The following is a 71,464-nucleotide window of genomic DNA, read 5'->3' as shown; positions in this document are numbered from 1 at the left end:
ATCTTTAGCTGGTTATGAAACACACATGAGATTATAATCAATCATCAGTCGGTGACACAGCTGATTATTTCATTATACTTATTTTAATGCTGCTACCAGACAAACAGCGTCATTATCAACCTCGATCAAAACTTTCATCTCCTCAAAGGAGGAAAAATAAAAACCCAACAGAAGTGACAGAAAGACTTTTAACAAGACGCCACATAAAAAAAGCATCTGTGAATTATAATCCACCTTTTTGTGTTCTCAGGAATCCGCCAAGGTTTCAGACCTGAACCCCAATGCGAAAGCATGGGCCAACCACATGTTTAGCCTGGACCCCAGCGGGAGTGCTGACACCACGACTGCCGCCCTGCAGCCATGGAAGGAAGGCTGCGATAGTTTGGCCGAACCCGGCCCAGAAGGTGAGCGCCGGAAATATGCTCATTACTTCTTCTATTTTTTTTATTGGTGTCTTATTTTGAAATCATGTTTAACTCACCACTCGAGAGAGAGAAGGCGTGCATGGAACGTCTAAAGACGTCACCTTGCAGCCCGTCTCCGTCCGCTCACGTCACGCTGAGACGCCTCTTAAATCATTCATGCTCAATTTAGTGCTCGCTATGAATGTTCCCGCCGCAGCCGCACAGATGACGGTAATCACTCACTTTAATGTGCCCAGCCAACAACGGGGGTACGGCGGCGAAACAGAAATGATTGATTAGCCCCGTGACTGACGTCCGGTGTTACATCATCTCCTGCGTCTGCGAGGGAGATTCACTGCTGACGAGCGGAGACTTGATTTTTTAGTCGGGTTGTTTTTTCACGTCACAGGTGGACGGGTCCGACCTCACTGGTTCTCCAGTTTACAGGAAGATCACGCCACAAGGGCCGCCGTTAGCTTAAAATGCTCACTAAACAACCGTGTGAGGTCACGAACACCTCTGTCTGTTCAGCAGCAGCCAAGTTCTGCGTCTGGTAAACAGATTTTGGATTTATGGGCTCAATTAAACATTAGTCATCCCTGTAATGCTGTTTTGTTTTTTATCAGGAAGTTGCAGGTGTTTTATTTGTGTAACATGAACGGCGTTTTGCCTGTTTTCCTGCGAGTGATCGTTAAACTTTCCGACCAATAAGACGCCTCCTCTTTGTTTTGATGTCGCAGGTTATGAAGCCAGTGAAGACAAGGCTTTCAAGGAGCCTCTACTAACCGACCCAGATGAGCCTCCACCGGTCTCAGTGATGCTGGCCGAGCCGACCCCAGCGGCCCCCGCGGCCCCCGTCACCCCGGAGGGCTCCGAGCCGGCCTACACAGAATACTCCGAACCCGGGCAACCGGGGCGCACAGGTGGGCTGCTTTGTGATTGGTTGTTTTCCCGGCCTGATTGGACGTTTCCTTACTTTTCCGAAGCGAAGACTTTTACAGAGTGATAAAAAAAAAGTTACATTTTAAAATCTTAAAAATTTTAAAAGTGTTAAAGGTCACATGTTATTCACTCTCGAGTCTACAAACCCTCCAAGGATGAGAAAAGTCCATCCTCTCCGTCTTCTGCCTGCTCCACTTTTCAGAAAATGTGTGCTCAAACAGGCCGTTTGGAGATTTTCCCTTTATGACATCACAAAGGGCAGTAGCCCCTCCCCCAGGTGGGTGACACTCCCACAGCTAGGTGTTTGTTCTGCCCTCTGAGTCTGCCTTCTCACCGTAAACAATAGGACATGGAGCCAGAAAGCAGCGAGTACACCCGAGCCCTTCCAGAGAGAGGGCGTGGTCAGACACAGCTCATTTACATATTTAAAGCTACAGAAACAGCCTGTTCTGAGCAGGGCTGAAATAGAGGGGTTTATAGACATGATCAAATACAGGATCAGAGTGGATTTACAACAACACACTTGGTCACTGAACAGGGAAATTGGTTAAAATGGAGTTTCCACTCTTCTGTCATGTTTCGCCCCGCAGGATGTTGAATGTTGTCAAAATGATGGTAAATGAAACATTTCCTCGTCTGTGCGTCAGCAGGTAGTGAACCCCAGCAGGAGAATCCCCAGGAGGGCTTGAGGGAACTTCTGAAGAAGACTCTGGAGTTTTGTCTTTCCAGGTGAGTTAGCGTCGATACGCCACGTGGTGCGGGGGGCGGGGCGCATTTCTGAGCTCGTCTTGTATTGTTCAAGCTTTACAGAATGAGGTTTTATAAATACATCCAGACGAGACGGGAGGAGCTGAAATTCAACACTTAACGTGTGGGAGTCGACTTTTTAAAACTGAGTCAGATATCCTCTGTAACCGTCTGCTGAGACCGTCTCATCAGACGGCCTGCTGGATTTCGCTTTAGACCTTTTCAGTGTTTTTAAGAGACGGATTCCGAAACCACGACACCAAGCAAAAAAAAAAAACGTGATAAAGTCAGGATATGAGAGGAGGAAAGCTGCTGCTCAACCACAAATTCTGCAGATCCTTTTTAGCACTTAGAAAAACAAAAAGCTGCTCCGAAGTGATCATTAAAATAAACCACCAAGACCTGAGACGAGAGGCTGCTGAAGGCGCCCGATGGGAATCCCCTTTGTGGTCCTGCTGCCTCCTGAAATACTGTTTTGTCTCCAGTGGATCATGAAACATGAAAATATTCCTCTGGTTCATTAACCCGTGTAAAGCGGGATTATTGTAAACCTTCCTGCTAATGAGCTAAAAATCAGGAGGAGACGGAAGATAGAAAAGTGAACAAAGAGTTTTCGATGTCGGGTCATCCTGATGGCGTTCTCATGACCTCGCTGTGCCCTCATCTTTGTCTCGCAGGGAGAATCTGGCCAGTGACATGTACCTCATATCCCAGATGGACAGCGACCAATATGTGCCAATCGTGACAGTGGCCAACCTGGACCACGTCAAGAAGCTCAGCACGGACGTGGAGCTCATCGTGGACATCTTACGATGTGAGTACCCCCCCCCCCCCGAAATCCTGCAGCTTAAAGAAGACGAGACTTCGCACTCTTTTTTTAAATTTATTTATTATCGGCCGGCGTTCGGAGTTGATTTCCCCGGAGAGGTTGTTAAAGGACGCTCCGCAGAGTCTTACCTGCCTGCGTTTGATTTACACACGGGTCTAATTCACGGCTGAAATAAATCCGGCTTTCAGATGCTTTTTTAAATTTTATTTTATGGCTAACTGAGGTGAGCGGGCTCAAAGGTTTAATTTATGAAACCTGATGAAAACTTGGTGTATTTTAACTCCGGGACTCCGAGTCCTTTTTGCCGAGTCAGCGCGCTTCGTTTGTGCCGCTGTGAAAGCTGAGAGTCGCTCAGAGGCCGCGTGAAGAGGTGAGAACGTGAACCGACCTCGATGCGACCACCGTGCATCGTTTCCCCCTGTTCATCATTACTGAACGTTAAGCAGGTTCTGGTTCGGGAGGGTTAACGTGCTCCGCCTCCTGCTCTCTTTTGATTGGCTCCTTCAGCGACTCCAGTACATCAATATTTGAGCCTCAGTTTCTGTCTGTCAGCAGAGCAGCTGCAGCCAATCAGGAGTCGGCTAGCCTTTGTTTACTTTCTGCAAGAAATCACGACCAATAAGAGCGTTTTCCCCTCAACGCATCACACATTCTACCCGCCCCGTGGTCACAAACAAAACCTGAACAAATCCATCATCGATTCAGACCAGAGCAAACGATCTGCAGGTGTAAAAACGCCCTTTATAGTGAAGTCATGGAGGTGAGCAGTTTTCTGTGTATTAGATCCCGGAGGAGGTCGAGAAGTTCACCACGCTTTTCTTTTTCTTCTTTTTCATGTTTCCAGCTCTGCCGTTGGTTCAGGTGGACGAGAAGGGGGAGAAGGTGCGGCCCAATCAGAACCGCTGCATCGTGATTCTCAGAGAGGTTCCTGAGAGCACGCCCATGGAGGTCAGTGGATGTGCAGCGTGTTAGCATGAGTTAAAAACATTTAAAGGCTTCTGTCCTTTTAAGTATCTGACATCTTTTTACTACCTTTTTACATTCTTGGTGTTTGATCAGGTTCTGGTTCTGGTTTATTGGCTGGTCGCTGTTTCAGAGGATTTTTGAGCTGAATGCATCAAAATTAAATTTCCTCCTTTGTTTTGTTTTTATTGTTTCAGGAGGTGGAAGCTCTTTTTAAAGGGGAAAATTTACCCAAGTTCATCAACTGTGAATTTGCCTACAACGACAACTGGTTCATCACCTTTGAATCAGAAGCAGACGCACAGCAGGTGAGAAAAAACAACACAAACGCTGCAGCAGATAGAAAATGTACAAACAACGAGATGATGCGATGCAGGACGTTTAAAAGCCTGTAAATCGTTCTGAACCCTCAAAACAAACCAACATGTTTTAATGTTGTTTCGGTGTCTGACTTCCTGTCCCGCCTCCGTCTGCTACGTGCTAACGAGAAGCTCTAGCAGTGTGTCTCACATGCTGGACTGTACGATAATGGAAGCTGTGTTTCTGTGACCTTAACGCTCTCCTGTCCCGTCTCCTCTCATAAAGGCATATCAGTATCTCCGGGAGGAGGTGAAAACCTTCCAAGGGAAGCCTATAAAGGTACGTTTCATTACAATGAAGACGTTTTGGTTTAGATCAACAAATACATGTCGATCAAAATCAACGTTTTCTTACAGCTCATGAACACTTTAAAAAACATCAAACCAGAGAACCGACCTCGCTTTTTTTTTTTATTTTTTTTAAAGGAGATCTCTGATCCTGTCGTGTTTAGTTGTGTGTGTCTGAAGCATAACGAGATGTAAAGTTCAAAAACCTCCAACATCGTAACAACATGCTGTTTGTTTTTAAAGATGGACCGGCAGCTTTCACAGATCTGCACTGGAGACGTTCATTCAGAGGTCGAGAGACATCCCCTTTAAAAAAAAAAAAAAAAAAAAAAAAAGAGAAAGTTGTTTCATTAAAGTGTGAACAGGCCGACCTGTCACTGCGGCTCCTTCAGTTCTTCCTCTCTTTTAGACACCGAGCGGTCAGTGTGTTCTTGGTTCTTTCGTTTTCTGAAAAGCTGAATTTATGGATTTTTTTCAAGTGTCTTTTTTTTTATTTATTTATTTATTTTTACACATTTTGGGGTCACAAAAGTTTGTACGGGCGCCGTCACACCTGCCGTACTCGAGCACGATTGGCCCCCTGCGAAGTTCTTCTCTCCGGCTTTCACAGCTCAACATTTCAATAAGGACGAGGACGCCGTTAAAGCGCCGCCGTCTCGACTTTGTGCAGCGAGCTGAGTGAGGGGTGAATGATACTCCTAAAGAAGTGACCACGTCCGTGCTAACCGTCCGCTCCGCTCTTTCCACCAGGCGAGGATAAAGGCGAAGGCAATCGCTATCAACACTTTCATGCCAAAGAACGGATACCGGCCGGTGGAGGTGAACCCGTACGCCCAGCAGCAGCAGCAGCAGCAGCAGCAGCAACAACAGCAGCAGCAGCAGCGCTACACGTCTTACTACATCCCGCCGGTTTACAGCCCGCAGCAGCAGTTCCCCTTGTACAGCCTCATCACGCCGCAGGCCTGGTCGGCCACACACAGCTTCATCGACCCCACGCTGGTAAGAACCACCTCCAACACACCAAATGTGTGTTTAGAGAGCAGATGGAATGACGAATGCAGAAGTCTAGGAGGTGAACCGACACTCAGGGGGGCGTGTCAATCTCTTAGGCCAAAATCCTTAATCGTGATTGGCTGTTTCCCATTAGAGGTGGAACTGTAGATGTTTTTTTGTTTTTTTTTGTTTTTTTACATAAAAGGCGTCTGAGAGAAATAATCTGGCTCTTGTTTGTTTTCGTCACTCATAAAGAGGAATCAGCGTCCTGAGCGTAGCGTTAGCCCGCGACCTCGAGTTCAGAGCTCACTGTTGCTAGGCTACAAAAGGCCGTAAAGACAAACGCCAAATAACTGATCAAACTTCAGATCCCAGTTGACGTAGAAATGAGATTTAGCGTTTAGACTCTGAATCTGTTTCTGTTTCCCAGGTCGCACCTTTTCACAACAACCAGTTCATCAACGGATTCACCACCTCGCACAGCTTCAAACCAGCGTCGTCCCCGCTCACCGTCAGACACTACTCGCCCAGGAACAGGTTCGTATTTAAAAACGTGAGGTCGTCGAAGGGTTAACGATCGACAGTAACGAGAAGGTTAGACCGTTCTGTGATCGTGGTCGCTCTGTCATGTGTCGTCGTCTTGCAGGAATCACAGTAAACCTCACCTGAGGCCGACGGTCCCGACCGCAGACCGCAGCGCCGGGCTTCTGGACAACCCGGGACTCTTTCCCAGCTTCCCCAGCGAGAGGATCAACGGCGTCCGGAGCAGTCCGCCGATGCGACTCGCCACCAGCCAGCCGAGAACCAGGTTACCCTCAACGGCGGCCTTCCCACGCAGGGACACGGTGGGCACGGGCCGGGTGACCGAGCCCACCGCCGCAGACTACTCCCTGGGTATCGGGCGAGGAAGGTACGGCGTGACTGCAGCGCACGAGAACAGATTCTGAGCGTGTTTTTTTTTATCACGTCAACGTGCACGACTGTAAATGTGTGACAACGATGTTTGAAATCTGCGAGGAAACGATTTTAGTTTTTTAATTCATCGTCTCGTGATTGCACGCCGTCCACCCTTCGTCCGTCTGTGCAAACGACGGCGAGGGAAAATAGAAAGATGGCGTCCTTAGGACACTCGCGCTGTTATGCAGCAAGCACTCAAAAAAAAAAGTTAATTCATTTGCATATTTTATTTTGAAAATTCTACAGATGACACTTTTTAAACAGCGTCCTTACGACGCTCTTTTAAAAGTGTAGAGACGTTTTGCGTCTGGGCGTGAAGGGAACGTGTCGTGGTCAGATCGGGACACGAAGGAGGCGGAGTCTGTTTGTTTGTAAATTGAAGTGTTTTCTTTCTTAAAGGAAAAATGTTTCTGCTTCTAGGAAAAAGAGGGACGAAAAGTTTACAGTAAGTTTCTCCTCCCGTCCTTAAACCTGGTATTCTTTCAGCTTCTTTTATATTTCGTACAAAAGAAAATGGCGGCGTGCGGCTTAAATTAACCCCTTTTGTCCGTGTCCCGTCGTCGTGCAGAGAGTGACGCCTCAGTCGCCGCCGCCTCCTCCCAAACCCCCGTCCCCGAGCTTCGAGCTGGGTCTCTCCAGCTTCCCGCCGCTGCCTGGAGCCGCCGGGCATCTCAAGACAGACGACGTGTTCGACAACCGGCTGGCGAGCAGCGTCGTCGTCGGGAACGCCAAGGAACGGGTAAGAACTGAAACCGGCACGCCTCACACGCTCGCACACGCCGCTGACCCAACACACGGGGGATTTTTAAACGTTCACCCTCCTTTTTCTGATGTCAGAATGTAAGCGCCGATTCCAGCGCCGGAGCAGCGCTCTCCCCAGCGGGCCCCAAGGAGCCGCTTCGGTCCTCCGCCTCCCCGATGCCCGCGAGCTTCCAACCCTCACCGCCAGCCTCCGCTCCAGCTCCAGCTCCGGCGCCGGCCCCGACAGTGAGCGCCCCCTCCTCCGGCCCGCCGCACAGTCCTGCTCCCTCCCTGCCAGCAGCGTAAGACGAACACGCACGTTAATAAACCCACATAGACGTAAAACACGTAGATTTTTCATCTTCTCTCCTGCGTTCTGATTCGTTCGTTTCAGGGAGGTTAAAGTGACGGAGACGAAGCCGAAGGAGACGCCGCTATCCGTGGAGCGAGTCCCAGGCACGCTGTCCGTCGCGAGCAAATCGGTGCAAGTCAACGGTGCTGCTACGGTCAGTATTTATTATGATTTGTCCACTTTAGTCCCCGGCCTCACCTCGCCCCCCCCCTCTATCAGAAAGTCTTTAGATTCTGGTCCTGATGGTCTGGACTTGTTTGGACCAGAGAAGGTAGGTGGTTTTGAGGCGGCCCATTTTGGACGCCCCTCGGTTTGTCCGATCTGGACGGCGCTCTGCGTTTATTCATCATCACGGCTGCGTTCTCTCTTTTTAAAGATGTGGTGTTTCGTTGTGCAGGAGCTGAGGAAGCCCTCCTACGCTGAGATCTGTCAGCGGGTGAAGGACACCCCGACGTCACAGCCGCCAGCCAACCCCAAGGACGCCAAGCCAGCGAGCGCCACCCCCGCAGGCGAGGAGCGGAAGTGCCCAGACGCCTCCACCGCCGCAGGAGAGGCGAAGGCCAGAGAGACATACCCCGCTTCCTCCAAAGCCGGCTCGGCGGCCGTCACTCCGGGCCGACCCGCCAGAGAGGCCCGGAGGCCGGCCGGGCGGTGGGCCTCGCCGCCCCCACACCCAGGGAAAACCCCACACAAAGATCCCCACCACACCCCGCCCAAATCTCCGCAGTAATGCGACCCCCCCCCCCCCCCCGCCCTTCCTGTAAGCACGCTCCGCAGATGCGTTCAAAAAAACAAAAAAGGAAATCTAAGTCAGGGCTACTCGATACTTCAATCCCAGAATCAGCAGTCACGAGCGAGCGATGAGGACGCCTTCTTCTCTGGATCAGGGCTTGCAGACAAAAAGCACTTTACTGTGCATGTAGAGCACCGTTTCATTCTTTTATTCTATTTATTTCCTTTTTTTATTATTTTCAGTTTTATTTCTTTTCTTTTTTTTCTTTTTTCTTTTTTCTGCATTACGTAGGTCAGTTTGTAAGTCGGCTCAGACAACACTGAAATTATTCATTCTGTCCAAATGGCCTTGTGGGATTAAATTAGTCGTGTGTGTGTGTGTGTGTGTGTGTGTGTGTGTGTGTGTGTGTGTGTGTGTGTGTGAGGGCGCAGCAGCAGCAGGGCATTGTTTGGAGCCCTGGCCTCCAGTGGACGGTGGGACGGAGTGGGTACGACAGACTCCATCTTTGTTGGCGCTCACAGTGAGGCGTTTGTTTGCGTTTTAAAGTGGCGACGTTCTGCAAGATTGATGTTGTCGTCATGACGACGTGTTTTTTAAAATACATTTGCATCCACATGCAACAAAAACTCTTGGCTAAATGTCATCGCAGTAAGACTCGGATCATCTAGTTTACACCGTCTCAAAGTGATTTTACTTTTTTTTTTACTGTTTGTTTGTTTTTTTATTTACAGCGCGAAACTTTTTTTTATTTTTATTTTTTTTATTCTTTGCTTTTCGGTTTCGTTCGTTGACTTAACAGTTCGGCTGCTCATCATCGCTGCGTTTTTCTTCCTCTGATCATTTTAGAGAATCAACTTCATCTGCTGTTTTTTTTTTTTTTTTTTTTCCGTTGTCGCTAACCTGCTAGCTTGTAGTGCACGTAGCCTGTGTCTGATGGCTCCTGAGTGTGTGATGCGTCAGTCCGTGGGAAGTTTCTGGAAGAGGGGCGTAAGAGGAGTCGAGTTATTTTTAAACCCGGGCCCCGTCTCTCGATTTAGTTTCTGCTCGGTCAAGAAAAGTTCTCCGATCGCCGCGGCTGAAGCGGGCCGACTGTAATGGCTGCAGTGTCGTCGTCCTCGGAGGGTTCAGATTTGGGTTTTCTTTGAGCGTAGAGAAAAAGATGTTTCTGTGATGTCATCAGGCCGTTGAGCGTCTTTAGAAGTGGACGACGCCACCAAGTCGCATGTTCGTCATGTTTCCTCGCCCTCCGCCCTGATGACCGATGCACGCTGCAGTCGCCAGTACAGCTGTCAATCATGGCGTTAAAACTCCCTTTTCATCGCATCATACGACAAATTAAAAACAACATGTGGATTTAAATCAGCTTAAAAACTAATTATAGTGACAGAAATAAATTTTGGGTTAGGGTTAGGGTTAGGGTTTTTTTTTTATTATTATTCGCTAGTTCTACCAATCTGTTAACATGGAGGAGGCGGAGCTTATGTTTGCTGCAGCCAGCCAGTAGGGGGAGCTTCAAATGTTCTGGCTTCACTTTTTGGGCGCTTTCATTTTCTCCGTCTTTGAAACAGTCCGAGTCGCCTGATTGGACGACGAATGGAAACGAGTTTTTTTTTTGTTTTTTTGTTTTTTAATGGACGTTCTTTTATTGTTTGCGTTTCCCTGCAGTCATTACATCTCTGCTGTTTTCAGCTGCCTGCTATCAAGCGAAGCACCAGATGATTTTTCTGACGCCTTGTCGATGCCTTAACACGTGAAACATCGCGGCCCGGATTTAAAAATACCCGAGTCGAGGGCTCTTCTCTCCGATCGCTCGCAGTGTGACGTTTTCTTGGTTTTTGCGTTTTGATGAATAACAGAGCGTTGCTTTTAAAGCTTCGGCGCGCTCTCCTCTTCTTGTTTCTGTTTTTAAAAAATTAAAAAACTGTGGACTGAAAAGCTTCAGCAGGCACATACCGTCAAAGGACGACGCAGGACGGACTCGTTTAGAATCGAGCGGCGGCGGCGGGACGCTTCTCGTTCCGACCTTGTCAGCGGCGGCACATTTCTCGTTCTCCGTTCTGGTCGTGGTGCTCGACCGTCCGTCACTACAGCTCATCTCATACTGTGCGTGGGGAAACTCAGTTCTACACAAGGTTATTTGCACTGTTGTCGTTTCTCCGACTCGGAGAGGTTAAATGTTTTCAGATGATCCGAAATGAAGCGTTTAATTGAAAACAAAAAAAAAAGGGAATCGATCTCGGAGATGCAAGAGAAGAAAATCGCTCTTTTTCTTTATTTTATTTTTTTCCCTCTCTTGGTGCAAATTTAAAAAAATCAACATCTCTGTTGCTCAAATCCTTCTGCTTGTGTTCTGCCTCGCCGGCGCCCATTTGAACGCACCGGGCGGGGGAGACGGGTGTTTGTCCGGGTTGCTCTTTTTTTCCGGGCTGGTGAGTTTATCGCTGACGGAGTCGGTGCTCTTTAAGGCGGCGTGCTGTGGTTTGTGTTTGGACCTTCTTGGTTCTGTATCAACGAGGATTGTTTGTTAAAAAAAAAAAAAAAACCCGATGAGTGGAAAGTGAGGTCGACTTGTTCTGGAATATTTTGTACTGAAATCAAAGCGAAGGAGGAAAATGATGAGTGGATGGTTTTTGGGAATGTAGATTGCCAGGCCGGATGGTGGAAGAGATTTAGTTGCTCATCCCGTTGAACCAAACTTCCTTAAAAAAAAACAAAAAAAACACGTAAACGTTGAGCGAAGCGTTAAGAGGCAGGAGAGAGCAGACGAGGAAATCCGAAGCGGTCGTGTGAAATCTTTCCCTCCCCGATGTTCAGCTTCTTAACTTTCTTTGGCGCCGAGTCTTCAACACAACGATCGTTTTTGTTTGTTTTTTTCTGACCACACGCTCCCGTCTCGGTTTCTTCTGATTTGCACACTTTCATTTATCCAGAGTTCAAAAAAACAAAAAAAAAGTTTATCCAAGAAAAAAAAAGGAAATGCATAAAGATTGCTCGACGCACACACACAGACTTCTTCCTGCTTCGCTCAGTGAGTTTAAAGCACAGAGTGGAAGGAATATAAACCACCTTTACTCACCTTTCGTCCGTGACTTGGCGTGCCAGCAGTTTGTCTCCGGGCTGCCGGATGTTTCCGGGTTCTTTAGATGGAGTGAAGCAGGAAGAATTCAGACGCGTGGAGGAAGTGTTAAATCGAAGCTCTGGGCGAGGGGACGTCTGTCTACTGTAGCAGCCACTTTGACAGATAACCAAACCAACCTTTGGTTTAATAAAACAAATCAGCTGGTGAACAACTCTGAGCGGCGCCGGAGAGAAAAGGCGTTTGTGTTTCACCCTCGCTGGTCCCCGTGTGCGCTCGAGTTAATCTTCTGCACGTTTCACCTCAGATGCAAAAACATCCATAGAAACAACAACAACAACCCCACTGTACTATATATACACACACACACACAATACAAACCTACATGACGTGGGACCTTGCATGTCTCGCCAAAGTCTTCCTGCAACCACACAAGCATTCTGGGTAATCCCACTGAGAGAGAAAGGACGAGGCGGCGGCGTGGAGAAGGGAACGCTTCAGTCACAGGCCTGTACTCCTGCTCCGAGCTGCTTTTGATTTGGAAGCTCAATCTTGAGTTTGCTTAAAAAATATCTACATATATATATATATATATATATATATATATATACATAAATATATATATTTTGTTTTATTTTGAAGGACAGACGTGCACTTGGATGGGTCGATTATTACGTTTATTTTTGTTGTGCTTTTTTTTTCTCATTGGTGGAATTGCAAAAAAAAAAAAAAAAGGTTTAAAAGAAAATGCACCATATCCACCGTTATTTATGAACCAATGCTGTTTATTCCATTGGATCCATCTTTACGTTTTTGTTTTCTTTGGGAGAGATTAAAAGAGCAGAGACGCAAACTTTACGTCGTCTCTGTTTTCACGCAAAATGTAAAGAAACAATTCCATCCAGTGTTTGAGAAACTTGAATTTTATTTAAACTTGAAAAATGACTTTGCCTTAACTTTTATACAAGACGAGCATAGAGTTTATTTCTTTTCAACAACGACAAAAAAAAAAAAAATCCCCAAAATGTTTAAAAAGAAAAAGCGAGACGCGGGAGATGTTGAGTCGTACCGGACGCCACGAGTCCGACAGAGAGAGAGAGAGAGAGAGAGAGATTCAGCAGCTTTTTCTTTCTCTTCCCTGTTTTTGTAAAACGTACGAAGAAGAATCATTTTGATTGTTCCTTTTTGTTTCTTGTTGAATAGTTTCAGGTTGTGTTTTTTTTTGGGGGGGTCGGGGGTCATGGGGGGGGGGGGGGGGGGGGGGGGGGGATTATAAACCTTGTAAATGCAAAACTAGTCGATACTGTATTAAATTTGTGCACTTTGAAGTGTGTGCTTTGCTTGTACAGTTGTAAATACTCAGAAAAATATAAGAGGTACCTTAAAATGATTATTAAAAATATATTGATCTTGTTGAATTATTAATGTCGCTGTCGAGCTGGATGTAGGATTTAAAAAAAAAAACTAAAAAAAAAACTAAATGTGCTTCGGACATTTTCGTTTAACTTTTTTTTTTTTTTTTTTTTCGTTCGGGTGTGCGGAGCGTGAACTCTGCTCCTCTTTGTGGGGGCGCGCAGGTCGTCTGATTGTACTTGTTATCGTTTGTGGTCTTTCATTCCATTTACCTGTGTGGTCGCGTACGCCTGGGTGTACAGGTTGCGACCTTAGCCCCTCCCCCTCCCCCTTCACTGTGCACTAAATAGAAAAAAGAGCCCGTGGTACTGGCGAGTCCTTCGGTCCACCTCTTTTCAGCTCTGGCTTCTCTCTTTGACTCTTCGGGTGACGGGTGAGAAAAGCACTACATGTCGATTCATAACCGTCGCTTAGCAACAGAAGCGCGCACACAAGTGCAGAGTAATCATTTTTTTTAAATACTGCTGTCATAATATAAATTAAATGATAAAAAAAAAAACAGATTTAAAGATTAATTCGAGTTGTTCCAGGAAGTTGCACCACCAGACAAAAACACTAAATGTGTCGGATCGGCCCGATCGAGTGATAACGCTCGTTGTGATCCACACAGCGCCCTCTGCTGGTGGAAGAGAACTGCTGAATAAATAAATGTCGGCACATATCTAAAAATATAAAGTTAGCAAATCGTCACTAAGCTGATATTGGCGATCAGTCGGTCGGGCTCTGCCGTGTTTATACATACGAGGTTGAGACTATGTATTAAACTTCCTAAGCACGACGATATCTCATGTTCGATGATGTAAAGTCGATAGAGAGCTGAAGTCCTGTCTCATTTTTTTAAAAACCTGACGTTTCCGTCATCGGCTGTGCTGAAACGCTGAAACTTGATTTGTAGATTTCTGTCCAAAAATTCAACAATGAAGGAAATTATTGTTACACCTAAGTCGAGGTTAAATCACCTTAAGGAGTCTCTGATTTGTTTGAGGTGTAAAATAAATAGATAAATATCTGTCATCTGTTTGCAGAGCCAGAGTCCGGATGTGTTTAGCCTAGCTTAGCACAGACGCGTTAGCAGAGCTTGCTTGTTGATGTTACGTTAAAAAAAAAAAAAAGTGTTTGGTTTTTGTTTTTTTTTCACTGTTGTGTTCGTTCCAACGTTAATCAAACAGCTTCCTTTTAATCTGTGATCTCCGGAGGCGCTGATTGGCTCATTTTGAATCTTTGAATCGAGCTAGGCTACTGTGGCGGTTGCATCCAGCTTAATGCTAAAATGGGCTAACCACTTCCTGAACTCTTCACTCTGTGCTTCACACACACACACACACACACACACACACACACGCATTGAAGAAAGTCCTTTATCTCATTGAAACATTTGCATGGAGAGTCAAACGCTTATTCAGTTAGTGACGATAACGTTATGCTAAAGATACAACTCGTGTATGTAGCAACTAGCTAACTCTTCAGACTTATTGATGGTCTGATTTTCTGCACACATACCAACTTTTTTTTTTTTTTTTTTTTAAAGTGTATTTTTCCTAAAACTATCCAAACCAGAAATATTTAAGTTTTGGCAAATAATTAAAAGCTGAAGTTTGATCTCCTGCTCTTCTCATCTCTTACACCACCGGCTCTTAAATAGTGTATGGATTGCTTTGACGTGTGGGAAATGTAACATTAATTCAATGGAGGGGATGATGCAGATCTGTCGAGGTTCTTATTTAAAGGTTTGGTTGTTTTTTTTAAAGTGGACAGAAAATTTACAAACTAGTTGAAGTTTTCAGGCAGATGTGAAGGAAGCAAAATCCGGACACTGGAAGTACTCAAAGCAGAAGCTAGTGGGACCTTCAGCTCTCTATATTATCGCCACATATCGGCACGCTTCGCCCAAAAGCTGCAACTCCTTAAAAAGCCAGCTAAAAAGACGGATCCCTGATGGACGCGTCCCGGTTTTTGTCTTTTTGTCTCGAGGCTCGCCGTGCTTTTAGGGACGATCTGATGTCTGACGGACAATAAAGCACATTTCAGAGCCGTTCACGTCTTCAGCTTTGTTGCGGCACCGACACTCACGGTGGGGGACGCCGTTTCACGCAGCCGCACGGAAGGCGCCGGCGCATTTTAAGGCCCGCTTGATTGTAAATTTTTGTCACGTTTCTTGAGAAACTTTTCGGGGTCAGGGGGGGGGGGGAGAGCCAGCCAGCTGGGCTTGAAACGTCCCCACCAGAGTGTCGATGCAGATCTGCATGTTGTCTTGATTTATCTGTTCAAGGTTGTTTTTTTTTCTTTGTTCATGTTGGTCAGCTTTCATCGCTCGCCCTCCTTTTCTGAGAGATACATGTACGAGTTATTTTAAGTTTTGTTTTTCGGGGAGTCGGGGACAGAAGCAGAGGCTTTACTGGAACTTGTTTCGTGTCTTTCAGAGCGCGTGTTGCTGCACTCGGTGAGTGGAGGAACACGAGCAGATGGAGACATCCGTTTAAAACCTTTTGATCACATGTGGACTGCGTTTTGATGTGGCAAAGAAAACCAATACCTGTGCCATTATTCAGCTGTTCTTTTTGTCTTTACTGGGCGGTTCAACCTGTACATAGCTGAGCGCTTGCCATCTCGGCTTTAGTTTTTTTTTTTTTTTTAAGGTGTGATTTTCTTGTTTTCAAAAGTCCATCAAAGACTTCTCGCATCAGGAGAAATCTGCAATGTGACACCACTGACTGTAGGAGCAGTTTTTTTTTCTTTTCTTTTTTTCTCGTGCATCGTAACTTTGCGGTCGATCCCTGCCAAGGTCGCGGCATGTTTTCGACCTCTGAACATTCAAACTGGGCATCCCTGAACTGTGAATGTGTGCATGTGTGGAATAATTAAAATGTACCACCCAGAAGAAAAGAAAAAAAAAAAAAAAAACCCGACCTACGCAAAGGTGACTCTTCACTGAAGTTGCGGTACCTCAGACTGCATTGGTACCGCTCGTGAAGGGGATCCGTCACCGTTGGCGGCCGCGAGTTCTGCACGCCTCCTGTATCATTAAACGCTTCTTAGGTTAGCGTTTTGAGGAGCTCCTGTTTTCTTCTCATGGACTTCCACACGGAGCCTCATATCAGCCTGTCAGTCGCCTCAGCTCTTCGTCTCCTCCCTCTTGTTCGCCCGTTTTGACAGTGCCATTTTTTTTTTCTCAAGGGTTGCATCTTGTTTGAAAAGTGGACACCCTTGTGATTGTTGTTTTTTTTTCTTGATTTTAAAATTAACGAATGCACACCAACTGACTGGAACAAGACTCGACGTCTTCTTCAACTCACTGTGGTTTAACTCATTAACACTCGTACCGTGCTACGCTAACAGCTGTGGACAATCGATGACCCCGTCGTGTTGGGGTTGGGACAGATGACTTTGCCTAACGACACCTTTAACACGTGGAAGGAGGTTGTGTTCAAGAGGGCTTCTTCTTCTTTTGTTTTCATCTTTTTTGTTGTTTTTCTTTATTTTATTTTTTTGGTCTATTCTTCCATCGAGACTGGAATCAAGCGTACATGTCAGCTATAGATAATTTAAGTTACTCTGTGTCATGATGTAAAACTGTCTAATTTGGAGAAAAAAATGTAGCTTACTGAAAAATAAAGATTTAGGCACTGTTGAGAAGCTGCTTCCTGTCTGTCTCTTTTTTTTGAGCTGATCCTGTGTGGAGGTTTTTTGTCTGACTGGAGCTTCTTATGACCTTCAACACCATCAGCGACTGACTATTTCTGTGGTTATTTTTAATACCTGTAACCAGTGGTGATTCAAGAGTCTCTTGGGGCCCCAAGCAAGAATCATTTGGTTAGGTATGTGAGCCCTCAGGGGCCCCCCCTGCTGGTCTGGAGCCCCAAGCTGCTGCCTGCTTTACCTGTTGACAAGCAGCATGTCTGCTTGTAACATCTGCTGTGGGGTGGGAATCAGGTTCACAGATTAAAGCGATACTTTACCCATTGAAACATCTGTAGGGAAATTTGGTCATATACGTCGTAGAAATGTGAAACACATTTTTATTTGGTGCCTTCTTGAACAAGAAAGCAGAAAATCTATTTTAAATCGATTTTGAATTAAATACAACTCCCAGAATGCACAGCACCACAGGCCACTGACTCCTCTCGATGTGAAGGAGTAACGGCTCTACTCCGAGCTCCTCCCTGGTGACCGAGCTCCTCACCCTATCTCTAAGGGTGCGCCCAGCCACCCTACGGAGGAAGCCCATTTTGGCCGCTTGTATCCGAGATCTCGTTCTTTCGGTCATGATCCAAAGCTCATGACCATAGGTGAGGGTAGGAACGAAGATTGACCGGTAAATCGAGAGCTTCGCCTTTCGGCTTAGCTCCTTCTTCACCACGACGGACCAATACAGCGACCGCATGACTGCAGACGCCGCACCGATCCGTCTGTCGATCTCACGCTCCATCTTCCCCCCACTCCCCGAGATACTTAAACTCCTCCACCTGGGGCAAGGACTCCCCACCGACCCGAAGAGGGCAAACCACCCTTTTCCGGTCGAGAACCATGGCTTCAGATTTAGAGGTGCTGATCCTCATCCCAGCCGCCTCACACTCGGTAGCGAACCGCCCCAGTGCACGCTGGAGGTCCGGGTTCGATGGAGCCAACAAGACCACATCATTTGCAAAAAGCAGAGACGAGATCCTGTGGTCCCCGAACCGGACCCCCTCCGGCCCCTGGCTGCGCCTAGAAATTCTGTCCATAAAAATAATGAACAGAACCGGTGACAAAGGTCAGCCCTGCCGGAGGTCAACGCGCACCGGGAACAGGTCCGACTTACTGCAGGCAATGCGAACCATACTCCTGCTCCGGTCGTACAAGGACCGGACTGCCCTTAGCAAAGGGCCCCGAACCCCATACTCATACGGAGCACCCCCCACAGGGTGCCGCGAGGGACACGGTCGAATGCCTTCTCCAGATCCACAAAGCTCATGTGGACTGGTTGGGCAAACTCCCATGAACCCCGCCACGACAGGCACCAGAGACCCTGCGACCACAGCTCAGAGCAGCTGCTTTGACAATGGAGGTGGAGAACATGGTCCACTCGGACTCAGTGTCCCCAGCCTCCCCCGGGATCTGTAAAAAGCTCGTCCGGAGGTGGGAGTTGAAGACCTTGCTAACAGAGGGTTCAGCCAGACGTTCCCAGCAGACCCTCACTACACGTTTAGGCCTGCCGAGTCTGACCGGCTTCCTCCCCTGCCAGCGCAGCCAACTCACCACCAGGTGGTGATCAGTTGACAGCTCAGCCCCTCTCTTCACCCGAGTGTCCGAGACACATGGCCGGAGGTCAGATGACACGACGACAAAGTCTATCATCGACCTCCGGCCGAGGGAGTGCCACGTGCACTTATGGACATCTCTGTGCTTGAACATGGTGTTTGTTATGGACAGACTGTGACTAGCACAGAAGTCCAATAACAGAACACTGCTCTGGTTCAGATCAGGGAGGCCGTTCATCCCAATCACCCCACTCCAGATCTCACTGTCGTTGCCCACGTGAGCATTGAAGTCCCCCAGTAGAACAATAGAGTCCCCAGTCGGAACACTGTCCAGCACCCCTCCCAGGGACTCCAAGAAGGCCGAGTACTCCACACTGCCGTTCGGGACGTAGGCCGAGACGACAGTGAGAGACCTGTCCCCTACCCAAAGGCGTAGGGACACGACCCTCTCGTTCACCGGGGTGAACTCCAACACCTGGCGGCTGAGCTGTGGGGCTATGAGCAAGCCCACACCAGCCCGCCACCTCTCACCGCGGGCAACTCCAGAGAAGTAGAGTCCAGCCCCTCTCAAGGAGCTGGGTTCCAGAGCCCAAGCAATGCGTGGAGGTGAGCCCGACTATATCTAGCCAGTACCTCTCAACCTCCTGCACAAGCTCAGGCTCCTTCCCCCCCAGTGAGGTGACGTTCCACGTCCCAAACGCCAGAAGCTGCGTCCGGGGATCGGGTCGCCGAGGCCCCCGCCGTCGACTGCCGCCCGCAGTCCACATTGCACCCGACCCCTACGGCTTCCTCTGCGGGTGGTGAGTCCACAGGAGGACAGGCCCGCGTCACCCTTTCGGGCTGAGCCCGGCCGGGCCCCACGGGCAAAAGCCCGGCCACCAGGCGCTCTCCTGCGGGCCCCAACCCCAGGCCTGGCTCCAGGGTGGGGCCCCGGCTCCGCCATGCTGGGGCACGTCACGGTCCTTGATTTTATTTCTGCCATAGGGGTTTTGTGAACTGCTTTTGGTCTGACCCGTCACCTAGGACCTGTTTGCCTTGGGTGACCCTGCTGGGGGCATAAAGCCCTCGACAACATAGCTCCTAGGGTCATTTGGGTGCTCAAACTCCCCCACCACGATAAGGTAGCAGTTCAGGGAGGGTCAGCCTAAAATTCTTTACGTGACACAATATGACGATTTTTGCGTTATATAAAGAAAACTTTCAGGCAAAGAAAAACGTATTTTTCTCGTCTCAGGGCAAAGTGAGGGCTGGATTAACGACCATTCAACACTACTACTACCATGTTCCCAATGATGCAAAGCTTAATGCAAATGGGTGAAGTATCCCTTTAAGTTATGGCATTACACATTAACATTTAAGCGTTAGCGGCAATAGCGCTAATATAACACAGTGACGGGCGCTCTTTAGTTCTAAACATCAACACCTGAACAAAGTGAGTTTGACTCTCTGTCAACTTCGTACGACACCCGGCAATGAAGACAAGAAGAAAACATTTTGTTCATGTGTGTTTATTCAGGATGTCAAACTTCAGGTTGTTCACACATCAAATCAGTAAAGTGTGTTCAATGTCTCTCCTTCAATCATTTCATGAACACATTCACTTCATCCACACAATCACTTTGTTTGATCAGAATCTCTGCTCACAGAAAACCAGGATTTATCTCCTTATTGATTTAATCAGGAGGATTACATTTTTAAAACACCTCAGAGGACATTTTTACATCACTTTGAATATGAACAACATTTATTCTGACTAACTCGTTTCTTTAAGTGGGATTTTATACATTTTCTACAAATGTTCAAAGTGGTGAGAAGAGAAAATCAGCATTAAAGAAAAGTTTGCTGCTCTCTCTCTCTCTCTTCAGACTCTGAATCAGAACAGAAACAACAGCATATAAATGTATGAATACAAATAATCAAACATGGAGAGCAGAGAGAAGTTGATGTTTTCACACAGAGAAATGTCAGTTCAGGTGAACAAAAGTCATGGTGAGCAGTGAAAGAGTCCACGGCTAAACAGACACAGGAAGGAGCGTCACTTAAAGACACTCAAACATTTACAGAACAGACGAGAAGAGGTCAAAGTACCGCCCATGAAGTTTGATTGACAGGTGACGACCATCACATCTCAGCAACGAGCAAGAATAAAAAATCAAGAAATCAAGATTTGAAACACAGCAAGTTAAACATCTGTCTCCTTCATGACTTCTGTCTACTTCAGTTTACACAACTCAGCAGAGGCTCCATCATCATAAACATAAAACCAGAGTCCAGCATGTAGAGGCTGAGTGAATGTGGTCTGGACTCTGTGGAGGAGAGTCATGGTTTTAGAGATGCTGTAGAAGGACAAAATACCTGCTCTGTGATCCAGGTACACTCCTACTCTGGAGGACCGAGGACCTGAGATAAAAGTGAGGACATTGTTGAAACAAAAGACATAACTGTTGTCGTCACAATTTAACACCCAAGATTTGTCATTACGTCCAAACCAACATTCATCTGCTCTCCCTGCTCTGCTGATATTCTTGCATGTGACTGCTACAGAAACTCTTCTTCCTCTCCACTCCACCTCCCAGTAACAACGTCCAGTCAGACTCTCTTTACTCAGGACATGACCATAATCAGTGAATCTGTCTGGGTGACTAGAATAAGACTGACCATCACTCATTAATGTTATTTTTCTGTTCCCATCAGATAATAACAGCCATGTGTTTGCTGTGTTTGGATCCAGTGTGATGTCACATGAATATTTTAAGAACTCAGCTCTGGTCTTGGGCTCTGGTTCTGGTTCTGGTTCAGGTTGTGACAGTAAAACATCCACTTCAGTCAGTGTCTGTGAGATGTTTGTCCATTTGTCTGTCAGGACGTCCTGTAGTTTATCTCTGACTTCTGACACAGCTGCTGTCACGTCCTCAAAGTACCTCAGAGGACGGATCTTGATGCTGGATGAGTGTGTAGATTCACTGAGTGCTGACACTGAGGGGTAGTCCTGTAGAAACTGGTGTGAAAATGGTGTGTCAGGAGAGTTAACACACAAAAACAGATAAAACAACATGCACTAACACACCAGGATGACCGTCCGTGGCGCCATCTCAATGTGTGTTAAAAATCCCAGGTTTGTAAGCCCGGGGACGCTGCTAAAAGAACTGCCTTAATGGTAATGATCCCCCACAGTGTTTGCCCATGAGGAAAATAACTAGTAATCAGAATTCCTGTTCTTCTGCAGCCAGCCTCAAACAAACACTCAGGGAACTGCAGGATGTTGTGCTTCCACATTGGCTTCATTGATTATCACCTGAGGTTGCTGATTGGCTGAAACACACAAGGGGCCAATTTTTACTTTTTGAATTATTCACTAACTGGGTTTAGATTTGTCAATTCTTTAAAATGTGAAATTATATGATCGGAATATTGGGATCAAACTGGCCAGAAACCACAAATGTACGGCCTTTACGGACACTGTTACTGGATGACTATGTCACGAGTTTGTGGAAAGTTCTCCTCTGACTAAACATTTTCTTGTTCCCTTCTCTACAGATCTGAAGTTTGAATATTGATGTATTGAGCAAGAGCTGACATTTGCTGCACAGCCTTGTACTGCTTTGAAGAGGACATGGTGCACACCGTGGACCGGAGGGATGCCAAAGAAGTCATCTAAGTTGAAGTTGAAAAACAGCCATTAACAAAGGCGGTGGTCTGGGACACCATCTATTAAAAACCTGCAAAGCAACAACTGAAGCCTCATTCCCACCTTGGAATAACTGACCCTGACGACCCAAAGATGACAAGGGAGAGTTTCATGACTCTTTGGCGAATAATGCGATGACTCAGCTAACGACTCCCATGTGACCATCCTTCAACATTAGCATTTTAATGATCCACAGAGGCTTATATTCTAGCTCTGTCTTCTGGTTAGTTTAGAACTGAACAAGCCTTTCAGAGTAGAGGTCAACCATCTTCAAGCTCTTCAATCAAGTCCAGTTTCGTTTGGATCAAGTTACGATTGTCCTGTTCTACTGAGTTGTCTGAGCTACTTCATCCATGATCAATTGCGACTGTCTGTGCTGACGTACCAGGGGGACACATGTTTTTCAGAGGTGTAGATCAGAGGTCAAACTAGTTACAGAACTGAGGAAGTGAAGGACGATTGTGCCAAGAGGAGAAATGGCTCAGCAAGGAGTTCAGCTGGGACAGGAAACCCTTTCTTGTACGATCTGTCTGGATCTCCTGAAGGATCCAGTGACTGTTCCATGTGGACACAGCTACTGCATGAAGTGTATTAAAAGCCACTGGGATGAAGAAAACAACAAGAGAGTCTACAGCTGCCCTCAGTGTAGGCAAACCTTCACACAGAGGCCTGTCCTGGGGAAAAATACCATGTTAGCAGATTTAGTGGAGGAGCTGATGAAGGCTAAAATGCAAGTTTCAACTGCTGATCTCTGCTATGTTGCACCTGAAGATGTGGCCTGTGATGTCTGCACTGGGAGGAAACGTAAGGCCCAAAAGTCCTGTCTACGTTGTCTGGCTTCTTACTGTGCGAATCACCTCCAGCCTCATTTTAAAGCACCTCCATTAAAAAAACACAAGCTGGTGGAGCCCTCCAAGAAGCTCCAGGAGAACGTCTGCTCTCGTCATGATGAGGTGATGAAGATGTTCTTTCGCACTAATTAGCAGTCTATCTGTTATCTCTGTTTAATGGACGAACACAAAGGTCACGACACAGTCTCAGCTGCAGCACAAAGGAGCGAGAAGCAGAGAGAGCTCGAGGTGAGTCGACCAAACATCCAGCAGAGAATCCAGGACGGAGAGAAAGATGTGAAGCTGCTCCAACAGGAGGTGGAGGCTATCAATGGCTCTGCTGATAAAACAGTGGGGAACAGTGAGAAGATGTTCACTGAGCTGATCCGTCTCATGGAGAAAAGACGCTCTGATGTGACGCAGCAGGTCAGATCCCAGCAGCAAACTGAAGTGAGTCGAGTCAGAGAGCGTCAGGAGAAGCTGGAGCAGGAGATCACTGAGCTGAAGAGGAAAGACGCTGAACTGGAGAAGCTCTCACACACACAAGATCACAACCAGTTTCTACAGGACTACCCCTCAGTGTCAGCACTCAGTGAATCTACACACTCATCCAGCATCAAGATCTGTCCTCTGAGGTACTTTGAGGACGTGACAGCAGCTGTGTCAGAAGTCAGAGATAAACTACAGGACGTCCTGACAGACAAATGGACAAACATCTCACAGACACTGACTGAAGTGGATGTTTTACTATCAGAACCAGAACCAGAACCAGAGCCCAAGACCAGAGCTGAGTTCTTAAGATATTCACGTGACATCACACTGGATCCAAACACGGCGCAAACACTGCTGTTATTATCTGATGGGAACAGAAAAGTAACAGCCACAAGAAAACATCAGTCTTATTCTAGTCACCCAGACAGATTCACTCATTATAGTCAGGTCCTGAGTAAAGAGAGTCTGACTGGACGTTGTTACTGGGAGGTGGAGTGGAGCGGAAGAACAGTTTATGTGGCAGTCACATACAAGAATATCAGCAGAGCAGGGGGCTCAGATGAATCTTTGTTTGCACATAATGACAAATCTTGGGCGTTAGTTTGTGACAACAACAGTTATAACTTTTGGTACAACAAAGTTCACACTCCTGTCTCAGGTCCTCGGTCCTCCAGAGTAGGAGTGTACCTGGATCACAGAGCAGGTATTCTGTCCTTCTACAACATCTCTGAAACCATGACTCTCCTCCACAGAGTCCAGACCACATTCACTCAGCCTCTACATGCTGGACTCGCGGTTTATTATGGAGGAGCCTCTGCTGAGTTGTGTAAACTGAAATAGACAGAAGTCATGAAGGAGACAGATGTTTAACTTGCTGTGTTTCAAATCTTCAATTTCATTTTTATTCTTGCTCATTGCTGAGATGTGATGGTCGTCACCTGTCAATCAAACTTTATGGGCGGTACTTTGACCTCTTCTCGTCTGTTCTGTAAATGTTTGAGTGTCTTTAAGTGACGCTCCTTCCTGTGTCTGTTTAGCCGTGGACTCTTTCACTGCTCACCATGACTTTTGTTCACCTGAACTGACATTTCTCTGTGTGAAAACATCAACTTCTCTCTGCTCTCCATGTTTGATTATTTGTATTCATACATTTATATGCTGTTGTCTATTCAGACATCATGAATAAACACATAAACAAAATGTTTTCTTCTGGTCTTCATTACAGGGTATCGTACAAAGCTGACAGAGAGTCAAACTCACTTTTTTTTAATGTGTTGGAGTTTAGAGCTGAAGCGCATCTGTCACTCACTCTATTCTTTCAGCTCTCCTCAAGAACAAAGTTTAGTCTCTGAGGAATGAACAGTGTTTGTCAAATCCTCCCGAAAGAAACTTTGGCTCTTGTTCTCGTTTTCCTTCTTTTTCTTCCCATTCAAACAGAAACAATCTTTGTCAGACCTACCATTGTCCTACGGCTTTAATAATTGTCTGAATGAGCTATCATTACATTTTAAAAACGTTTGCAATTTTTTATTAATATACTCTTAAAAACAGCAAGATAACGTGAGACTAATGTCAGGATTTCACTTAAAAGTAAACTACATTTTCAATGAAAGATATTTTTACAAAAAGATCATGCTGTTTTTAAGTCATTTAAATACACATTTTTGTTATTTTTTCCAAAGCAGAACATTTAGGGTACAACATGTGATTTGGAAATTTGGTAAAAGTACTTAAATGTGCTGTTATGTTTAAACTTCCCTTCCTCATAATAAGGGGCCTTAAACCAAAATAAAAAATAAATTGAAAGGTTTTAGTGTCTACAGACTAAGGAATAACAATGTTTGAATGTGTGTTGAATTTTCTAGATAACCACTTTTTACACATTTCTGTTAAACAATTGACCCATGATTACTATTTTATTTAAACATTTGCATTTGTTTTATTGATACATATGTTTATAAGGCTGTGTGACAAAAATGGGAAAAATCGTCAATAAGGCTGCGGGGTGGGGGGGTGGGGGGGGGGGACTGTTTGTGCATTATATTCAAGAAGGGCGAAAGAAAATATGCATTTTACTGATTCTACACAACAACGAGGACACTAAATGTTTATTAAGTAATAATTTTAATTTTAACCAAAATGAGGTTTGACCATACAGAGTTGAATAAAACTTTGTTAGTCAAAACTGAAACAGGTTAATGTGTTTCACGTAAAGTCACAGAAAACGTTGAACACATAATGTTTCATTGCACAAAATCCAGAGAAGAGAGGATAAGGCTAAATGAAAAGATAAGTGAGGCAGGGAGGGAATGAAGCATTGAGGGATTACTTGGAACAACAGGAGAGGGAATCAAGAAAACACAGAAAGCTGTGATAGAATACTTGAAAGATATTGAATTAGGATTTATTTAGTTTGTGTGTGTGTTTGTTTATACATTTCTTTATTTAAAACGTTAAATAGTGATATATAAACTAAAGCTACATACTACGGAACAGTAGGTGGCGGTATGCACCTCTAAGTTATATTTGTAACCCGCCATTAAACTAAAAGAAGAAGACTCAACTTCCTGTCCGAGCAACGGCGGGTAAACGGCCTCTTCGATGTGTAAACATCCCGATATACATCTTCAAAGTTATCTTTAAGAACATTTAAACCCTCAACGCCGCAAATTTGTCAGGTAAGAACCACGAAAATTACTTAAAAATGCTGTTTTCGCTCGCTAACGAGCTAGCTGCAAAAGGAGCTGAGTGATGCAGGTAAACTTCCACTCTGTTATCGTTGCTACTTTTCTGTATTTCGAGCGAACTTTTCTGTGTTTATTGTGGCTCATTTTTTATTCATTCTGTACGTTTCTTCAGTGAAATTAATTTTAATCATAGATGAATGCTGATGAACCCACTGTGCTTGGTTGTAGTGGTTTTCGTCTCAGTCCACTTCATGTTGTTTGAAGCATTTTGCGTCCAGTGGCGACTCTACAGTCTGGTGGGGCCCGGGGCAAAAATCAATTGGGGGGCCCTTTCTCCAAAAGACAGTAACAAGGGATAATTCCTCTTCATTTTTCTTTGGTGACCTTTTCAGACTAAGTTGGTTTTCACGACAATAATGCATGCAGTGATCATCTAGGAAATGAGAGCGACTGCTTTGGGAAAGGGCCCCCTTCGGCAGGATTTTTATTTTTTTTTACAATTATTTTGGTTCATGTGCAGAATCTATTTTGTTGCCAAGTACATTGACATGTTTAAGTAATTTGTCTTGGTGTATTGGGAAAAAACAGTAAACATGAGAAATAAAGCCAAATTAGCACAAAATTAATTAAAAAAAATAGAAGAAGCAATAGCCAATACATATAATAGAATTTTATAAATGAAAAATATAAAGAGTAGTAAGAAAATGTAAAATGTAGTGGATAACAAACAGTTTCAGCCTTCACATTAGTGTGATGTTTTCTGACTGTTTCTGACTGTTTTCCTTAAGGTGTTAAATTCAGACACAATCAGTTTTTGCCAGGCGTGTTCTAACTTAACTTCTTTGCATTTTCTCCTCCTAGAATTTTGCGTGCTAGGGCAGAAATTCCCCATATTGCATATTGATTAAGGCAAACTAAATGGACAATACTTGTGGTTTCGCTTTTGTTAAAGACCAAATCTTTACTTCACGCTCATACTGTACAAGACATGCAAACGTTTAGTAAATCAGGCCCATATGATACAACAAAAAGTGGAAATTACATTTTATTTTAGTAGTTTTGTTGTCGTTTTGAATGAAAAGGACATTTTGATTGGAATATTACAGTATTATTGCATGTGCCCTCACCGACCTTAATAAATGGCCCTTTGAGTCATTGAAAAAAAATCTTTGTGCCCCGTTAAGATTGGAATTCGAGGACCCTTGCTGTAAGGGTCCTGGAGGGGTCTGTTATGTCTTTGAAGTTTGAAAGCACAAGGCACTCAAAATACCTAATCACCACAGAGGTCTGGGCGATAGGACTGAGGCCATTAAATCCTTCGGTCCTTGTTTTTATTGGGACTGGGATCATGGTGGAGGACTTGAAGAAGGCTAGCATGTGTCACGTCTCCGATGAGGTGCTAGACTGGACACAGATGATCAGCACAGTCCTTCAATGTGGAGGGAGAGACAGAGTCCGGTCCAGCTACTATGCGGGTTTCTTCCCCTTGAAAATCTAATTTACATCTCTTTCAGTGACTGAAAGAGTAGTCGTTGGGGTGTCGGGGGAGGGTTGTTAGGGCAGACAGTTGTTGAGAGAGTCCTGTGTCTCTGCTGAGGTGGGGAAGGTAAGTTGTATAGTAGAGTTGTTAGTTTCCGGGCTCTCCCTTTGACTTTCAAATCGACAGTAGAAAATGTCGTTGTTGGCCAGAGGTCACTAACGAGTGGGGGGTTTTAGGCTGAGGTAGTTGAGCACTGTTTCCACACAGCAGTCCGGTACGGATCAGTACAGTTTGGTACGGTTTCGTTCAATTTAACCTGATCCTGTTTGCGTTTCCACAGCCACCTGTGCCCTATATGGTAGGCAGCTATGTAATAGTGTCACATGATAGCAGCTAACCGCTAACTAACAAATGGAGGAAAATGCGATACCAACGCTGGAAGACATCCAGCAGTTCATCTACTTTGTCATTGACATTTGACTCTTTATTACAAAACTCAATCAAGCTTTGTTTCAGAGAAGGCTGTGTGCTGCAATGAGAAATATACAGACATAAAAACTGTCCACAAACCACAAATGTCCGGCTTTTACGGACACTGTTACTGGATGGCTATGTCACGAATTTGTGGAAAGTTATACTCTGACTAAATATTTTTTTCTTCCCTTCTCTACAGTTTGAATATTGATGTATCCAACAAGAGCTGACATTTGCTGCACATCCTTGTACTGCTTTTAAGAGGATATTGTGCACATCCTGGAAAGGAGGGATGCCAAAAACGTCATCTGAATTGAAGTTGAAAAACATCCATTAACAAAGGTGGTGGTCTGGGACACCAACTATTAAAAACCTGCAAAGCTGTTCTAAATGTTCTCTGATAACAATTGAAGCCTCATTCCCACCTTGGAATAAGTGACCCTGACGACCCACAGATGACCGGGGGTTCTTACGACTCCAATGTGACCATCCTCCATCAGTAGCACTAATGATCCACAGAGGCTTATATTCTAGCTCTGTCTTCTGGTTAGTTTAGAACTGAACAAGCCTTTCAGAGGAGAGGTATACCATCTTCAAGATCTTCAACCAAGTCCAGTTTCCATTGGATCAAGTTACGATAGTCCTGTTCTACTGAGTGGTCTGAGTTACTTCATCCAAGATCAATTGCTACTGCTGACGTACCAGGGGAACACATGTTTTATAGAGGTGTAGATCAGAGGTCAAACTAGTTACAGAATTGAGGAAGTGAAGGACGATTGTGCCAAGAAGAGAAATGGCTCAACAAGGAGTTCAGCTGGACCAGGAAACTCTTTCTTGTTCGATCTGTCTGGATCTCCTGAAGGATCCAGTGACTGTTCCATGTGGACACAGCTACTGCATGAAGTGTATTAAAAGCCACTGGGATGAAGAAAACAACAAGAGAGTCTACACCTGCCCTCAGTGTAGGCAAACCTTCACACAGAGGCCTGTCCTGGGGAAAAATACCATGTTAGCAGATTTAGTGGAGGAGCTGATGAAGGCTAAAATGCAAGTTTCTCCTGCTGATCACTGCTACGTTGAACCTGAAGATGTGGCCTGTGATGTATGTATCAGGAGTAAACGCAAAGCCCAAAAGTCCTGTCTGCAGTGTCTGGCCTCTTACTGTGAGAAACATATTCAGCCTCATTTTAAAGCACCTCCATTAAAAAAACACAAGCTGGTGGAGCCCTCCAAGAAGCTCCAGGAGAACGTCTGCTCTCGTCATAATGAGGTGATGAAGATGTTCTGTCGCACTGATCAACAGTCTATCTGTTATCTCTGCCCTGTAGACGAACATGAAGGTCACGAAACAGTCTCAGCTGCAGTAGAAAGGAGCGAGAAGCAGAGAGAGCTCGAGGTGAGTCGACAAAACATCCAGCAGAGAATCCAGGACGGAGAGAAAGATGTGAAGCTGCTCCAACAGGAGGTGGAGGCTATCAATGGCTCTGCTGATGAAACGGAGGGAAACAGTGAGAAGATGTTCACTGAGCTGATCCGTCTCATGGAGAAAAGACGCTCTGATGTGAAGCAGCAGGTCAGATCCCAGCAGCAAACTGAAGTGAGTCGAGTCAGAGAGCGTCAGGAGAAGCTGGAGCAGGAGATCACTGAGCTGAAGAGGAAAGACGCTGAACTGGAGAAGCTCTCACACACACAAGATCACATCCAGTTTCTACAGGACTACCCCTCAGTGTCAGCACTCAGTGAATCTACACACTCATCCAGCATCAAGATCCGTCCTCTGAGGTACTTTGAGGACGTGACCGCAACTGTGTTAGAAGTCAGAGATAAACTACAGGATGTCCTCAGAGAGACAAACATCTCACAGACAGTGACTGAAGTGGATGTTTTACTGTCAGAACAAGAGCCCAAAACCAGAGCTGATTTCTTACAATATTCATGTGACATCACACTGGATCCAAACACAGCACACACACAGTTGTTATTATCTTATGGGAACAGAAAAGTAACACATACGAGTAATCATCAGTCTTATTCTGATCACCCAGACAGATTCATTGATTATGACCAGGTCCTGAGTAAAGAGAGTCTGACTGGACGTTGTTACTGGGAGGTGAAGAAGAGAGGAGAAGGAGTTTGTGTAGCAGTCACATACCAGAGTATCAGCAGAGATGGGACCTCAAATGAATGTGCATTTGGACTTAATGACAAATCCTGGAGGTTAGATTGTGACATCAACAGTCATAACTTATGGTTCAACTATGTCAAAACTCGTGTCTCAGGTCCTCGGTCCTCCAGAGTAGGAGTGTACCTGGATCACACAGCAGGTATTCTGTCCTTCTACAACATCTCTGAAACCATGACTCTCCTCCACAGAGTCCAGACCACATTCACTCAGCCTCTACATGCTGGACTCAAGCTATGTTATGATGGAGACTCTGCTGAGTTGTGTAAACTGAAGTAGACAGAAGTCATGAAGGAGACAGATGTTTAACTTGATGTGTTTCAAATCTTGATTTCTTGATTTTTTTAATTTTTGCTCGTTGCTGAGATGTGATGGTCGTCACCTGTCAATCAAACTTTATGGGCGGTACTTTGACCTCTTCTCGTCTGTTCTGTAAATGTTTGAGTGTCTTTAAGTGATGCTCCTTCCTGTGTCTGTTTAGCCGTGGACTCTTTCACTGCTCACCATGACTTTTGTTCACCTGAACTGACATTTCTCTGTGTGAAAACATCAACTTCTCTCTGCTCTCCATGTTTGATTATATGTATTCATACATTTATATGCTGTTGTTTCTGTTCTGATTCAGAGTCTGAAGAGAGAGAGAGAGAGCAGCAAACTTTTCTTTAATGCTGATTTTCTCTTCTCACCACTTTGAACATTTGTAGAAAATCTATAAAATCCCACTTAAAGAAACGAGTTAGTCAGAATAAATGTTGTTCATATTCAAAGTGATGTAAAAATGTCCTCTGAGGTGTTTTAAAAATGTAATCCTCCTGATTAAATCAATAAGGAGATAAATCCTGGTTTTCTGTGAGCAGAGATTCTGATCAAACAAAGTGATTGTGTGGATGAAGTGAATGTGTTCATGAAAGATTGAGACATTAAACATACTTTACTGATTTGAGCCATAATGTGAGTTTTTTTTTTTTTTTACCTCTCTTGGTTATTAGTTACATTTTGCTCTTCATATGTTTTTGATATAGTTTCCAGTAATTAGCAGTGGGTGTACTTTAATTTATTTTTTACCTGTGCATTTTGAGATGAAACAAAGAGTGAGTGGGTTTGAAATATTTTTCTGTTGACTGTCATTGTTATAATCATCTTTATCTTTAGGATCTTTTGTTCAGAAATACAATTTTCCCTTTTTTGTTTAAATCTACAAACTGAATAAACATAAGATGTTTTCTTCAGGTCTTCATAGCAGGGTGTCTTGAGATGAAGAGTGTCTGTCACTCACTCTCTGTTCTTTCAGCTCTCCTCACTAACAAAGATTAGTCTGAGGAATGAGCAGAGGAGTTGTCAAATCCTCCCTAAAGAAACTTTGCCGCTTCTCCTCGTTTCCTTCCTTTTCTTCCCGTTCTTCATTAAACAGAAACAATCATTGTCCGACCTCGGAGAATGGCTTTAATAATTTTGTGAATAAGGAATCATATTTTGAAAAGGGTTCTAAATCTTAGAGATCTTAAAATTGTAAAAAGAGCAAGATATCATGAGACTAAAATCGGGTTATCACTTTAAAGTAAGCTACATTTTGTAATAAAGATATTTCTTGCTACAATACTACACACATTTTCATTTTTTTTCAAAGAATCTCTAGGGTACAACAGGTGATTTGGAAATTTGGTGAAAGTACTTGAATGTAAGAAAAATATCTGCATACTTTATTCCTAAATGGGACAAATTTAAATTCTCAAAAGATTTAAATTTGATTTTAATTCTAAATTAACACTGTTGCGTTTAAACTTCCCTTCATCATAATGAGGGGCCTAAACCAAAATGACAAGTAAATGAAAATGTGTTAGTGTCTACAGACTAAGGAATAACCCTTGATTATTATTTTAACTTTTGCATTTATTTTATTGATAAAGATGTTTATAAGTCTGTGTGACAAAAAGATAGGAGGTCAGATCTTACCTGCACGCCTCAGGGTTCACCTGCTTACTCCTGTCAGACAGAAAGTCTGTGATCCACCAGCAGATGGAGTCAGACACGTTCAGCAGAGAGAGCTTGTCCTGGTGCAGAGCCAGGATTATTGTATTGAAAGCAGAGCTGAAATCCTGGCGTTGGTTCCTGTCCTGTTGAGGATGGAGTGGAGGGCCAGGTTGGCAGCGTCGTCATTGGCTCTGTAGGCGGTCCTGTGGGAGGTCTGTGATTTCTTTGAGGTGTGAAAGCACAAGGCGATCAAAAGAATTCATCACCACAGAGGTGAGGGCGACGGGTCTGAGTCCTGTGGTCCTCTTTTTTTTGGGGGGGGGGGGGGGGGGGCAGGATGATGGTGGAGGACTTGCGTTGTTAAAAAGGTCCATAAAGACTGGAGAAAGCTGGTCAGCGCAGTAATTCAATGAGGAGAGAGAGACAGTCCGGTCCACCTGCTATGCAGTGTTTCTTCCTCTTGAAATTATCTGTTTCTGTTTTTCCGTTTCGCGCCGCTCTGGGTGGCGACTTGTTACGGTTGTTTTAGTGGCTCCCCTTGTTATAGTTTTTAAGTTTATTTTGTAAATATTGACGTTTTTGTTGTTACAACTTTACTAGTAACTCCATTTCCTAACATTAAACATATGTAACCTATGTTCCCTGAACGCCTCACAAAGCACCTGCAGCCTCCCGCCACACTGATAAAAGTGCTTGACGGCCGTCACTTAGCAACCTCTGCTCCACTGCGACCGACTGCACACCGCTGCATGAGCCAAACCCTCCTTGAAATCGTCCGTAACTCAGTGAAAACGTAACCAAACTTTTCGAAAGTAAACGGTGAGTTACCACAACCTGCTGTGCCTTGTATATCATCGCCAAATATCACGTAGCAGCCGCTAATTAAATGATATTTATGAAACTCGCTACTTTTCGTTAGCCGCGATAGTCGCGTTAGCATCGAGTATGCTAACAGAAAGCTAACAGTCATTGAAATACATATGATCCTGTTAGCATATTGAATGAATGAACCTTGTTAGCTCATTGAATGAATGAAGCTATTGATTTATTTTGATTGTTGCGCAACTGTTTTGATAACTGATTAAGTTTGGAAAGAGTCTGTTTTTAAAGACTCAGTACTGATGAAATGTTACTAGTAACTGATTGATCATTAGATGATGATTGTGAAACTTATGGGTTTTCCCGACCTTGTTTTCAGATCAGGATTCCCCCCCCCCTGCCCCATGATTCCTCTTCTAGAGATGGCGAGCTGAACTGGTAGGACCTTATTTATTCCTTTTTGTTACAGTGACCGGACACCTTTTGTTGGATTTTTTTTTTTTCCCTCCTCTGGATTTCAAACCGAACTGTTTTTCTTGTTGACTAAGGATCATAAAAACTGTGAATTTTGCACTTTTGAGACAAGGATAGTCCAAACTGAACTACAATTTGCACATGAACTGAATTCTGAAAAGGAATCACAACAGAACTTTATTGTGAACTCTGACCAAAGGTCATAAGGGTTTTTTTTTTTTTTGTCCTTATATTTGTTATTGTGTGCACATCAAATAATTTATTTATATGCATTTACATGTGTGGTTTAATACTTTCTGTTCAATATAATTCACTGTAAACTATATTTCTGTGTCTCTGACTTTCATTCACTCCCAAGCTCTTATAACGAATCTGGTTTTTCTGTTCAGTCATATTCATCCCATTGCAATAACAGTCCTAACCTTATCAAATATGATTAAATATTATGTAAGCGTTACACATGCATCTTTTTGGAGTTTCAATGCTGTTTTTCTTTGTCCATGGAGTTTTGGAGTCTCGTAACTTTGAACGGCTCTTACCTGGTTAGAACGGACCAGAGCATGAGGGACAGTGGTTAAAAGAAAGGCAGGGGAATTTTTGTGAATGACAGATGGTGTAACCCTGGGCACATAATCATTAATGACCCGTGCTGCACTAAGGATGTGGAGCTGCTGGCTGTAACCAACCAGCAGAGCTCTGAGCAGCCCGCTTCTCAATCACTCCACCTGAGCAAAGGAAATGGTGATGGACTTACACAGGAAGTCACCCCAGATTGCACCAGTAAACATCTAGGGTTTGGACATTGAGATTGTGGAGACGGACAAATACCTGGATGTTAACCTCAACAATAAACTGGACATGTCACGCAACACCGACGTCCTGGACAAGAGGGGCCAAAGTCGACTGCACCTGCTGAGGAGACTGAGGTCCTTTGGAATGTGCCGGACTCTGTGGTGGCGTCTGCACTTTTCTATGCTGGAGAGGAGGGAGCACAGAGAGAGACAGGAAGAGAACAGACTGGTCAGGAGGGCCGGTTCTGTCCTGGACTGTCGTCTGGACTCTGTAGAGGAGATGGGTGAGAGGAGGATGTTAGTGAAGCTGACATCCATCATGGACAACCCCCCTGCATGACACTGGGGGCTCTGAGCAGCTCCTTGAGCAGCAGACTGAGACACCAACCCTGCAAGACAGTGCAGACAGTACAGAGTGCTTCCGCAGGTCAATCATTAATGCTGCACACTGTTTTTAATCAGATCTGTCTTTCCACAAGTGAAAGTGTGCATAGCATTTATGCCTAGTATTATTTAATTTCATTGTATTTGTTCTTTTATTTAATTAATGTAAACTTGATTAAACTTTTTTTGCTATTGATGCCGTTTATATTTCCTATTTCTTGGAGCTGCTGTAACAACCACATTTCCCCCATTGGAAGATAAATAAAGTTTATCCTCATACTCCTTGTTTTATTTGTTTGTTTTTTCCTCTTTGTGTAACTGGTTGACATCGACAACATATGAATTTCACCAAAACACACATTTTTCGTTATATATTTCTTTGCTTTTCATTATTCTCCTGTCTGTGTGAGTGTCTCTGCATGATGACGGAGGTACGTGCGTTCTGGTCAGAGCTTATATTAATACATAATAGAACATAAGAATTTTTTTTTTAAACAAAATTAAGTAAATTATCCAATAAGACAGCAAAAATATATAATATAATAATAAAATATAATAATTCGAAGCCTGAAAATCCCCTTCCTTGACCTCTTCACAGAAAAATCTCTTACAATAATGTGTAGCAAACAAATTCACATTAGAAGCTTTAATATTAATACAAAACAAAAACCCTCTCCATAGCTGTATTAACAGAAAAATGAAAAGAAATCAATGAGTTGTGTTGTGAGCCCGGGATCATCTCCCCTGATGAAAAAAAAAGGGGGGAAAGCATAATTTAGGAGAGACGACGGGGTTTCCCACAGCGCGAGACGCTAGCTTAACATTCATACTTGTACATTACATTAGCCGAACATTAATGATAAAACCAATAAATAACTGTATATAAAATATTCAAAACTTTGCTAAACTAATACAGGATCAATCGAATATGACCAGAAACTTAACACTCTGGTTTTGATTACATCTCAACAATAAAAATATACTTTTAAATAAGTTTATCGACGCAGCGTGAATCATCATTAACCTACCTCTGACCAAACGGTTAACGGCTCTGGCCGGAGCGCGGCAGCGTGCACCGCGCGCGCGCGCACCTCCGTCACGTCATCACGCGTAGACACGCAGATTGACCTTGTTAGAGGGTCACTCACTCTGCTAAAAATAGTTTTTTAAAAGAAGTATCCGATGAGTATTTTAGATATATATATTTTAAAGAAATTAAACAAACGCACGTTTGTTAGCACTCTTCGGTCTTCAAAAACACAAGTGAATTACTTTTAAGTAGTTAGACATCTTTTCAGTTTAGTTTAGAGTTTAGTTGCAGAAGTGCATCACATCTATACATCCCTGGTTAGCAAGATGAAGGCGGCCTCTTGTGGTGAGTTTCAGCTTTCTACTTTCTATTATTATTCTCCCATATCAATCAATGCACTCTGCTCAATGTAAATACTGCTAAAACGTTATCTAAAGTTATAACCCATTTGTTACAGAATTACGTTATCCCATCATGTTTGCACTACTCAACCCTTAACTATTCTCTCATCTAGCCTTGTATGTTTTTGCTTATTTTTTCCTGAATTTTTATTTAATGTACTTTCTGTGCATAAATATTGTTTTAATAAAGTCAAATTCTTTAAGTGTGTAACCATACGTGGCCAATAAATGTGATTCCTATTCTGACGCTGCATCAACACACTATAGGAAATAAAAGGTATGTCAGAATGTTTTCTTATCAAAATGTTTAAGAAAACTACTCATTCCTCAAAGCAAATCTTTTTTTAGTGAGGAGCTGTTAAAGCTCTAAACACCAACACATGAACACCACCCTGCAATGAAGCCCTAAAGAAAACATTTTGTTCATGTGTGTTTATTCAGGTTGTCAAACTTCAGTATAACACATCAAATCAGTAAAGTGTGTTCAATGTCTCTTGCTCAATCATTTCATGAACACATTCACTTCATCCACACAGTTCAGTTTGATCAGAATCTTCACAAAAGAAGACATGTAAAGGAGTGTCACTTAAACACATTTACAGAACAGGCGAAAGAAGAGGTCAAAGTACCACCCATAAAGTTTGATTAACAGTTGACAATCAAATGTCTGCGACGAGCATGGATAAAAATCAATTTGAAGATTTCAAACACAGCAACTTAAACATTTCTCATTAACTTCGGTCTATTTCAGTTTACACAACTCAGCAGAGTCCCCAGGACACCAATCCATCCAGTCAAACCTGAGTCCAGCATGTAGAGGCTGAGTGAATGTGGTCTGGACTCTGTGGAGGAGAGTCATGGTTTCAGAGATGTTGTAGAAGGACAGAATACCTGCTGTGTGATCCAGGTACACTCCTACTCTGGAGGACTGAGGACCTGAGACAGGAGTCTGGACTTTGTTGTAATAAAATACATAACTGACGTAACAATCAAACCTCCAAGATTTGTCATTAAAGCCAAACACACATTCATCTGCTCTCCCTGCTCTGCTGATATCCTTGTATGTGACTGCTAAACAAACTCCTGTTCCTCTCCTCTCCACCTCCCAGTAACAACGTCCAGTCAGACTCTCTTTACTCAGGACCTGATAATATTCATTGAATCTGTCTGGGTGACTAGAATAAGACTGATGTTTACTCATGAATGTTACTTTTCTGTTCTCATCAGATAATTTCAGGCGTGTGTGTGCTGTGTTTGCATCCAGTGTGATGTCACATGAATATTTTAAGAACTCAGCTCTGGTCTTGGGCTCTGGTTCTGGTTCTGGTTCTGGCAGTAACACATCCACTTCAGTCAGTGTCTGTGAGATGTTTGTCCATTTGTCTGTCAGGACGTCCTGTAGTTTATCTCTGACTTCTGACACAGCTGCTGTCACGTCCTCAAATTGCCTCAGAGGACGGATCTTGTTGCTGGATGAGTGTGTAGATTCACTGAGTGCTGACACTGAGGGGTAGTCCTGTAGAAACTGGATGTGATCTTGTGTGTGTGAGAGCTTCTCCAGTTCAGCGTCTTTCCTCTTCAGCTCAGTGATCTCCTGCTCCAGCTTCTCCTGACGCTCTCTGACTCGACTCACTTCAGTTTGCTGCTGGGATCTGACCTGCTGCTTCACATCAGAGCGTCTTTTCTCCATGAGACGGATCAGCTCAGTGAAGATCTTCTCACTGTGCTCCACTGTTTTATCAGCAGAGCCATTGATAGCCTCCACCTCTCCGTCCTGGATTCTTTGCTGGATGTTTTGTCGACGAACCTCAAGCTTTCTCTGCCTCTCAGTTATTTCTTCTGCAGCTGAGACTGTGTCGTGACCTTTGTGTTCTTCCACAGAGCAGAGATAACAGATAGACTGCTGATCAGTGCGACAGAACATCTTCATCACCTCATCATGACGAGAGCAAAGGTTCTCCTTGAGCTTCTTTGAGGGCTCCATTAGTTTGTGTTTCTTTAATGGAGGTGCTTCAAAATGAAACTGAAGGTGATTTTCACAGTAAGAGGCCAGACATTGTAGACAGAACTTTTTGGCTTTCAGTTTTCTCCCGGTGCAGACATCACAGGCCACATCTTCAGGTCCAACATAGCAGTGATCAGCAGGAGCAGTTTGCATGTTAGTCTCCTTCTGCTCCACCACTACATCTGCTAAAAGGACAGGCCTTGTTGTGAAGGTTTGCATACAAGGAGGGTAGCTGTAGATTCTCCCCTTTTCCTCTCTACCCCAGTGGCTTTTAATACACTTCATGCAGTAGATGCGTCCACCAAGAACAGTCACTGGATCCTTCAAGAGATCCAGACAGATGGAACAAGAAAGGGATTCTCGGTCCAACTGAAGTACTTTTTTAGCCATTTGGCGTTTAGTTACAATCGTCCTTCACTTCCTTCAAACTGGAAAAGGTGTTTGAGCAGTTCTTGGTGGTTACATCCACCATCAAGCTTAGATCTAAAAGAGAGAGCACAAAGAAATATACGGTCAGTGTGCAGTTGGCTGTGTTTGACAGCAGGAGAGGTATTATACATCAGTATAAACAGCTCTCACTGTTATGACAAAGTTCCTCAAGCACTAATAAAGTAATTTATGGTAAAAGGTGTATTTTACATGCATTTAAACAACTCCAGTCTCTATCCCACAGGACCTGTTTGCAGCAGATACTTGCCTTTGTAGTCAACTTAAAGACAGTAAAGTCATTACATTTCGAAAAAATCAGTTTCGCGAATAGCAATGTTAGTACATCTGAAACTTCGAGCACAACAGACAAAGGTTTCCCAACCAAATCGCGACGTCACGGCAACATGATGGTCACCTTTGGAGTATGGTTAAACGGGTAAATTTAGTGGCTGTTTCACCCCAAAAATGGAGAAAAAAATCACGAGTGTAGATATTTCCTTATCAAGATGGTGGCTAAGAAGCAGCTTAGACACCAAAAAGATTTGTTGGTCTCTAATGCTTCTTGACATGCTCTGTAGTGGCTATTTATCCAGAAAACTATAGAAAAAATTAAAATATAAACTATACACCTAATCAAATGACCACTGATGCACCATTGGGGCTTTGATTGTACGCATGCAAAATAAATCCATTTTCCATGTAGGAGATGTGTTTTTTTTGTTTTATTTATTTTTCTTTTTTTAAGTAAAGCAAACAAAAGAACAAAAAAAACGTGGCTCCTCTCCTGCCTCTCTTGAGCTCTGTGTGTGGTAAAAAAAAAACCTTAGGCCGACCCAGGTGCATGCTGGTCCTCTACCTGCCTCTAGCTTAAATAACCATAGGTGCTTAGCCAACAATGTTACCCAAAATATATTCTAAGGACAGAAAAAGTGTAAAATAATGAAATGAACAACACCACCCAACCTAATAGTAAACTAAATCCCAAACCTAATTATAACAAAAATTAAATAGCTCCAACATGCTCATTCCAATGATACCAAGCAAAAGACGGATCAAAACTGGTGTGATAGATAAATAAATAAAGGGCAGTTTTTGCATTTTTCCGTCCGAGACCAACTTTGATGGACCCTAATGCCGAGACAATTTGTCAGAAAAACTTCTTATTTGGCCCAAGCGAATTTAAAGTTATATGTCATTCCAAGGGGGAAAATGTGGTTTATACAACCACCATGTTCAGGAGATATAGGCTTATGAGTGACAAAGGTCAGTGTCACTAATATTTTTTTTTAATTTAAAATATCAGTTTGTGCAAAAACTAAACCACCTAGACTAAAGACAATTTTATTTTTAAATCCTTGCAAAATTTTAGATGGGACCATTGTTTGAGGGAGGGGGGGGTTACTTATGCAAAATAAATAAACTGTAACTTGTGTTAACTTTGATAAAACATTTAAAAACATTATTCTGCCGAGCAGAACCTCAAATCTTTACTAGACTAAAAAATACACCTTTAACATTTTATACATGTGTCTGACCCAGGTAACGATGGACAAAGAAGAAAATAGAAAAACATGACCTATGGGTTTTGTTTTTCTCTCTGTTCACAAACCTTAACACTCTCTCTCAAACTCTTAGTCAGGAAGCTGTTAACTTTTAATCCGGTATTACAGACAGTTTGTGACTATAAACATACCTTGTAAAGGTGGAGATTTAATCCAGAGAGTGGGTTGGTGATGTTTACTCGTCAACAGATGTAAGTAGTTGGAGGGAAAAAACGCGCGTTTCCGTGGTACGTCAGCGCAGACAGAAGCAGTAGATCCCGGATGAAGTAGCTCAAATGGCTCAGACCACTCTATAACACGAAGATCGTATCTTCATCCAAAGGAAACTGGAGTTGGTTGAAGATCTTGAAGATGTGTAACTTCTTATCAGAAAGCCTTTTCATTCAACAATCTGGTCATCTGTGGTACGTTAAGAGCCCACGTTTCCAGGTTCCAGCTGTTTATTCTTCCTCATCCTCTTCCGGTTTCCCCCTTTCTGGATTGACAATTACACACTACCGCCGCCTGCTGACATGGAGAGTTATTTCCTCTCACACCTGTGCAGCCTACCTGCCAAAAGCTGTCATTGGATTTCTAACTTCATGACTAACAGGAAGGCAGTTGAGATACAAGTGTACAGTAAAGTCACAGACTGTAACTAAAGAAATCAGGGCTGCAGACTTTTCAAACTCCTCCCCTCCCCTATGATAGACATTACAGATCAGTGTACACCCAAGCAACCTGACACAAAACCAGTTTCTTCCCCCAGGCTATCCCTCTGATTAAGTGTCAGAACTGAAACCATGGTAAAAATCTTGAAACCAAACACAAACCTTAAATGTACCGATACTTTCTTAAACCAAATTTTGGGTAATTAAATTAATCATGCAAACACTGCACTATTATCCTCACTTGATGTCAATCGATGCACATTGCTCAATACAGTAAATAATGTAAAACTCTAAATCGAGCAAATTAACCCATTTGTTACATAATTGCACATTTTATTACCTTAGCAAGTTTGCACAATCCAACACCGCTCTATTCTGTCTATATTGTTTATTGTTATTTCATGTTGTACCTTTTGTGCATTGAGACTATTGTTTATTGAAGTCAAATTCCTTGTATGTAAAAGCATACATGGCAAATAAAGCTGATTGTGATTCAGGTCAAATGAGAAATATAGGAAAGAAAAGTCTGTCAAAATGTTTTAAGCAAATAGTTTTAGTTAGTGAGGAGATCTTAAAGGACAGAGAGTTAATGACGGACAGATCTACGTTATTGATTTAATCAGGAGGATTACATTTTTAAAACACCTCAGAGGACATTTTTACATCACTTTGAATATGAACAACATTTATTCTGACTAACTCGTTTCTTTAAGTGGGATTTTATAGATTTTCATTTATAGAACAGATGAGAAGAGGTCAAAGTACAGCCCATGAAGTTTGATTGACAGGTGACTACAAACAGAGAATGAATAAAAATGGATTTAAAGTTTTAACACAGCAAGATAAGCCCTGTTAGAGCCCGACATGTAACAACGACCAGATAGACAGAGGCATAAACATGTATCCCGAGGGAAATTCAGGAAAGGTAATTAATGATCAATAATGTAACAAAATGTTGAGACAAAAACATTAACTTTTTGCCCAAAATGTAACACATTATGGGGCTGTCAAAATATGTGTCTCTTAATAAGGGGGTCCAAACATCTGTCTCATTAAGGACTTCTGTCTATTTCAGTTTACACAACTCAGCAGAGTCTCCAGGACACCAGTAACCAAACCTGAGTCCAGCATGTAGAGGCTGAGTGAATGTGGTCTGGACTCTGTGGAGGAGAGTCATGGTTTCAGAGATGCTGTAGAAGGACAGAATACCTGCTGTGTGATCCAGGTACACTCCTACTCTGGAGGACTGAGGACCTGAGACAGGAGTGTGAACTTTTTTGGACCAAAAGGTATATCTGTTGTTGTAACAATCTAACGCCCAAGATTTGTCATTACGTCCAAACACACATTCATCTGAGCTCCCTGCTCTCCTGATATTCTTGTATGTGACTGCTACACAAACTCCTCTTCCTGTCCTCTCCACCTCCCAGTAACAACGTCCAGTCAGACTCTCTTTACTCAGGACCTGGCGGTAATAAGTGAATCTGTCTGGGTGACTAGAATAAGACTGATGTTTACTCATGAATGTTACTTTCCTGTTCCCAACAGATAAGAGATACACATGTTCTGTTTTAGAATCCAGTGTGATGTCACATGAATATTTTAGGAATTCATCTCTGGTTGTGGGCTCTGGTTCTGGTTCTGGCAGTAAAACATCCACTTCCGCCACAGTCTGTGAGATTTTTGGATCCAGTGTGATGTCACATGAATATTCTAAGACCTCCGCTTTGGTCATGGGTTCTGGTTCTGACGGTAAAAAATCCACTTCCGCCACAGTCTGTGAGATTTTTGGATCCAGTGTGATGTCACATGAATATTCTAAGACCTCCGCTTTGGTCATGGGTTCTGGTTCTGACGGTAAAACATCCACTTCCGCCACAGTCTGTGAGATTTTTGGATCCAGTGTGATGTCACATGAATATTCTAAGACCTCCGCTTTGGTCTTGGGCTCTGGTTCTGGTTCCGACAGTAAAACATCCGCTTCAGTCATTACTTGTGTGATTTTTGGATACAGTGAAATGTCACATGGATATTCTAAGAACTCAGCTTTGGTCATGGGTTCTGGTTCTGACGGTAAAACATCCACTTCCGCCACAGTCCGTGAGATTTTTGGATCCAGTGTGATGTCACATGAATATTCTAAGACCTCCGCTTTGGTCTTGGGCTCTGGTTCTGATCGTAAAACATCCACTTCAGTCATTACTTGTGTGATTTTTGGATCCAGTGTGATGTCACATGAATATTCTAAGAACTCAGCTCTGGTCTTGGGCTCTGGTTCTGGTTCTGACGGTAAAACATCCACTTCAGTCACTGTCTGTGAGATGCTTGTCCATTTGTCTGTCAGGACGTCCTGTAGTTTATCTCTGACTTCTGACACAGCTGCTGTCACGTCCTCAAAGTACCTCAGAGGACGGATCTTGATGCTGGATGAGTGTGTAGATTCACTGAGTGCTGACAATGAGGGGTAGTCGTTTAGAAACCAAATGTGATCCTCTGCATTTAAGAGCTTCTCCAGTTCAGCGTCTTTCCTCTTCAGCTCAGTGATCTCCTGCTCCAGCTTCTTCTGACGCTCTCTGACTCGACTCACTTCAGTTTGCTGATGGGATCTGACCTGCTGCTTCACATCAGAGCGTCTTTTCTTCATGAGACGGATCAGCTCAGTGAACATCTTCTCACTGTTCCCCACTGTTTTATCAGCAGAGCCATTGATAGCCTCCACCTCCTGTTGGAGCAGCTTCACATCTTTCTCTGTGTCCTGGATTCTCTGCTGGATGTTTTGTCGACTCACCTCGAGCTCTCTCTGCTTCTCGCTCCTTTCTGCTGCAGCTGAGACTATGTCATGGCCTTTGTGTTGGTCCAGAGAACAGAGATAGCAGATAGACTGCTGATCAGTCCGGCAAAACATCTTCATCACCTCATCATGACGAGAGCAGACGTTCTCCTGGAGCTTCTTGGAGGGCTCCACCAGCTTGTGTTTTTTTAATGGAGGTGCTTCAAAATGAGACTGAAGGTGATTCTCACAGTAAGAAGCCAGACATTGTAGACAGGACTTTCGGGCTTTACGTTTTCTCACGGTGCAGACATCACAAGCCACATCGTGAAGTCCAGCATGGCAGTGATCAGTAGTAGCAGTTTGCATTTTAGTCTACTTCCGCTCCTCCAGCAGATCTGCTAAAACAGAGTTTTTCCCAAGGGCAGGCCTTGATGTGAAACTCTACATACACTGAGGGTATGCAGACGTTTTCCTCTGTATCCCAGTAGATTTGAATACACTTCATGCAGTAGCTGTGTCCACAGAGAACCTTCACGAGATCCTTCAGCAATAGTCCTTCACTTCCTCAGATCTGCAACTAATTTGACTTCTGATCTACACATTGAATGTGAATGTCAGCTCTTATTGGTTTCATGCGTCCTCCACCTGTAGATATGAAAAAGAGGAAAAAAATAACTATACGGTCAGGGTGAACTCAAACATGAAATTTTGGAGTTCAATTTTGCACTCAAACAACATATTCAAACCATAATTTTCTCATGTAAATATGCGCTGTTTTAATTTTACAACACATTTTGCAAGACATCTGTAGCAAAACAAAATGTGTACTTGAAGAAATTACCCCTTGCTCTAATGTGTGTCTGTGTTTGGGGGGGGGGGGGGGGGGGGGGGGGGGGGGGGTGTCAATGAAACGTAAAATTCCCCATGCAAATCCTCCTTTGAATTTATACAAAATTCTTATATCAAGAGATTGCTGCATGGAACCAGGACAACCAGCCACCCCAATACTCAGTACCATGGAAATGGAGAAAAAGAGACAAGACTGTATAAAACTTTCATTCAGGTCATTCCATGCCAGGTGGTCCAATTTTAGAAATATGCCCCCACCTCACCATCTCAGATACTATCAAATGTGGTATACAAGTTGGTACTTGTGCAAAATCTTAGCCCACATTCAGATAACTAGGGAAACGGGAAAGAAGAAAAATAAAGTTTCAGTGTATCTGTTTTATTCAGGATGCAAAACTTTGGTTTGTTCACAAATAAAATCTGTTAAATTTGTTGGATCAAAAAATGACAATAATAATCTCCTTACTGTTTAAGATCAGAATATTCATTTTCTCCACAGCACATTACAATTTACAATTAGCCATGATATCATAACAATTGAAGGTAGACTTACAATGAGCTACTCGCATGTGAAACAATGTTATTCATACTCCTGCAGGAGAAAGAATTTATTTATCAACTTTGTTTCAGAAAAACACGATTTATTCGTGACATCAAGTCAAAGAACTACACTACCCACAATCGTAGTTTCACAGCGACGTTTCTGACTGGTTAAGCTTGCTGTTACCTCGTGTCGCCAGCAGGTTAACAGGTTAGCTATATAACATTAAATATAGCCTATTACCTTGTCATGCCATAGTGAAAGAGTCACATTACTTTGAAAATGAAAAAATATCATTAAGGGATTGTAGGATGGGTTCCTTGACTCAGGTCGAAAATTAATGACCACAGTCTTGTATCTTTGCCTCTTTCCCCATGGTTTAATGCCATTTTGAATTAAATGTACTATAGTCAGAAGTATTGGGGTGGCTGGTTGACTTGGTTTCATGTACTAATCTCGAGATCAGGATACTCCAACCAATTGTCATCTGAGAGCAACTTTGACAAAATGAAAGCAGCCGAGAGGTACTTGCATCACATCGCTTGCATTTATTTCCATAGCACAAATCAGCTGAATTAAGCTACTGTTTGTACAGTGCAAAATTGCAATAAACCAAATGCTTAACAATAATCTTAACTTTAAATCAAGGTCCAAGAAAATCCTTAAATATTTTACACTTCTTATTGTGGCACTTTGTCAGCTATGTTACTGAAAATTCACATCAAGGCCCAAGAAAACATGACTACTTCACACTTGTTTTTATGAGCCAAATATATCAATAGTGGGAAGAGGTGCATTTACTGTTGTCTGTTTTTATTATTGTTATTTTGTACACAGTCGGTCAACCTATGGACGAGATACATGTAGGGGACCCCTGGACTAGATATAAGAATCTTGCGAAAAAGAAATGGAGTTGAGGGAGGGTTTGTGGTTAGACCCCTGAAATAAGGTCTGTGGTTAACACAAGCTTTAGAGATGTTGACGATTTGTTAGACGAGATAAACTACGTTAGCTAAGACCCCATTTATAAATTGTAAAGTTTTTACGCGAACTTTAAACGGCGGTTGCTAACGAGTAGCTAACTGAAACAACAGTGGTTGTCATCTCTCTCCATAATCCTCCTTACAGCCTCTAGTCATATTTTCAGTGTTCTTTCAAATATTAGGTTAATAAAGAACTTATTAAACTGACGTTTAGCTACCTGGTCAAATCCGCTGATTAGATCGATGAAGCATAACGGTCGTGACGTCATCATAAACCGACTGCGGTGTAGTTTCTCTAGACCATAACGTTAGCTTTTTACTTCTCTCGGTTGCATTGACTCTTCAAACTTCATATAAATTGTGTTTATCTATAAAGATTATCCCGCTGAAACGTGTGTTTGACACAGAGCTTATTTTCTGCAACGATCCAAAATCCAATGTAAAAATCCCGTAAGCAAATTTTCGTTGGAACCACCGGCGCCATTTTTTCGGATTGGCCTACAAAAATACGTCATTACTACGCCAGTCTAAAGGCCTACATGTTGCTGTCTGTGTACTTCTTCAACCAGGAAACATTGACAAGTCAAACACACCACCTCAAACCTTCAGCAGAACAGGCTCTTTACTGTTTAGTAGGTTATGTCCGACATATTACCTGAGTTTATAATCATATACATACCTTGAAAGGTTGAGCAATAATCTCGGACAGCGGGTCGGTGATGTTAATTCATCAACAGAGTCCAGTAGAATGAGGGATCAACCGCGTGTTCTTGTTTCTTCAGCGCAGACAAAAGCAATCGACTCCGGAGGAAGTAGCTCAGAAGACTCAGACTAAAAGCCAAGTTGTGGATCATTGAAATGCTGATGATCAAGGGTTGCTCCCATTTAATTATTTTTTAAATGGAGAATGAAGAAAGAAAAAGTACAAATCCATCATTATTTTTATAAAAACAATACATAAATGTAAGTTCAGCCATACAAAATTATTAAATCTCCACGAATGATTGAATAACTTAAAATACAGTGAAATTAAAACTAAACAAGTTTAAGAGATTAAAAAACCTATAAAGGTTTTAAAATTCTGCTCAAACCTCTGACTCTTGTTTGCTTTTCTATTAATTTGTATTTTTACTTCAGTTAATTTGTTCTATAAGTTACACTCAGTCAACTCTAATGTGCTTTAGACCTTTTTTTTAAATAAATGTAACAGTCAAACTTTGATTGAAATAAAGGTAGGGTAAAAAAAAGGGGGGGGGGGGGCTTTCAGCTGCAGTCTTTTAAACACTTACACCCTGCTGTGACTGATCAATCTGAGCCATTCAGCTCTGCAGGGGCTGCATGCCCCATTCTCAAAAGTCCCTGAACCTTCAGAATTACATAATCCATTGCAGGGTCTTTTTTAAGAGTAAACTTCTAAACCAGAACTAAATTTCTACCCTTGTAGATTTGACGGAAACACATTTAGTTCTTTAAAAAGACCATAGTTCTTTAAAAAGACCATAGTTCTTTAAAAAGACCATAGTTCTTTAAAAAGACCATAGTTCTTTAAAAAGACCATAGTTCTTCTGGTCGCAACATGGCTTTAGTTGTTCTAGTTTTATTAACAAACCCATCATTATCTGTGTTTTCTCAGGGTCACTTATTCCAAGGTGTTACTGGAGCTTCATTTGTTTTGAGAGACTAGAGAAACAGGACGACTCCCATGCGACCATCAAATCTCATATTCTAGCTCCGTCTACCAGTTTACAACTGAAAACGCCTTTTTGGAGGACAAACGTTTCCCAAATATTCCCTAAAAAGCGTACCAAGTCTGTATAACTGCATGTATTCTCAATATCTTAATTTAACCAATACAGAATGTAACAAATAACTTAAATTTAACAGGTACAAATAATTACTTGTGTCACTGTTTAAAAAGTGACCCTGTTACCTGAAGACTTTAAGTAAAACTGTGTCAGTGGTTGGTTGTCATAATTACTACCAACGATGCAGTCATAAAGTGTCAATTAATGCCTCTGTTTAGTGTTTCTCATTAAGAAATGTCAGATGAGTATTTTAGATATTTTAATTTTGAAAGACATGAGACAAAGGTGAAAAAAATGTGATCTAACTATGAGAACCATGGATGAATTCATCTTTAAGTCACTAATATGGTTACTCTTTTAACCATATCACCTGCTAGCTTAGTTAGCTTTCCATCAACTAAATTAAGCTAAAAGGGGTATTTATTCATCACTCATGGTTAACTCAGACTTTTAGCTAACCTTCACTGTCTGACATTCAAGTAAGTACATTACCTAAAGACAACATAGCCTACTAAAAATGCTAAAATTCAGTTTTGGCTAGTAGCTAGCTCACCGGGACATCGACACCATTGATAGAAAACCACTCTGTGATCACATTAGATTTGACTTTATCTATTACAAATTAAATTGTAAAATGTATTTTCAACAAACATAGTTCAGGTGCAGCAGTGTTGGCTCATCTCTACATAGCTGGTTAGCAGGATGAGTGCACCCTCTTGTGGCGATTTCAGCTTTCGGCAGGAAGGCATGGCAGCTTCAGATGTCAATAAAGACAGCTTTAAGTATATTTTGTGTATCACAAAAGTATGCCAGTTTTTTTTTCGCAGGATGATGCATTCAGATAACTGGGAAACAGGAAAGAAGACAGACAAAGTTTCAGTATGTCTGTTTTATTCAGGATGCAAAACTGGTTCGCACAAAATTTGTTAAATTTGTTGGATCAAAATATGCCGATTATAATCACCTTACTGTTTAAGATCAGAATTTTTACAGTCTTATAATTCCTCTCAGTAAGTTCATCAAACATTTGGTCGCATTAACAAATAAAATAAAAATAAATTGATTATGGATTTCTGTACATTAAGTGGTAAATAGCAAAACATATCTCAACAAGAAAAGTAGTAGAAGTAGTTTTTAATACGTTAACCACAAAAGCAAGTTTTATTTAAACTACAAATTGATAATGATATGGGTTGTGATTAAAAAATATATAAAAAAAACATCAAATAGTGATGGAGAAATGTTCTGAAAAACATCAGAAAAAACTAAATGGTTAAAACATTTCAAACGTGTGTAGGGGCACGCAAGGTGATTGACAGTTACTTATCCTTTGTTACGGGTCAGGTGTTCCACCCAGAAGGGAAACAGTTTAATGACCACCAAGCAGTTGCATGCAAGAGCAACAAGCAGTATTTTGGACATGAGAAAGGCACGTAAATTAATGAGTGGCATGTGCAACAATGCAATTTACATGGGATTCATCCGATGAGGCAACGCTGAAGATGAATTAGTGAATCATGGTGCAGATGTTCAGTGGCGTCAACAACAACAACAAAGTCTTTGTTGATCACCATGTTTGTAATAGTCTCAAAAAGTATGTGATTTTGTAGATTAAAGCAAGTTTACTAGTCACTTCATTTAGCATTCATTCAGCCAGATTTTTTACCAACCCAGCAACAGTAACTATAGAGGGAAGGATTTGACAAAGGGTTACTTCAAGTTGAGAGTTGGGCTTGACAGAGGTCCCATCCAGAGGTACCGTCTTGTAAAAGAACGTCTTGAAACCCCTCAGAGGAGCTGGAAAACATAGTTGAATAGAGGGACATATGGGTGAACTAATTAGCCTGCTGCCTCTACAACCCAACCCGGGAAGAGTGGAAGCAAATGAATGGATAAATTAAGCTATTCAGTTTCACAATTACTGTCCATAATATTTGCTTGATTAATCCTTGGTAGCAAACACAATGGAAAAAATACATTTCATAACTTTAGATGCAGGGGTTAACCCTGTCTACATTGAATGACTATTTTAGTTTACACAACTCAGCGTTGTCTCCAGGATAATAAAACCCAATTCCAGCATAGAGGGGCTGAGTGAATTTGGTCTGAAATTTGTGAAGGAGAGTCATGGTATTAGTGACGTTATAGAAGGAAAGAGTACCTGCACTATGATCTAGGTACACTCCAAATTTGGAGGACAGAGGACTTGAGGCATGGGTCTTGACTTTGTTGTACCAAAAGTTATAAGTGCTGTTGTCACAGTCTAATGCCCAAGATTTATCATTGTGCCCAAATACGCATTCAGTGGAGCTCTCTGCTCTGCAGATATCTTTGTATGCAACTGCGACATAAACGCCTCCTCTCCACTTCACCTCCCAGTAACAACGTCCAGTCAGACTCTCTTTACTCAGGACCTGCCAATAATCGATAAATCTGTCTGGGTGACTAGAATGTGACTGTTTTTTAAACATCAATGTTGCTTTTCTGTTTCTCTTTGATAATAAAAGCATTTTATGTGCTGTATTTGGATGCAGTGTGATGTCACATGAATATTTCAAGAACTCAGCTCTGGTCTTGGGCTCTGGTTCTGGTTCTGGTTGTGACGGTAAAACATCCACTTCAGTCAGTGTCTGTGAGATGTTTGTCCATTTGTCTGTCAGGACGTCCTGTAGTTTATCTCTGACTTCTGACACAGCTGCTGTCACATCCTCAAAGAACCTCAAAGAGCGAATATCAATGCTTGTTGAGTGTGTAGATTCACTGAGTGCTGACACTGAGGGGTAGTCCTGTAGAAACTGGTTGTGATCTTCTGTGTGTATGAGCTTCTCCAGTTCAGCATTTTTCCTCTTCAGCTCAGTGATCTCCTGCTCCAGCTTCTCCTGACGCTCTCTGACTCGACTCACTTCAGTTTGCTGCTGGGATCTGACCTGCTGTGTCACATCAAAGCGTCTTTTCTCCATGAGACGGATCAGCTCAGTGAACATCTTCTCACTGTTCCCCACTGTTTTATCAGCAGAGCCATTGATAGAATCCACCTTCTGGTGGAGTAACTTCACATCTTTCTCTCCGTCCTGGATTCTCTGCTGGATGTTTTGTTGACTCACTTTGATCTCTGTCTGCCTTTCACTCCTTTCTGCTGCAGCTGAGACTGTGTCGTGACCTTTGTGGTCATCCATTAAACAGAGATAACAGATAGACTTCTTATCAGTGCGACAAAATATCTTCATCACCTCATCGTGACGAGAGCAGATGTTCTCCTGGAGCTTCTTGGAGGGCTCCACCAGCTTGTGTTTTTCAAAGGCAGGGGATTCAAAATGAGGCTGGAGATGTTTCTCACAGTAAGAGGCCAGACACTGCAGACAGGACTTACAGGCTTTCAGTTTCCTCTCGGTGCAGACATCACAGGCCACATCTTCAGGTCCAGCATAGCAGTGATCAGCAGGAGCAACTTGGAGTTCAGTCTTCTGCAGTTCCTCCACTAAATCTGCTAAAACTGTGTTTTTGCCCAGGACAGGCCTCGTTGCATAGGTCTGTCTGCACTGAGGGCAGCTGTAGATTCTCTTGTTCTTTTCTTCATCCCAGTGGCTTTTAATGCACTTCATGCAGTAGCTGTGTCCACATGGAACAGTCACTGGATCCTTCAGGAGATCCAGACAGATCGAACAAGAAAGGGTTTCCTGTCCCAGCTGAACTCCTTTCTGAGCCATTTCTCTTCTTGGCGATTAATGAGTCTTGTCACAAGTGTCCTTCCCTTCCTCAATTCTGTAACTACTCCTCTGATCTACACGACATGTGTTTGTGCAGTGAAAATCAGCTCTTGTTGGATACATCCATCCTCAAAATGTAGATCTGAAAAAGATAAAGACATATACGGTCAGTTTACAGCTGGTGTGTGTGAGTAGGAAGGAAGTGGGAAGGAGGGGTAGTAAACTGTGATAAAAAAAAAATGTTTTCAGACATTGTTCTGGAACTCTAATCTCCACCAGATAAAATAATTAAAATAAATAAAAATACACCAAGATAGCTTTACATATTTTATACAAGTTTCTGACCCAGGGAACGTATGAAAAAGAAGAATATAGACATAAAGCAGAGCTCAGGGTTGTTCTCTGGCACTGAGCAAAGAATTGCTTACTATCAAACTTACTGTTCGCAAAACTTAACTCTCTCTCTCTCTCTCTCTCTCTCTCTCTCAGTCAAACACCAAAACAACATACTGAAAGCAGCTAACGCCAATAAGCTAACAGCTTTTTAACTTCTATTTCATATATTGGTCATTGCTTCTTCCATGTTATTTAAGTTCTTGCTAGTTTGGCTTGATTTCCCAAGTCAACTGTTTTTGTACCAATACACCAAGACAAATTTCATGTATTTGTAAATGTACTTGATAATAAAAAATAATGTCTTTAGGAGAAAGGAAACGGGTTCTTACCTGACCAACTCGCAGTTTTGAGGGTTTAAATGTTCTTAAAGATAACTTTGAAGATGTATATCGGGATGTTTACACATCGAAGAGGCCGCTTACCCGCCGTTGCTCGGACAGGAAGTTGAGTCTTCTTCTTTTAGTTTAATGGCGGATTACAAATATAACTTAGAGGTGCATACCGCCACCTACTGTTCCGTAGTATGTAGCTTTAGTTTATATGTCACTATTTAACGTTTTAAATAAAGAAATGTATAAACAAACACACACAAATAATAAATAAATCCTAATTTAATATCTTTCAAGTATTCTATCACAGCTTTCTGTGTTTTCTTGATTCCCTCTCCTGTTGTTCCAAGTAATCCCTCAATGCTTCATTCCCTCCCTGCCTCACTTATCTTTTCATTTAGCCTTATCCTCTCTTCTCTGGATTTTGTGCAATGAAACATTATGTGTTCAACGTTTTCTGTGACTTTACGTGAAACACATTTATCTGTTTCAGTTTTGACTAACATAAAGTTTTATTCAACCCTGTATGGCGAAACCTAATTTTAGTTAAAATTGAAATTATTACTTAATAAACATTTAGTGTCCTCATTGTTGTGTAGAACAAACAGTTTTTGACTCTAAAGTGTGTGTGGAGGAATATAAAGTAGTAAAGTACATGGTCACCCTAATCATGTCTGGTTTCACTTTATTGTTTTGGACACTTAATGCTGATCTGCCATCTCTTTGTTTTCTGCTCCTGGACACTTCAAGGACCATCATCTTAATCTGCATTTTAATTTGCATCCCAAATGTTTGCATTGAATGTTGAATGTCTGTTCTCACACCTCTGGCACTACCCCCTCCTCAAACACCACTGTTTATGCATTAACAACACATTCTTCTAGAAGGTCTGCACTAAATCTTGTTTTGGGTTTATTATATACAAAAGGGAGGGCGGACAGATGTTGTTTATTGTAATTAATGTCTTGTATACTGCTACTGGATGCCTTGAATTTCCCTCGGGATCAATGAAGCATCCATCCATCCAATAAAGGGTCAAATGTATAACAAAAACATGTAAAAAATTGTTATCAAGAGAATTCAACACACATTCAAACATTATTCTTATTCTTTAGTCTTGAGACACTAAAACATTTTCATTTACTTGTCATTTTGGTTCAGGCCCCTCAATATGATGAAGGGAAGTTTAAACACAACAACACAGCGTTAATTTATAATTCAAATCAAAATTAAATCTTTTGACAGTTTGAGTTTGTCCCAGCTAGGAAAAAAGTATGCAGATATTTTACTCACATTCAACTACTTTCAGCAAATTACCTGTTGTACTGTTGTAATGGGTAAATATAAAAATAAAGGGGCACGATCCTATTGAGGCTAACAGAAACAGTCACCTGCTGTAGTTAACTAGTCTGCTTGTTTCCTATATGATTAGAGCTCACTATAAAATTATCTAATATCCGTCCCATAGGATAACTAGGTACCACTACAACCCCTTCACAGCTGCCCCTCTACTGTCGATGCTCGGTGGTATGAGGTGTGAAAATCTGTTTCTTGTTAGTGTGCCGTAGTGTGGTGGGTCAATGCTTACCTCCGAGGCTCACGGGGCGCCGTGAAGAAACCCAATCACAAAAGGAGGGTTTTGGAAGATTTTATTAAATTTATTGAAATTTTGTTTTTTAAAAAAAAGGTGAAAAATCTGACAAAGTCAGAAAAAACTCCAATACAAATCAGTAAAGTAAGAAATTATACAAGGACAAAATGAGAAGTTAAAAATAAGATTTTAAAAGTTTAAAACCAAGTGCCTGAACCACAAGAATCCTTCATGAACCTCTTCACCTGTCGTAAGTTCAAACCGGTACATCTCAAAACCACACGCCATCATAAGTGTGTGTGTGTGGTTCATCGCTGCATACAGTTTACCAAAACATTGTCAGGGTTACATCATTAATTAAAACAAAAAAAGGGGAAAGAAGAACATGGGATTACGTACGAGCAAACAAAAGCAGTTATGATTATCTAATAGGTTTAATGGATTAAATGATCAACATCCAGAAATTGCAAAACAAATTCAGCAAATTGCATCTTTTCTATCATTTTTCAACACACTGATCTCCCGTCACCCCAAACACACAGGTAAAATTAAAGTAAGCCACGCCCACTGCTAATTACTGGAAACTATATCAAACCCATATAAGGAGCAAAATATAACAAATAATCAACAGAGGTAAAAACACACATTATGGCTCCGACATATCAAATCAGTAAAGAGCGTTCAATGTCTCTCCTTCAATCATTTCATGAACACATTCACTTCATCCACACAATCACTTTGTTTGATCAGAATCTCTGCTCACAGAAAACCAGGATTTATCTCCTTATTGATTTAATCAGGAGGATTACATTTTTAAAACACCTCAGAGGACATTTTTACATCACTTTGAATATGAATGAAGTTGAAGATTTGAAACACAGCAAGTTAAACATCTGTCTCCTTCATGACTTCTGTCTATTTCAGTTTACACAACTCAGCAGAGGCTCCAACAAAACCATAAAACCTGAGTCCAGCATGTAGAGGCTGAGTGAATGTGGTCTGGACTCTGTGGAGGAGAGTCATGGTTTCAGAGATGCTGTAGAAGGACAGAATACCTGCTCTGTGATCCAGGTACACTCCTACTCTGGAGGACTGAGGACCTGAGACAGGAGTCCAGACTTTGTTGTACCAAAAGTTATAACTGTTGTTGTCACAAACTAACATCCAAGATTTGTCATTACGTCCAAACACACATTCATCTGAGTCTCCTGCTCTGCTGATATTCTTGTATGTGACTGCTACATAAACTCCTGTTCCTCTCCTCTCCACCTCCCAGTAACAACGTCCAGTCAGACTCTCTTTACTCAGGACCTGATACCAAAAAGTGAATCTGTCTGGGTGACTAGAATAAGACTGTTTTCTCATTACTGTTACTTTTCTGTTCCCATCAGAAAATAACAGATATGTGTTTGCTGTGTTTGAATCCAGTGTGATGTCACATGAATATCTTAAGAACTCAGCTCTGGTCTTGGGTTCTGGTCGTAAAACATCCACTTCAGTCATTACTTGTGTGATTTTTGGATCCAGTGTGATGTCACATGAATATTCTAAGAACTCAGCTCTGGTCTTGGGCTCTGGTTCTGACGGTAAAACATCCACTTCAGTCACTGTCTGTGAGATGCTTGTCCATTTGTCTGTCAGGACGTCCTGTAGTTTATCTCTGACTTCTGACACAGCTGCTGTCACGTCCTCAAAGTACCTCAGAGGACGGATCTTGATGCTGGATGAGTGTGTAGATTCACTGAGTGGTGACAATGAGAGGTAGTCGTTTAGACACCAAATGTGATACTCTGCATTTAAGAGCTTCTTCAGTTCAGCGACTTTCCTCTTCAGCTCAGTGATCTCCTGCTCCAACTTCTTCTGACGCTCTATGACTCGACTCACTTCAGTTTGCTGCTGGGATCTGACCTGCTGCTTCACATCAGAGCGTCTTTTCTTCATGAGACGGATCAGCTCAGTGAACATCTTCTCACTGTTCCCCACTGTTTTATCAGCAGAGCCATTGATAGCCTCCAACTCCTGTTGGAGCAGCTTCACATCTTTCTCTCCGTCCTGGATTCTCTGCTGGATGTTTTGTCGACTCATCTCGAGCTCTCTCTGCTTCTCGCTCCTTTCTGCTGCAGCTGAGACTATGTCATGGCCTTTGTGTTCGTCCACAGAGCAGAGATAACAGATAGACTGCTGATCAGTCCGACAAAACATCTTCATCACCTCATCATGACAAGAGCAGACGTTCTCCTGGAGCTTCTTGGAGGGCTCCACCAGCTTGTGTTTTTTTAATGGAGGTGCTTCAAAATGAGACTGAAGGTGATTCTCACAGTAAGAAGCCAGACATTGTAGACAGGACTTACAGGCTTTACGTTTTCTCACGGTGCAGACATCACAAGCCACATCGTGAAGTCCAGTATGGCAGTGATCAGTAGTAGCAGTTTGCATTTTAGTCTACTTCCGCTCCTCCAGCAGATCTACTAAAACAGAGTTTTTCCCAAGGGCAGGCCTTGATGTGAAACTCTACATACACTGAGGGTATGCAGACGTTTTCCTCTGTATCCCAGTAGATTTTAATACACTTCATGCAGTAGCTGTGTCCACAGAGAACCTTCACTAGATCCTTCAGCAATAGTCCTTCACTTCCTCAGATCTGCAACTAATTTGACTTCTGATCTACACATTGAATGTGAATGTCAGCTCTTATTGGTTTCATGCGTCCTCCACCTGTAGATATGAAAAAGAGGAAACAAATAACTATACGGTCAGTGTGAACTCAAACATGAAATTTGGTGTGTGTGAGTAGGAAGGAAGTGGGAAGGAGGGGTAGTAAACTGTGATAAAAAAAAATGTTTTCAGACATTGTTCTGGAGCTCTAATCTCCACCAGATAAAATAATTAAAATAAATAAAAATACACCAAGATAGCTTTACATATTTTATACAAGTTTCTGACCCAGGGAACGTATGAAAAAGAAGAATATAGACATTTAGCAGAGCTCCGGGTTGTTCTCTGGCACTGAGCAAAGGCTTGCTTACTATCAAACTTACTGTTCACAAAACGTAACTCTCTCTCTCTCTCTCTCTCTCTCTCAGTCAAACACCAAAATAACATACTGAAAGCAGCTAACGCCAATAAGCTAACAGCTTTTTAACTTCTATTTCATATATTGGTCATTGCTTCTTCCATGTTATTAAAGTTCTTGCTAGTTTGGCTTTATTTCCCAAGTCAACTGTTTTTGTACCAATACACCAAGACAAATTTCATGTATTTGTAAATGTACTTGATAATAAAAAATAATGTCTTTAGGAGAAAGGAAACGGGTTCTTACCTGACCAACTCGCAGTTTTGAGGGTTTAAATGTTCTTAAAGATAAGTTTGGAGATTTATATCGGGATGTTTACACATCAAAGAGGCCGCTTTCCCGCCGTTGTTCGGACAGGAAGTTGAGTCTTCTTCTTTTGGTTTAATGGCGGGTTACAAATATAACTTAGAGGTGCATACCGCCACCTACTGTTCCGTAGTATGTAGCTTTAGTTTATATATCACTATTTAACGTTTTAAATAAAGAAATGTATAAACAAACACACACACAAAATAAATAAATCCTAATTCAATATCTTTTCAAGTATTCTATCACAGCTTTCTGTGTTTTCTTGATTCCCTCTCCTGTTGTTCCAAGTAATCCCTCAATGCTTCATTCCCTCCCTGCCTCACTTATCTTTTCATTTAGCCTTATCCTCTCTTCTCTGGATTTTGTGCAATGAAACATTATGTGTTCAACGTTTTCTGTGACTTTACGTGAAACACATTCATCTGTTTCAGTTTCGACTAACATAAAGTTTTATTCAACCCTGTATGGCGAAACCTCATTTTGGTTAAAATTGAAATTATTACTTAATAAACATTTAGTGTCCTCGTTGTTGTTTAGAACAAACAGTTTTTGACTCTAAAGTGTGTGTGGAGGAATATAAAGTAGTAAAGTACATGGTCACCCAAATCATGTCTGGTTTCACTTTATTGTTTTGGACACTTAATGCTGATCTACCATCTCTTTGTTTTCTGCTCCTGGACACTTCAAGGACCATCATCTTAATCTGCATTTTAATTTGCATCCCAAATGTTTGCATTGAATGTTGAATGTCTGTTCTCACACCTCTGGCACTACCCCCTCCTCAAACACCACTGTTTATGCATTAACAACACATTCTTCTAGAAGGTCTGCACTAAATCTTGTTTTGGGTTTATTATATACAAAAGGGAGGGCGGACAGATGTTGTTTATTGTAATTAATGTCTTGTATACTGCTACTGGATGCCTTGAATTTCCCTCGGGATCAATGAAGCATCCATCCATCCAATAAAGGGTCAAATGTATAACAAAAACATGTAAAAAATTGTTATCAAGAGAATTCAACACACATTCAAACATTATTCTTATTCTTTAGTCTTGAGACACTAAAACATTTTCATTTACTTGTCATTTTGGTTCAGGCCCCTCAATATGATGAAGGGAAGTTTAAACACAACAACACAGCGTTAATTTATAATTCAAATCAAATTTAAATCTTTTGACAGTTTGAGTTGGTCCCAGTTAGGAAAAAAGTATGCAGATATTTTACTCACATTCAACTACTTTCAGCAAATTACCTGTTGTACTGTTGTAATGGGTAAATATAAAAATAAAGGGGCACGATCCTATTGAGGCTAACAGAAACAGTCACCTGCTGTAGTTAACTAGTCTACTTGTTTCCTATATGATTAGAGCTCACTATACAATTATCTAATATCCGTCCCATAGGATAACTAGGTACCACTACAACCCCTTCACAGCTGCCCCTCTACTGTCGATGCTCGGTGGTATGAGGTGTGAAAATCTGTTTCTTGTTAGTGTGCCGTAGTGTGGTGGGTCAATGCTTACCTCCGAGGCTCACGGGGCGCCGTGAAGAAACCCAATCACAAAAGGAGGGTTTTGGAAGATTTTATTAAATGTATTGAAATTTTGTTTTTTAAAAAAAGGTGAAAAATCTGACAAAGTCTTTTAAAACTCCAATACAAATCAGTAAAGTAAGAAATTATACAAGGACAAAATAGAAGTTAAAAATAAGATTTTAAAAGTTTAAAACCAACTGCCTGAACTCTACATTTTTTCAAAAGTTTCGGTCGTCGGAGACTAAATCCCCAAAAGGGGAATTTTTTGTTCATAGCGACGTGGAGTCAGTTGGCCGGACCCAAAAAGACTCGATCAACATTTTCAAAGCCTTTTTATAGCCAATCGATCTCTTTGTCTCGAACCTTCGATAAACCACCAGTTTGAGTGAGGTTGATTGTGTGCGTGTGTACATGTGCACGTTAATGTGTACTTTGTGTAAGTGTGTTCAATGTTGCAGGTGGATCCACCTCTGCACTTAGGTCACATTCACACCTAGAGACCATTTAAAGGTCACACATCTAAACACCGCTCACCCAGAAGTCACCACAGGAATCCTTCATGAACCTCTTTACCTGTCGTAAGTTCAAACCGGTACATCTCAAAACCACACGCCATAAGTGTGTGTGTGGTTCATCGCTGCATACGGTTTACCAAAACATTGTCAGGGTTACATCATCAATTAAAACAAAAAAAAGGGAAAGAAGAACATGGGATTACGTATGAGCAAACAAAAGCAGTTATGATTATCTAATAGGTTTAATGGATTAAATGATCAAAATACAAAAATTGCAAAACAAATTCAGCAAATTGCATCTTTTCTATCATGTTCAACACACTCATCTCCCGTCACCCCAAACACACAGGTAAAATTAAAGTAAGCCACGCCCACTGCTAATTACTGGAAACTATATCAAACCCATATAAGGAGCAAAATATAACAAATAATCAACAGAGGTAAAAACACACATTATGGCTCCGACACATCAAATCAGTAAAGTGTGTTCAATGTCTCTCCTTCAATCATTTCATGAACACATTCACTTCATCCACACAATCACTTTGTTTGATCAGAATCTCTGCTCACAGAAAACCAGGATTTATCTCCTTATTGATTTAATCAGGAGGATTACATTTTTAAAACACCTCAGAGGACATTTTTACATCACTTTGAATATGAATGAAGTTGAAGATTTGAAACACAGCAAGTGAAACATCTGTCTCCTTCATGATTTCTGTCTATTTCAGTTTACACAACTCAGCAGAGGCTCCAACAAAACCATAAAACCTGAGTCCAGCATGTAGAGGCTGAGTGAATGTGGTCTGGACTCTGTGGAGGAGAGTCATGGTTTCAGAGATGTTGTAGAAGGACAGAATACCTGCTCTGTGATCCAGGTACACTCCTACTCTGGAGGACTGAGGACCTGAGACAGGAGTGTGGACTTTGTTGTAATAAAAGATATAACTGTTGTTGTAACAAACTAACTCCCAAGATTTGTCATTACGTCCAAACAAACATTCATCTGAGACTCCTGCTCTGCTGATATTCTTGTATGTGACTGCTAAATAAACTCTTCCTCTCCTCTCCACCTCCCAGTAACAACGTCCAGTCAGACTCTCTTTACTCAGGACCTGATACCAAAAAGTGAATCTGTCTGGGTGACTAGAATAAGACTGTTTACTCATTACTGTTACTTTTCTGTTCCCATCAGATAATAACAGATATGTGTGTGCTGTGTTTGGATCCAGTGTGATGTCACATGAATATCTTAAGAACTCAGCTCTGGTCTTGGGTTCTGGTTCTGGTCGTAAAACATCCACTTCAGTCATTACTTGTGTGATTTTTGGATACAGTGAAATGTCACATGGATATTCTAAGAACTCAGCTTTGGTCTTGGGCTCTGGTTCTGATCGTAAAACATCCACTTCAGTCATTACTTGTGAGATTTTTGGATCCAGTGTGATGTCACATGAATATTCTAAGAACTCAGCTCTGGTCTTGGGCTCTGGTTCTGGTTCCGACGGTACAACATCCACTTCAGTCAGTGTCTGTGAGATGTTTGTCCATTTGTCTGTCAGGACGTCCTGTAGTTTATCTCTGACTTCTGACACAGCTGCTGTCACGTCCTCAAAGAAACTCAGACGACGGATCTTGATGCTGGATGAGTGTGTAGATTCACTGAGTGGTGACACTGAGAGGTAGTCGTTTAGAAACCAAATGTGATCCTCTGCATTTAAGAGCTTCTCCAGTTCAGCGTTTTTCCTCTTCAGCTCAGTGATCTCCTGCTCCAGCTTCTCCTGACGCTCTCTGACTCGACTCACTTCAGTTTGCTGATGGGATCTGACCTGCTGCTTCACATCAGAGCGTCTTTTCTTCATGAGACGGATCAGCTGAGTGAACATCTTCTCACTGTTCCCCACTGTTTTATCAGCAGAGCCATTGATAGCCTCCACCTCCTGTTGGAGCAGCTTCACATCTTTCTCTCCGTCCTGGATTCTCTGCTGGATGTTTTGTCGACTCACCTCGAGCTCTCTCTGCTTCTCGCTCCTTTCTGCTGCAGCTGAGACTATGTCATGGCCTTTGTGTTCGTCCACATAACAGACATAGCAGATAGACTGCTGATCAGTCCGACAAAACATCTTCATCACCTCATCATGACGAGAGCAGACGTTCTCCTGGAGCTTCTTGGAGGGCTCCACCAGCTTGTGTTTTTTTAATGGAGGTGCTTCAAAATGAGACTGAAGGTGATTCTCACAGTAAGAAGCCAGACATTGTAGACAGGACTTTCGGGCTTTACGTTTTCTCACGGTGCAGACATCACAAGCCACATCGTGAAGTCCAGCATGGCAGTGATCAGCAGGAGCAGTTTGCATTTTAGTCTACTTCCGCTCCTCCAGCAGATCTGCTAAAACAAAGTTTTTCCCAAGGGCAGGCCTTGATGTGAAACTCTACATACACTGAGGGTATGCAGACGTTTTCCTCTGTATCCCAGTAGATTTTAATACACTTCATGCAGTAGCTGTGTCCACAGAGAACCTTCACGAGATCCTTCAGCAATAGTCCTTCACTTCCTCAGATCTGCAACTAATTTGACTTCTGATCTACACATTGAATGTGAATGTCAGCTCTTATTGGTTTCATGCGTCCTCCACCTGTAGATATGAAAAAGAGGAAAAAAATAACTATACGGTCAGGGTGAACTCAAACATGAAATTTTGGAGTTCAATTTTGCACTCAAACAACATATTCAAACCATAATTTTCTCATGTAAATATGCGCTGTTTTAATTTTACAACACATTTTGCAAGACATCTGTAGCAAAACAAAATGTGTACTTGAAGAAATTACCCCTTGCTCCAATGTGTGTCTGTGTTTGGGGGGGGGTTTGTCAATGAAACGTAAATTTCCCCATGCAAATCCTCCTTTGAATACAAAATTCTTATATCAAGAGATTGCTGCATGAAACCAGGACAACCAGCCACCCCAATACTCAGTACCATGGAAATGGAGAAAAAGATACAAGACTGTATAAAACTTTCATTCAGGTCATTCCATGCCAGGTGGTCCAATTTTAGAAATATGCCCCCACCTCACCATCTCAGATGCTATCAAATGTGGTATACAAGTTGGTACTTGTGCAAAATCTTTGCCCACAATCAGATAACTAGGGAAACAGGAAAGAAGAAAAATAAAGTTTCAGTATATCTGTTTTATTCAGGATGCAAAACTTTGGTTTGTTCACAAATAAAATCTGTTAAATTTGTTGGATCAAAAAATGACAATAATAATCTCCTTACTGTTTAAGATCAGAATATTCATTTTCTCCACAGCACATTACAATTTACAATTAGCCATGATATCATAACAATTGAAGGTAGACTTACAATGAGCTACTCGCATGTGAAACAATGTTATTCATACTCCTGCAGGGGAAAGAATTGTTTTATCAACTTTGTTTCAGAAAAACACGATTTATTCGTGACATCAAGTCAAAGAACTACACTACCCACAATCGTAGTTTCACAGCGACGTTTCTGACTGGTTAAGCTTGCTGTTACCTCGTGTCGCCAGCAGGTTAACAGGTTAACTATATAACATTAAATATAGCCTATTACCTTGTCATGCCATAGTGAAAGAGTCACATTACTTTGAAAATGAAAAAATATCATTAAGGGATTGTAGGATGGGTTCCTTGACTCAGGTCGAAAATTAATGACCACAGTCTTGTATCTTTGCCTCTTTCCCCATGGTTTAATGCCATTTTGAATTAAATGTACTATAGTCAGAAGTATTGGGGTGGCTGGTTGACTTGGTTTCATGTACTAATCTCGAGATCAGGATACTCCAACCAATTGTCATCTGAGAGCAACTTTGACAAAATGAAAGCAGCCGAGAGGTACTTGCATCACATCGCTTGCATTTATTTCCATAGCAAAAATCAGCTGAATTAAGCTACTGTTTGTACAGTGCAAAATTGCAATAAACCAAATGCTTAACAATAATCTTAACTTTAAATCAAGGTCCAAGAAAATCCTTAAATATTTTACACTTCTTATTGTGGCACTTGGTCAGCTATGTTACTGAAAATTCACATCAAGGCCCAAGAAAACATGACTACTTCACACTTGTTTTTATGAGCCAAATATATCAATAGTGGGAAGAGGTGCATTTACTGTTGTCTGTTTTTATTATTGTTATTTTGTACACAGTCGGTCAACCTATGGACGAGATACATGTAGGGGACCCCTGGACTAGATACAAGAATCTTGCGAAAAAGTAATGGAGTTGACTTGAAAAGTCAAACACACCACCTCAAACCTTCAGCAGAACAGGCTCTTTACTGTTTAGTAGGTTATGTCCGACATATTACCTGAGTTTATAATCATATACATACCTTGAAAGGTTGAGCAATAATCTCGGACAGCGGGTCGGTGATGTTAATACATCAACAGAGTCCAGTAGAATGATGGATCAACCGCGTGTTCTTGTTTCTTCAGCGCAGACAAAAGCAATCGACTCCGGAGGAAGTGGCTCAGAAGACTCAGACTAAAAGCCAAGTTGTGGATCATTGAAATGCTGATGATCAAGGGTTGGTCCCATTTAATTATTTTTTAAATGGAGAATGAAGAAAGAAAAAATATAAATTCATCATTATTCTATACAAACAATACATAAACGTAAGTTCAGCCATACCAAATTGTTAAATCTCCACGAATGATTGAATAACTTAAAATACAGTGAAATTAAAACTAAACAAGTTTAAGAGATTAAAAAAACCTATAAAGGTTTTAAAATTCTGCTCAAACCTCTGACTCTTCTGTTGTTTGCTTTTCTATTAATTTGTATTTTTACTTCAGTTAATTTGTTCTATAAGTTACACTCAGTCAACTCTAATGTGCTTTAGACCTTTTTTTTTAAATAAATGTAACAGTCAAACTTTGATTGAAATAAAGATCGGGTTAAAAAAAAACAAAAAAAAAACAGGGGTGGGGGGGCTTTCAGCTGCAGTCTTTTAAACACTTACACCCTGCTGTGACTGATCAATCTGAGCCATTCAGCTCTGCAGGGGCTGCATGCCCCATTCTCAAAAGTCCCTGAACCTTCAGAATTACATAATCCATTGCAGGGTCTTTTTTAAGAGTAAACTTCTAAACCAGAACTAAATTTCTACCCTTGTAGATTTGACGGAAACACATTTAGTTCTTTAAAAAGACCATAGTTCTTTAAAAAGACCATAGTTCTTTAAAAAGACCATAGTTCTTCCGGTCGCAACATGGCTTTAGTTGTTCTAGTTTTGTTAACAAACCCATCATTATCTGTGTTTTCTCAGGGTCACTTATTCCAAGGTGTTACTGGAGCTTCATTTGTTTTGAGAGACTAGAGAAACAGGACGACTCCCATGCGACCATCAAGTCTCATATTCTAGCTCCGTCTACCAGTTTACAACTGAAAACGCCTTTTTGGAGGACAAACGTTTCCCAAATATTCCCTAAAAAGCGTACCAAGTCTGTATAACTGCATGTATTCTCAATATCTTAATTTAACCAATACAGAATGTAACAAATAACTTAAATTCAACAGGTACAAATAAATACTTGTGTCACTGTTTAAAAAGTGACCCTGTTACCTGAAGACTTTAAGTAAAACTGTGTCAGTGGTTGGTTGTCATAATTACTACCAACGATGCAGTCATAAAGTGTCAATTAATGCCTCTGTTTAGTGTTTCTCATTAAGAAATGTCAGATGAGTATTTTAGATATTTTAATTTTGAAAGACATGAGACAAAGGTGAAAAAAATGTGATCTAACTATGAGAACCATGGATGAATTCATCTTTAAGACACTAATATGGTTACTCTTTTAACCATATCACCTGCTAGCTTAGTTAGCTTTCCATCAACTAAATTAAGCTAAAAGTTGTATTTATTCATCACTCATGGTTAACTCAGACTTTTAGCTAACCTTCACTGTCTGACATTCAAGTAAGTACATTACCTAAAGACAACATAGCCTACTAAAAATGCTAAAATTCAGTTTTGGCTAGTAGCTAGCTCACCGGGGCATCGACACCATTGATAGAAAACTTAAGAACCACTCTGTGATCACATTAGATTTGACTTTATCTATTACAAATTAAATTGTAAAATGTATTTTCAACAAACATAGTTCAGGTGCAGCAGTGTTGGCTCATCTCTACATAGCTGGTTAGCAGGATGAGTGCACCCTCTTGTGGCGATTTCAGCTTTCGGCAGGAAGGCATGGCAGCTTCAGACGTCAATAAAGACAGCTTTAAGTATATTTTGTGTATCACAAAAGTATGCCAGTTTTTTTTTTCGCAGGATGATGCATTCAGATAACTTGGGAAACAGGAAAGAAGACAGACAAAGTTTCAGTATGTCTGTTTTATTCAGGATGCAAAACTGGTTCGCACAAAATTTGTTAAATTTGTTGGATCAAAATATGCCGATTATAATCACCTTACTGTTTAAGATCAGAATTTTTACAGTCTTATAATTCCTCTCAGTAAGTTCATCAAACATTTGGTCGCATTAACAAATAAAATAAAAATAAATTGATTATGGATTTCTGTACATTAAGTGGTAAATAGCAAAACATATCTCAACAAGAAAAGTAGTAGAAGTAGTTTTTAATACGTTAACCACAACAGCCAGTTTCATTTAAACTACAAATTGATAATGATAGGGGTTGTGATTAAAAAATATATAAAAAAAACATCAAATAGTGATGGAGAAATGTTCTGAAAAACATCAGAAAAAACTAAATGGTTAAAACATTTCAAACGCGCGTAGGAGCACGCAAGGTGATTGACAGTTACTTATCCTTTGTTACGGGTCAGGTGTTCCACCCAGAAGGGAAACAGTTTAATGACCACCAAGCAGTTGCATGCAAGAGCAACAAGCAGTATTTTGGACATGAGAAAGGCACGTAAATTAATGAGTGGCATGTGCAACAATGCAATTTACATGGGATTCATCCGATGAGGCAACGCTGAAGATGAATTAGTGAATCATGGTGCAGATTTTCAGTGGCCTCAACAACAACAACTACAACAGTCTTTGTTGATCACCATGTTTGTAATAGTCTCAAAAAGTATGTGATTTTGTAGATTAAAGCAAGTTTACTAGTCACTTCATTTAGCATTCATTCAGCCAGATTTTTTACCAACCCAGCAACAGTAACTATAGAGGGAAGGATTTGACAAAGGGTTACTTCAAGTTGAGAGTTGGGCTTGACAGAGGTCCCATCCAGAGGTACCGTCTTGTAAAAGAACGTCTTGAAACCCCTCAGAGGAGCTGGAAAACATAGTTGAATAGAGGGACATATGGGTGAACTAATTAGCCTGCTGCCTCTACAACCCAACCCGGGAAGAGTGGAAGCAAATGAATGGATAAATTAAGCTATTCAGTTTCACAATTACTGTCCATAATATTTGCTTGATTAATCCTTGGTAGCAAACACAATGGAAAAAATACATTTCATAACTTTAGATGCAGGGGTTAACCCTGTCTACATTGAATGACTATTTTAGTTTACACAACTCAGCGTTGTCTCCAGGATAATAAAACCCAATTCCAGCATAGAGGGGCTGAGTGAATTTGGTCTGAAATTTGTGAAGGAGAGTCATGGTATTAGTGACGTTATAGAAGGAAAGAGTACCTGCACTATGATCTAGGTACACTCCAAATTTGGAGGACAGAGGACTTGAGGCATGGGTCTTGACTTTGTTGTACCAAAAGTTATAAGTGCTGTTGTCACAGTCTAATGCCCAAGATTTATCATTGTGCCCAAATACGCATTCAGTGGAGCTCTCTGCTCTGCAGATATCTTTGTATGCAACTGCGACATAAACGCCTCCTCTCCACTTCACCTCCCAGTAACAACGTCCAGTCAGACTCTCTTTACTCAGGACCTGCCAATAATCGATAAATCTGTCTGGGTGACTAGAATGTGACTGTTTTTTAAACATCAATGTTGCTTTTCTGTTTCTCTTTGATAATAAAAGCATTTTATGTGCTGTATTTGGATGCAGTGTGATGTCACATGAATATTTCAAGAACTCAGCTCTGGTCTTGGGCTCTGGTTCTGGTTCTGGTTGTGGCAGTAACACATCCACTTCAGTCAGTGTCTGTGAGATGTTTGTCCATTTGTCTGTCAGGACGTCCTGTAGTTTATCTCTGACTTCTGACACAGCTGCTGTCACGTCCTCAAAGAACCTCAGAGGACGGATCTTGATGCTGGATGAGTGTGGATGAGTGTGCTGACACTGAGGGGTAGTCCTGTAGAAACTGGTTGTGATCATCTGTGTGTGAGAGCTTCTCCAGTTCAGCGTCTTTCCTCTTCAGCTCAGTGATCTCCTGCTCCAGCTTCTCCTGACGCTCTCTGACTCGACTCACTTCAGTTTGCTGCTGGGATCTGACCTGCTGCTTCACATCAGAGCGTCTTTTCTCCATGAGACGGATCAGCTCAGTGAACATCTTCTCACTGTTCCCCACTGTTTTATCAGCAGAGCCATTGATAGCCTCCACCTCCTGTTGGAGCAGCTTCACATCTTTCTCTCCGTCCTGGATTCTCTGCTGGATGTTTTGTTGACTCACTTTGATCTCTGTCTGCCTTTCACTCCATTTTGCTGCAGCTGTGACTGTGTTGTGGCCTTTGTGGTCATCCATTAAACAGAGATAACAGATAGACTTCTTATCAGTGCGACAGAATATCTTCATCACCTCATCGTGACGAGAGCAGATGTTCTCCTGGAGCTTCTTGGAGGGCTCCACCAGCTTGTGTTTTTCAAAGGCAGGGGATTCAAAATGAGGCTGGAGATGTTTCTCACAGTAAGAGGCCAGACACTGCAGACAGGACTTACAGGCTTTCAGTTTCCTCTCGGTGCAGACATCACAGGCCACATCTTCAGGTCCAGTATAGCAGTGATCAGCAGGAGCAACTTGGAGTTCAGTCTTCTGCAGTTCCTCCACTAAATCTGCTAAAACTGTGTTTTTGCCCAGGACAGGCCTCGTTGCATAGGTCTGTCTGCACTGAGGGCAGCTGTAGATTCCCTTGTTCTTTTCTTCATCCCAGTGGCTTTTAATGCACTTCATGCAGTAGCTGTGTCCACATGGAACAGTCACTGGATCCTTCAGGAGATCCAGACAGATCGAACAAGAAATGGCCTCCTGGTCCAGCTTAACTCCTTTCTGTGCCATTTCTTCCTTTAGCAGTAAATGTTCGAATCTCACTTTGTTAGAATTAAAAGTAGTTTGACCTGTGTGTCTGCAGTAAATGTCATCTCTTACTGGATACACCAATCTTCAAACTGTATCTGTAGAGAAGGGAACAAGAAGTCAGAGCAGAGCTTTCCAAAAAAACTCACGGAGTAGGACGAAAAGCCCATCAAAACTATACCAGTCTATTGATTTTTGCCCCGAGCCACTGTAGAGTCGCCACTGGATGCAAAAGTCATCAAACATGAAGTGGACCAAGACAAAAACCACAACTAAGCACAGTGGGTTTATCAGCATTCATGCATGATACCAATTAATCAAATTTAAAAAACGTACAGACTGATTTAGAATAAGCCAAAATAAACTAAATGGTTAAATGTCTCAATGTGAGCTACGAATACAGAAAAGGAGCAACGATAACAGAGGGGAAGTTTACCTGCATCACTCAGCTCCTTTTTGCAGCTAGCTTGTTGTTCTTACCTGACAAACTTGGAGCTTTGAGGGTTTACATTGTCTTAAACAGAAGTTTGAAGATTTCTATCGGGAGGTTTCCGCCTCAAAGAGTCGGTTTCCTCGCCGTTGATCGGACAGGATGTTGACACCGACGGTGAAGGATTCTGGGATATGAAGTCTGTAGCTGAAAATAAATTAGCAACGGAAGTCAAGGTTTCACCCATAGACTGTAAAAATGTCCCCCTGGCGGCTTTATTGAAAATGTCTCCCCTATTTTTTGTAACAAAGACTTAAAAGCATCTGTATCAATAAAATAAATAAAAAAGCTTACATGATTAATAAGCAAAGGTCAAATATATATGGAAAATATGTAAACAATAATTACTGAGAGAATTCAACACATTTAAACATTAATCTAATTTCTTTGTCTGTAGACACTAAAATATTTTCATTTACTTGTTTTTGACAAATTGAGTTTTTCCCAGTTAGGAAGATAGTTACATATCTTTTACTTACACTCAAGTACTTTCACCAAATTCCCAAACCACCTGTTGTACCATAAATGTTATACTTTGAAAAAACTTTAAAAATATGAACATTTGTATTAAAACAACTTAAAAACACGATCTCTTAGCAAGAAATTTATTTATTACAAGATGTAGTTTACTTTTAAGTGATAAACTGAAGTTAGCCTGATGGTATCTTCCTATTTTAACTAGTATGATGAAAACATTTGAAACCCTTTCTAAAATGTAATGATACCTCGTTCACAAAATTAATAAAGCTGTTCTATGAGGTCAGACAATGATTGCTTCTGTTTAATGAAGAATGGGAAGAAAAGGAAGGAAAACAAGAACTAGCGCAAGTCTTCTGAGGGAGGATTTGACTAAACTCTGCTCATTCCTCAGAAACTAATCTTTGTTAGTGAGGAGAGCTGGAAGAACAGAGAGTGAGTGATGGACACTCTTCAGCTCTAAACATCAACACATGAACAAAGTGAGTTTGACTCTCCATCAGCTTCGTACGCCACCCTGCAATGAAGACCAGAAGAGAACATTTTGCTCATGTGTGTTTATTCAGGATGTCAAACTTCAGTTTGTTCACACATCATATTGTGCCGGCTAAAGATTGTAAAGTGCCGCATAGAGACTAATCGGTTTATACCTGTGAGTCATTTGTATACCAAATCTAAAAGTACAACTTTCTTTGTTGATTCATTAAACAAAAAATGGGGCATTTACAGAACAGACGAGAAGAGGTCAAAGTACCGCCCATAAAGTTTGATTGACAGGTGACGACCATCACATCTCAGCAACGAGCATGAATAAAAAATGAAGTTGAAGATTTGAAACACAGCAAGTTAAACATCTGTCTCCTTAATGACTTCTGTCTACTTCAGTTTACACAACTCAGCAGAGTCTCCATCATCATAACATAGCCAGAGTCCAGCATGTAGAGGCTGAGTGAATGTGGTCTGGACTCTGTGGAGGAGAGTCATGGTTTTAGAGATGCTGTAGAAGGACAGAATACCTGCTGTGCGATCCAGGTACACTCCTACTCTGGAGGACCGAGGACCTGAGACAGGGGTCTGGACTTTGTTGTACCAAAAGGTATAACTGTTGTTGTAACAATCTAACATCCAAGATTTGTCATTATATCCAAACAAACATTCATCTGACTTCCCTGCTCTCCTGATATTCTTGTATGTGACTGCTACACAAAACCCTGTTCCTCTCCTCTTCACCTCCCAGTAACAACGTCCAGTCAGACTCTCTTTACTCAGGACCTGAAAACAATGAGTGTCTGGGTGACTAGAATAAGACTGATGCTTACTCATTAATGTTACCTTTCTGTTCCCATCAGATAATAACAGCTGTGTGTGTGCTGTGTTTGGATCCAGTGTGATGTCACATGAATATTTTAAGAACTCAGCTCTGGTCTTGGGTTCTGGTTCTGGTTCTGGTTGTGACAGTAAAACATCCACTTCAGTCAGTGTCTGTGAGATGTTTGTCCATTTGTCTGTCAGGACGTCCTGTAGTTTATCTCTGACTTCTGACACAGCTGCTGTCACGTCCTCAAAGTACCTCAGAGGACGGATCTTGATGCTGGATGAGTGTGTAGATTCACTTAGTGCTGACACTGAGGGGTAGTCCTGTAGAAACTGGATGTGATCTTGTGTGTGTGAGAGCTTCTCCAGTTCAGCGTCTTTCCTCTTCAGCTCAGTGATCTCCTGCTCCAGCTTCTCCTGACGCTCTCTGACTCGACTCACTTCAGTTTGCTGCTGGGATCTGACCTGCTGCGTCACATCAGAGCGTCTTTTCTCCATGAGACGGATCAGCTCAGTGAACATGTTCTCACTGTTCCCCACTGTTTTATCAGCAGAGCCATTGATAGCCACCACCTCATGTAGGAGCAGCATCTTATCTTTCTTTCTGTCCTGGATTCTCTGCTGGATGTTTTGTCGACTCACCTCGAGCTCTCTCTGCTTCTCGCTCCTTTCTGCTGCAGCTGAGACTGTGTCGTGACCTTTGTGTTGGTCCACAGAGCAGAGATAACAGATAGACTGCTGATCAGTGCGACAGAACATCTTCATCACCTCATCATGACGAGAGCAGACGTTCTCCTGGAGCTTTTTGGAGGGCTCCACCAGCTTGTGTTTCTTAAATGGAGTTGCTTTAAAATGAGGCTGAATATGTTTCTCACAGTAAGAGGCCAGACACTGCAGACAGGACTTTTGGGCTTTACGTTTCCTCCCAGTGCAGACATCACAGGCCACATCTTCAGGTGCAACATAGCAGAGATCAGCAGTTGAAACTTGCATTTTAGCCTTCATCAGCTCCTCCACTAAATCTGCTAACATGGTATTTTTCCCCAGGACAGGCCTCTGTGTGAAGGTTTGCCTACATTGAGGGCAGCTGGAGACTCTCTTGTTGTTTTCTTCATCCCAGTGGCTTTTAATGCACTTCATGCAGTAGCTGTGTCCACATGGAACAGTCACTG

At 42.0% G+C, this 71,464-nt stretch overlaps 4 protein-coding genes and 1 pseudogene across 8 annotated transcripts in view; 2 read left to right on the top strand and 3 right to left on the bottom strand.

Moving 5' to 3' along the window:
• The window catches only part of larp4b (La ribonucleoprotein 4B), a 19,374-nt gene extending 10,995 nt beyond the window's left edge, over positions 1-8,379 (top strand). The window contains exons 3-17 of one of the 4 annotated variants that reach the window (XM_079348292.1): positions 251-404; positions 1,145-1,327; positions 1,997-2,075; positions 2,771-2,907; positions 3,767-3,870; positions 4,083-4,193; positions 4,471-4,524; positions 5,283-5,531; positions 5,956-6,062; positions 6,172-6,435; positions 6,903-6,927; positions 7,051-7,221; positions 7,320-7,525; positions 7,618-7,729; positions 7,973-8,379. In XM_079348292.1, the coding sequence (XP_079204418.1) occupies positions 251-404; positions 1,145-1,327; positions 1,997-2,075; positions 2,771-2,907; positions 3,767-3,870; positions 4,083-4,193; positions 4,471-4,524; positions 5,283-5,531; positions 5,956-6,062; positions 6,172-6,435; positions 6,903-6,927; positions 7,051-7,221; positions 7,320-7,525; positions 7,618-7,729; positions 7,973-8,305 (2,289 nt within the window). In that variant the 3' untranslated portion in view covers positions 8,306-8,379. Of the gene's footprint in view, positions 1-250; positions 405-1,144; positions 1,328-1,993; positions 2,076-2,770; positions 2,908-3,766; positions 3,871-4,082; positions 4,194-4,470; positions 4,525-5,282; positions 5,532-5,955; positions 6,063-6,171; positions 6,436-6,881; positions 6,928-7,050; positions 7,222-7,319; positions 7,526-7,617; positions 7,730-7,972 lie in introns of all 4 variants that reach the window. The other 3 variants (XM_079348290.1, XM_079348291.1, XM_079348289.1) reach the window with 3 other exon arrangements.
• Positions 8,380-21,052: 12,673 nt separating this feature from the next.
• LOC306826284 lies at positions 21,053-31,064 on the top strand (annotated as a pseudogene). The gene is made up of 2 exons: positions 21,053-23,874; positions 28,457-31,064. The product of its transcript is annotated as an uncharacterized misc_RNA (transcript).
• A 22,987-nt stretch (positions 31,065-54,051) lies between these two features.
• Positions 54,052-55,442, bottom strand: LOC306826283 (tripartite motif-containing protein 16-like; the record flags this gene model as incomplete). The annotated part of the gene is made up of 1 exon (XM_079347484.1): positions 54,052-55,442. The coding sequence occupies one exon, from the start codon at positions 55,440-55,442 to the stop codon at positions 54,273-54,275; it is 1,170 nt and encodes a 389-aa protein (XP_079203610.1). The 3' UTR covers positions 54,052-54,272.
• Positions 55,443-59,116: 3,674 nt separating this feature from the next.
• On the bottom strand, positions 59,117-68,754 carry LOC306826282 (tripartite motif-containing protein 16-like). The gene is made up of 4 exons (XM_079347483.1): positions 68,492-68,754; positions 67,079-68,109; positions 60,333-61,154; positions 59,117-60,290 (listed from the first exon to the last, which is right to left on the bottom strand). The coding sequence occupies exons 2-4, from the start codon at positions 67,991-67,993 to the stop codon at positions 59,514-59,516; spliced, it is 2,514 nt and encodes an 837-aa protein (XP_079203609.1). The 5' UTR covers positions 67,994-68,109; positions 68,492-68,754; the 3' UTR covers positions 59,117-59,513.
• A 762-nt stretch (positions 68,755-69,516) lies between these two features.
• The window catches only part of LOC306826786 (tripartite motif-containing protein 16-like), a 3,327-nt gene continuing 1,379 nt past the window's right edge, over positions 69,517-71,464 (bottom strand). The window contains exon 2 of the mRNA XM_079348322.1: positions 69,517-71,464. This exon is cut by the window's right edge and continues 219 nt beyond it. Coding sequence (XP_079204448.1) covers positions 69,855-71,464 — 1,610 coding nt within the window. The 3' untranslated portion in view covers positions 69,517-69,854.

This window comes from Symphodus melops (genome assembly GCF_947650265.1).
Source record: "Symphodus melops genome assembly, chromosome: 7".
NCBI lineage: Eukaryota > Metazoa > Chordata > Actinopteri > Labriformes > Labridae > Symphodus > Symphodus melops.
Note: the sequence above shows the minus strand (reverse complement) of the source record. Positions and strands in the feature narration are given on the sequence as shown.

Excerpts from the sequence above, each read along its gene's own strand:
- LOC306826282 (XM_079347483.1), bottom strand. The coding sequence starts at position 67,993 with ATGGCACAGAAAGGAGTTAAGCTGGACCAGGAGGCCATTTCTTGTTCG. Across the intron at positions 61,155-67,078 it reads CAGATGATCACAACCAGTTT|ACTAAAATGCAAACTGCTCC; the intron begins CTACAGGACTAC and ends GAGCGGAAGTAG. Across the intron at positions 60,291-60,332 it reads TGACAGACAAATGGACAAAC|CCAGAACCAGAGCCCAAGAC; the intron begins ATCTCACAGACA and ends GTACCGTCGGAA.